Source organism: Ursus maritimus, unplaced genomic scaffold, assembly GCF_017311325.1.
Source record: "Ursus maritimus isolate PB19 unplaced genomic scaffold, ASM1731132v1 scaffold_2, whole genome shotgun sequence".
In the NCBI taxonomy this organism is placed as follows: domain Eukaryota; kingdom Metazoa; phylum Chordata; class Mammalia; order Carnivora; family Ursidae; genus Ursus; species Ursus maritimus.
In genome coordinates this window covers 67,002,127-67,074,215 of record NW_024424452.1, presented here as the reverse complement: position 1 = coordinate 67,074,215, position 72,089 = coordinate 67,002,127, and the positions used below count along the sequence as shown (strand labels likewise).

The 72,089-nt window shown below is 44.5% G+C and overlaps 1 protein-coding gene across 1 annotated transcript; it reads right to left on the bottom strand.

Moving 5' to 3' along the window:
* Window positions 1-12,400: 12,400 nt before the first annotated feature.
* On the bottom strand, window positions 12,401-67,774 carry EFCAB2 (EF-hand calcium binding domain 2). Its single transcript, XM_040634489.1, has 7 exons — window positions 67,705-67,774; window positions 67,480-67,564; window positions 34,083-34,155; window positions 17,686-17,765; window positions 17,027-17,069; window positions 16,856-16,922; window positions 12,401-12,792 (listed from the first exon to the last, which is right to left on the bottom strand). The coding sequence occupies exons 1-7, from the start codon at window positions 67,772-67,774 to the stop codon at window positions 12,677-12,679; spliced, it is 534 nt and encodes a 177-aa protein (XP_040490423.1). The 3' UTR covers window positions 12,401-12,676.
* Between the last annotated feature and the right edge of the window lie 4,315 nt (window positions 67,775-72,089).

The following is a 72,089-nucleotide window of genomic DNA, read 5'->3' as shown; positions in this document are numbered from 1 at the left end:
GGAATGCGTTCAACTGCACAGCCCATTAGCCCGCCAAGCCCAGCCGGTGGGAAACTCAACAGGACAAACGACGTGGTTTCTTCAGTAATTATGGGGGGGGAAGAAGGGTTGGAGACAAAAAATATGTGTTAAAGGAAACTTAAGAAACACATCAACCAGCCGCAATACAATCGATCTTGGTTGAATTCTAATTCAAACTGTATTTTTTTCAAAGCCTCTCATTACATTTATGGGAAACTGATCGTTTGAACATGGCTGGGTATTTGATAACACTAAGCAATTTCTATTTTTTAGGGGTAATCATAGTATTGTGGTTATGTTTTTTAATAAGAATCTCTATCTTTTAAATATGCATGCTGAGGGGCGCCTGAGTGGCTCAGTCGGTTAAGTGTCAGCCTTCGGCGCAGGTCATGACCCCAGGGTCCTGGGATCAAGTCCTGCATCGGGCTCCCTGCACAGCAGGGAGTCTGCTTCTCCCTCTGCCTCTGCCCCTCCCTCCCTCTCTCATGCTCTCGCTCACTTTCTCTCTCAAATGAATTAAAAAAATCTTTAAAAAAATGCATGCTCAGAATATTATGGATGAAGTGAGATCATGTCTTGGGTCCATCGGAGAATAATGAGCGTGAGGACAGGGCCTGACGATGGAGTCGGGATGGGCCCTGAGGTGACGGCTGCTCAGGAAGATGGACGTGGGGGTTCGCTGTACTCCGCCCACTGAACGATCCATAATAAAGCATTTTACAAAAAACATGTATATTGTACCTGGTGGGATAATGTATGAAGTTATTATTTTGTTATTATTATTATTACTGCTGTTAAAAGAGACAAAAAAACAGGAAAGGGATTCCTTCTCTCCCCCTGCCCACCCACCCCTTCCCGGCGGCAAGCTGTGCTGAGTCCCAGAGAACCGGGGCTTCCTTTGCAAACAGGGCAGAGGCAAAAGGCCTTTGCTTTCAAAAGCCTTCACACAAGGGGCGCCTGGGTGGCGCAGTCGTTAAGCGTCTGCTTTCGGCTCAGGGCGTGATCCTGGCGTTCTGGGATCGAGCCCCACATCAGGCTCCTCTGCTGGGAGCCTGCTTCTTCCTCTCCCACTCCCCCTGCTTGTGTTCGCTCTCTCCCTGGCTGTCTCTCTGTCAAATAAATAAATAAAATCTTAAAAAAAAAAAAAAAACCTTCACACAAACAAGCCAACAGCTGACCGGTCTGGAGAGAGCAGGTGGGGTCTCTGGGCTTGGGGAGGGGGAAGGTCAGAGGAGGGCGGGCACGCAGGAGGGGAAGGAAGGTCCCCTCCTCTATAGCTCGGCTTCTTCTATAGTTCACTGTAGTCTTAACACCCATCGTGTGGAGAAAACTCCATGTGCAGAGAAGGCGCCCAGGTTCCCACTGGTTTCTTCACAAGGGCTGTTCTAGTTTCCCATACAGCAAGCTGAGAAGATGACAGAACTTCTCAGGGGGTGCTGGGGGATGAGAAGTGACGGTCATGTCGTGGCAGATATCATGGGTTTTAGAGGTACCGTATAAGTGCCTGGATTCTTGCGTGACACAGGCAAGCTGAGGGCTCCTCGTGGTATGACGGGACGGTAGGTACTTGGGAGTCAGACTTGGTTTAGTAAAACAAGGCACAAGACTGTGACTGTCATCTTTCATGCCCGAGGGTCACGTTATCCATTAATTCCTTCCTGATACCGAAACACCACGAACCCCAAATCTCTTCGCACTTACCTTTAGACGCACAATTTTTGTTCATGGCTTACTTCTGGCAGCCATCACAGTGGCTCAGCTAGATCTAGCCCCTATAATTCTAGCCCCCAACAGTGCTAACTGGGCCCCGATTGCTCTTGACTCCCTTCCACTCAGGGTTGAAGATCATGAGCATTCAAAAGAAATTGGGAAATCATGGGGATCGCGACAGTTCACCAAGAATGTGACAAGAGGGGATATTCTTGGATTTCACAAGCAAGTAAAGTGTTCGGAGCTTCATTGAGTTGGACACAAACTACCTGCAGTATTTTCCAATCTAGGTGAGTTCAAATTGTCTCAGGGAATCTGATCGCCCATTGAAAAGAAAGACCTGGGTGAGGGTCTAGACAGAGGCCCTCAGTGGTACTGGTGGGTGGGGACACAGTGGCATCCAGGATCTTATTGATACGTTTCCTCTGTATCTTTCTCCTCTTCCCCATCTTACACTTGGATTGCCCCCAGGTTCAGACCTCAGAGCCCTCCTCTTCCCTGTCCCGCTGCGCTCGTAGGTGATCCCACCCAACCCCACGGCTTCAAGTCACCACACGCTGACTCTTTCAACCACAGTCTCTGGCCTGGGCTCCAGGCTCGGACAACCAGCCTGGGTGTTTAGTTGGCTTCTCCATGTTGCCATGTACCCCACTGCACCCTCCATTCCCCCCAAAGCTTGACTAATGGCACCTTGTCACTCAGGTCAAAACCTGGTGGTCTTCCCTGACATTTTTCTCTTTCTCCACCCACATCGATCCATCAGGAAATCCTTTTGGTTCTACCTCCCAAATGGACCAATGCCAAACACTTCTCACCCCATCTACCATTGTCACCCTTGTCTGAGAAGCCAAATCCCATACAACGGGCCACGGACTGGTTCCACACCATTCAGTGGCTTCTCTTCACAGTTAGCAAATATCCAAAGTCCTTTCCCAGACTATGCAGCCCTTCATGTTCTGCGCCTGCCTCCCTCTCCAACCCCAACTCCTGCCTCCCTCTCTTTACCCAGGCTACCACGGCCTCTGTGGCCTCCTTGCAGTTCCTCCAGGCGGCCAAATGCTTGGCACTTGCTGTCCTCTCTGCAGCAAATGCCCTTCCCCAATACTCCTTCATTTCTTTCAGGTCACTGTTCAGATGTCAACTCCTTGGAGAGGACACCTCGTACGGCCCTGGCTGGAACGGTGCCCCAACACCCTCTTATCCTTATCTTGCTTTTTCTCTGCAGTGCTTATCCCTGTGTAACACATAGATTGACGGACTCACTGCTGTCTCCCCAACTTAGAAGCCAAGTTCTGCAAGGGTAGGGACTAGATGTTTGTGGAATGAATGAAGTTAAATCGACATGTCTGCCCTTTTTCATAAAGTTCCTGAGGTCGCTAGTTTAGGAAAACAGCCTTCCTGATTCCCAGAAATCCTCCAAGGACTTGGACTCAACCTCATTATTTATTCTAAAAGACTTCCTATAGAGGAACATACTTCTATTCATCACCCAACTGATACTGACTGAGCACTCTGTGGTGCCAGATACGTACCAAGCCCTCAATGTTCCGAGGATCCCTCAAGGTAGACATGATGCCTGCCATTTTATAGCTGGGAAACTGAGATAGAGACCCATCCAATGACCTCTCCCAGGTCTCATGTCCTGCACCTGGCACAGGTGGAATCCCAGAAGCAGGTCCATTCTTTCCCCTGAGCCATGCTGTAAAGCTATTTTAGCATGAGCTTCAAGCCATCTCATTCCAGAACATTCTCTCCCATCCAGTCCTAGCAGCAATACCCACAGGAGCACAGAAACCTCTTGGGGTTCATCCTGTCATCTCGCCTGTGAAGCCCTCCAGGAGTCCCACACACAGAGCTGGCTGCTTTCTGCTCTGATCCCAAAGCAGCTCGCCACGCTGCTCATCACCTGCTCCTTGGTGTAACTGCTTGTCTTGATGTTTCCCCACAGGACCGAAACCTCTCTAGGACAAGGACTGGGTCTCTTTCATTGTGGCGTCACTGGTGCCCAGAACAGTGTGTGGCGCGAATGCGGAATTCAATAAACGTCAGCTGAATGAGCAGACGAGTTGCATCAGGAACCGCCATCACATCTCAGGACGCTGGTAGCAGAGATGGCCACTTGGGCCCCCGTTCTGGCTTCGGTGATCACTCGTCCCTCTTGTTTGAGTGTTTATTTCCCCAGCTCCTATTTCTTTGCTTGAATACTTGCGACATTTCCTGTCAACTGTTCTGTGGGACAGTGGCTCGTTCTTACTCGTCACCTCCTCCAAGTGATAATTGTTCAGAGTGAAAGTGTACTTCCTGAATTGGGATTTTTTTTTTTAAGATTTTTATTTATTTATTTGAGAGAGAGAGAGCATGAGCAGGGGGAGGGGCAGAGGGAGAGGGAGAAGCAGACTCCCTGCCAAGCAGGGAGCCCAACTAGGGCTTGATCCCAGGACCCTGAGATCATGACCTGAGCCGAAGGCAGACGCTTCACCGACTGAGCCCCCCAGGCGCCCCTTGAATTGGGATTCTGCCATATGTTGCACTTTGTGGGCTCCATTTCACAGCACCCGGGGCAGGGGGTGGGGGGCAGTTCTTGTTTCTGGCTGGCTGGAAACAGTCTGCAATGGCTCAAATTTGGTGCCTCTTGGAGCTAATCCAATCGAGTCCTCCAGCACACATCGTCATGGTTCTTTAGAAAGCTCGAGTCATCAATGGAACGCAGATATGTAAAAATCAATAGATACTGTTTTTTACCTATCAAATGGGCAAAATTAAAAACCAAAAAAATGCTGAGGGTTTCTCTGGAATAGCTCGAAAATGCATTCTTAACAATAGGCTTATAAATGGGGGGGGCCCCCAGCTCTTTAAAGATGACTCAACCACTCCACTTCTAGGAATGTATTCTAAGCAAATAATTTAAGATTAAAATTGTTCATAACAATTTATCGTAATAGAAATTGGAAATTATTTAAATGACCAGGAATAAGGAACTAGGTAAAGATATTACAACAGAGCCCAACAATTAGATACCGTTCTGTGATTAAATTTATATTTTGGGTGAAGATACATTAACACAGAAAAATTGTTCGTGGTGTACTGAAGTACGGATCACACAGTAGCATGTGTCACATGAACCTGGTCATAAATATCTGTTGTGTTTATTTATTTCTCCTCCCCCAGGTGGGGGTAGCCAGTGGATGAATGATCTCTGGGATGATGCCTGCCTTCCACGGACGCCTAGGAGCAGGAACTCCTCAGCCCCCAGCCGTCTTTCCCAGCCCTCGGATCCGAGCCCGTGCAAGGTTGCCCCCGTGACAGCGACCCTCGACAGGCCGTGCCAGTTATGAGGTGGTTGCTATGTCTTGCTCCTCGCTTCTTCGGTGAAGCCCTCTTGGCTCTTGTCTGCTCTGAGCCTCCTTCCCCAGCTCCCATGAGCTGTGTGAGCCCCTCTGCCTCCCCGTGAATAATCCCCTTTCGCTTCGGTTAAGCAGGCTTGTTTCTGTCCCTATAGTCAAGAACCCCAACCACCTGCCTCCACCGTGATATTCTGAAGAAGTTATATAAAGACACATAGTTTTGGGGCGCCTGGGCGGCTCAGTCAATTAAGCATCTGCCTTCAGCTCAGGTCATGGTCCCAGGGTCCTGGGATCGAGTCCCGTGTCTGGCTCCCTGCTCAGTGGGGAGCCTGCTTCTCCCTCTGCCTGCCACTCTCCCTGCTTGTGCTCGCTCTGACAAATAAAGAAAATCCTAAAAAAAAAAAAAAAAAAGATACATAGTCTTGGGTTTTCTCTTCTTTTTTGCTTCCTGGTATTTTCCAATTTCTTTTTAATAACTATGCATTGCTTTAAAAATACTGTAACAATTTTTAGAGTATTTTACGTTTTACGTTGCTTTCCCAAAAGACCTCTTCCTCTGGAGATTCTCAAAATTAGAATCAGATGTGACCAACATGCATCATCACCCGTCCACGGGTCAGGAGTCACATGCCAGGAAGACAGGCAGGTGTCCTGAGGGCAGCACGGGGGTGCCCTGGCCCCCTACACACTCTCACCCTTTACTAAATGTATGGGTGCCCAGTGAACTGGAGCGTTCACAGATGTTATCTGGTTTTAACAAAACTAGCCTCCCTAAACTGATAAGAGGCATAAAAAGTTTCCCACAAAGCAGCCTGGAATTGAAAACAGCACTAGTGCTGTTAGGAGAAGCCAGCGCCAAGAAAATGGCAGAACTCTTTGTCAGCTAAGTGACCAGGTCTCATCTGATTTCGTGAAAAGTAACTTAAAGAGATTGTAAATTATCAAGGAGGCCAGTAGGCAAATCGATTGACCTTCATTCCCACTAACACTCAACTCTGCCCCCGTGAACAGCATGCCTGAGACGGCAACTGGGCTCTGAATGGAGCCACCCCAGCTGGCAAGACATTTAAAAACTAAGCATCCAGGGTGCCCGGGGGGCACGGTCAGTGGAGCGTCTGCATTCAGCTCAGGTCATGATTCCAGGGTCCTGAGTTCAAGTCCCAAGTCGGGCTCCCTGCTCAGCGGGGAGCCTGCCTCTCCCTCTCCTTCCGCCCCCCCCTCAAATAAATAAGATATTTTTTAAAAAATAAGAATAAAAACTAGGCATTCCGAACACAAAAACAAACCCTGATTTTTTAAAGCTACACTTAAAGTCAGGTAATACTCAACGCATTTCATAAATTGCATAAACTGAGTGGTAAATGCTTAGAGGCCCCGGTCAGGATTTCGTGCCGAGCAGCCGAAGACTAACTAGGGAAGGGTTATCGGCCACGCTGCACCGTCACCTTATAAAACTCGGCCTGGATTTTCAGAATGAGCTATTTTACCTTACCGCCTTCTCCAAAGAACTGGAGTTGGCCCCAAATTTTCAACTTCGTGGTCTGTTTTGATGAAGATAAAACATGGTTTCCTCAAGTGCCCGAGAGTTTTCTCCAGTCGGTGAGGTGAATAATTCATGCCACTTTAAAAGCACTATGACTGCTGGCAAATTTTTAAAAAGGAAGAAAGATCCAGCAACCCCACTTCTGGGTATTTAGCCAAAATGACGGAAAGCAGGGCCGCAGAGAGCGCGAGGTCCGCTCCGGTCACAGCAGCCTTGCTCAAGAGCCAGAAGGGGAAGCAGTTCAAACGCGTGCCTCCTTCGGGTAGACCCTGTATTTACCACACCACTTTGTCAAAAAGCTTTTATTAATGAGAGGGAGAGAGAGAAGAGCGAGCGCGCGGGTGCGGCGAGGGGCAGAGCGAGAGGATCTTCAAGCAAACTGCCCGCTGAGCTCGGGGGTTGACGTGGGGCTCCAGGGGGGCTCGATCTCACAACCCTGACGTCGTGGCCTGAGCCGAAACCACGAGTCGGACGCTGAGCCGGCTGAGCCGCCCGGGCGCCCCACGGAGTAAAGGCAGTTCCAATGCCCCCCCACGGAAGATGGGGGCACGTATGCACGAGGCAGTGTTATCCGGCCTTTAAAAGGAAGGAAATCCCGACACCCTCACAACTCGGACGAACCTGGAGGACCTGAGGGAACTACGCCAGCCACGGAGACACAAATGCTGTATGACGGGACCCCCACGCAGCGTCGACCTGACAGTCGCCAAAGTCGCGGAAACAGAGCAGAACGGGATTTGCTAGTGGCGGGGGAAGGGGCGTCGTCTAACGGGCAGAAAAGCTCAGATCTGCAAGATGGAGAGGTTCTGGAAAACCGCTTCACGAGAACGGAGATATACTCAGCACTGTTGACGGGACAACGATTAAGACGGCTCACTTTATACCGTTCATTGTTTCTCACTGCAGTTCTAAAAAAAGAAAGACAAAGCACTGCCTAAACCTCCTCATTTCTCAATCCAGAAGTAAACCTCAGAGCTTGCGACACACAGCACCAGGGTAGCCCACCTCCTGGTGGCTCTCCGTCCTCAGCCCATAGATTAAATACATTATTACCTACCTGCCCAGGCGGCGGGCCTCTCCCACCCCCACCCTCCCCTTCTCCCCATCCTCCCCTTCTCCCCTCTCCACCCTCCTTTCTCTTTTTCCTCCTTCACTTCCGCCCCCCACAGTTGATCTCCTATAAACAAAACTTGTGTCATACCTTATACCCTTTAAAGAATTTTCACTTTTATGATCTCATTTGCTTTTCCCACGAGCCCTGTAAGGTCGGTGTTCTTTCCACTTTGCGAATCAAGACGCAGAGATCCAGCAATGTTAAATGTCTGCACCCATGGCCCTGTCATTCGTCGGTCAGTGGCAGAGCCTAGCTCCAAACCCCACACTTGACTTCACACTCTAATACTGCCCCAGAAAGTCTGTCTTCGGGGTCTAGATGGGACCCAGGAGTCCAGGTTCCTAACAGACACCCCTCCCAGGTGTCCTGATGCCAGAGATTAGTGACCCAACTTGCAGACACACACAGGTGTCCCGCCCAGCACGAGGTGGGGGGGTATGTGACCAGGGGGCTCTCTGCTTATTTAACACATCCAGCAGTGTAGTGACACTGACCTTCTACGAGAAACTGGCTGCATGAACAAGGCGCTCTCTCACCTGGAAGCAACTAGAAGAGGCGAAGGAGGGAAAGCAGGAAGGGAGAGAGATCTAGATGAACGCCACGTCGCAGAAAATAACCCTGCCGGTGAAAATCCCAACCAGCCAGCTGGCGTGGACCTTCTCTTCGTCTCTTAGCATTTGGTACTTGGACATTTGGGAAGGCGGGAGAGGCAGAGCTGGGCTCTATTTTCCAGCCGCAGGTGCACAGGAGGGGAGTGCCTGACCACAGTGAGTCACAGACCACACAGGATCGAAGGGGGGGGGTCCTCTTGAATCCCAGGCCAGTGCTGGGGCCCTGAGCCAGGCAGCATTCCCCGCCTGGAGGCGGAGGGTGAAGCTGTCTCCCCTTGCAGCCCCGCCGAGCTGGGGGGTGTGGCAGGCTCTGCCAGAGGGCAGGGGTCGCCAAGACATGCAAAGCCCGCACAGGAGACCAAGCGCTCCTCTCGCCAGGAAAATGCCCTGTGGTTGCAACTGGAGGCCGGGGGCTAAGTGGGAGAGGGAGGTAAAACATGAACCGAAACGGTTTGAGTAGAAAGACAAATGTTCCCTTTGTGACTATGCCACATTTATTCTGCAACTAGGAGATAAAACGAGATTTCTGCGGGAAGTCTGTGTTGCTCTTTTTTGGAGGCCTTAAAAAAAAGCCAGACAAATTTGTGCTAAAGATAAATGAATCAGGTTCCAAAGAGCTAACTCTTTTTTTTCTCTTTTTTCAAGATTTTATTTGTTTATTTGACAGAGAAAGACAGCCAGCGAGAGAGGGAACACAAGCAGGGGGAGCGGGAGAGGAAGAAGCAGGCTCCCAGCAGAGGAGCCCGATGTGGGGCTCGATCCCAGAACTCCAGGATCACGCCCTGAGCCGAAGGCAGACGCCCAACAACTGTGCCACCCAGGCGCCCCGCAAAAAGCTAACTCTTATGACTGCTAAAGAGACAGGATTTCCTTGCGACGGGCTGTGAAGCTGGACATCAGTCAGAACTTTTGAGAGAAATCCAGAAGGGGGTACCTGAGCCTGAGGCACCCTCTAGGAGGACACCGCTCCTCAGAAAGATTATGAAGACATCGGGGCTAGCTCACCAAACCATGGTCCTCTGCCGCTGGGGCCATGCAGGGCAAAGGCTCCTAGAAGAGAACCCCGAGCTGCCCGCGTGCTCCAAAGTAGTCCATGCCTGGGTCCCCACCCTGGGCACCCGCACACGCTTCACCGCGGCACGTTGGTGCCGGCCGCTGTGCCCTGGGTGCACTGACTTGGAGAACCTTTCACGTCCCTGCCACCCTCCTGAGCCGCGGCAGGGTGTCCCCGATCACGAGCAGGCTGTGTTCCTGCTCTGAGGGGTCGCCGCACCCCCTCCCCGTGCTGCTCCGCCCTGGCCTAGAGGCACGGGGCTCAGACTCCTGCCTGGCTGGTGATGCTCACACGCGCGGCTACGTGAGCCCCACGCCAACTCTCCGCTTGGCTTCAACCCTGGCGGAACCCTGGGAACCGGCTCCCAGCACTACACCTTCCGTAAGTGATGATTCCACATCCTCATTTTTGTTCGCTGTTTTTAAATGGGACGACCCGAGGGACCCAGTGAGGTCAAATTTCCAGCAGACTGGGTTATCACTCGGGCAGGGCACAGTCACCCCTCCCTCCCGCCACATGAGCCGCTGCCTGTCGAGGTCCAGAGGCCCCTGCCCCGTTCAGCCCGGCGTCTGCGCCTCCCTGCACCTGTCCCTAACACGCGGGCTCCGCGGACCATCCCTGCACCTGCGCGCTGGGGGACTCCTCAACCGCCTTCCCCTTCGGTTCCTTCCCCCCAGATGACAAAACCTGAACCCTGAGTCCACACAGCAACCCACCATGTTGTTCCTGAGCCTGGCTTACTGAACGAAATACTCCACGATTTCCTGAAAATCCTTACGTGGGCTCTTGCTCATCTCCTGCTCTGTAACCTCCGACCTTCTCCCTCGTTCGGAAATGAAAGAGGCCAGCGGGTGGGAGCTGTACACACTCGTTTGAGGCTCCAATCCACCCCAAAGCAACCCTTTTCTTGCTCTGGAATGGCCCTTCCTGCTTCCTTAGGGTCTTTGACTCCTGTGCTGGCCCTCAGCCCCCCCGAGTACAAGTGCGCCCGCGAGTGTCCGCTCTTCTGAAAATAACTCCCTCCGCCTGGCTGTCCCTCACCAGCCCTGTCCTCACGCTCCACTTTCCCACGGCTTTCTGGTGCTCCAGCCACGGAACCCTGCACCCTGTCGGTCACCGAATCTGCTCCTGCAGAGGCCACCGGGGAACTCTGCTGCTACAACTGGTGGACATTTCCCGTCTTCAATGTACCTGCCCACGGCTTCTCCTTGTGACCCTCTCCTCCTTGTCTCTCGTGGGCTCCTCCTCCCCTGCCCTCCCTTAAATGCTGACGACCCCCCGTGCCGTTCGTTGACCCTCTTCTTTTTCCTTTCCACGACTTTTCTACCACTTTTTTTCTTAACTATTACTTACATGCTGAGACATCCAAAATCCAGCTCTCTTGCCACATCTTCATCCTACTGACCCAACTGACTGGATGTCTCCCCCCAGGTGTCTCACTAGCTCCCCGATCCCAGGATGTCCACCGCCAAACTCCCGAATCTGCCCACCAACTCTGACTTGCTGCTGGATTTCCCAGCGAAATAAATGGCTCTATCATCCACCCACTGTCCACCCACTTGCCTTCTCCCAACCTAGCCCCTTCCACCAACCAAGTCCCTTCCCGCCTGGGCTCCCCACTTCTAGCCTCAACTCTTTGAGATCATCTTCCAGATGATTCACAAATGATCTTTCTCTGTGGTCTTCAGAAAATGTCCAAATTCAAACACAAAAACCGAACTACATGACCAACCCGATATCCTTAATGATACAGCTCCGGTCTACCACCCCAATTTCCTCTCTCATCATGCTCCCCAAATCTCCTACACACCAAACATACTGCACTGCCTTCAGTTCCCAGACTGCTCCATGTTTCCTGACACCCCCAGGGTGTCTGTACTTGCTGCTCCCCCGTGGAAACCCCTCAGGTCCTGCCAACAGCTCAGTGAGCTACTTGCCTCTACCGCAGATGTCACCTGATCTGAGAGGCCCTCTCTGCTCACGAGGCCCTTTCCTCACCCAGAAACTCACCCACCAGGCTGAGTGAGCCGCCCCTCTTTTGCACTTCCGCAGCACCCCAAATGTGACCCGGCCTGAAATGTGCTTGCTGATTGACTTGTAGATCTCCCTCACTAAACCGTGACCTCGACAGGTTAGGGACGGAACCACCTCGCAGCTCTAGTTCCACCACAGCGTCTAAGAACACTCAGTAAATGTTTCATGAACCAATGAACAAACAGTGACAAATCGTCTCTTGGGTAGCAGCCCCCCATCTTGCATGCCTAGGAGGAAGAATCGTAAGCAACATCAAATGTTTATGCGTGTATATACACACACATGCAGGGGGGAAGCATCCTCAAACAGAGATCACTGTGTGTGCATGAAAGAGTATACAGGTTATGGAAGATTATTCATTTTCCTTCACCTTATTTTCCCCTCCGCTTGTTAGTCCCTGGGTCTTTCTCCATCGTGATTCCTTATGCTCAGACTTTATTCTGCTTTTCCCACAGCTGTCGTTCCTGCACACACAATTTCTCAATATTCTTACTCAGTATTCACAATGATATTCGCACGACAGCTATTCTGAATAGCTAAGAATTCTTATTTATGTTTTTTTTATTTAAATTCGATTCGAATAGCTAAGAATTCTGAAGACTGGAAGAGAATGGCCACTTCCTTACACTGTCGATTTCCATTCAGTCTTCTTGTCTCTAGATTCGGCGACCTCAACTCCGTGAGCTGCTCCGCAAATGGTCACACACGTGCTGGGGCGGCACACTTACATTTTTACACTAGGGTCACTATCAGATGAGATTTGTAATCGACACTCATAAGGGATTAATTATTAATATTCATTTCAACAACTCCCCCTCCCCATCCGGATGCTGAAGGTTTCCTGTTTGTCCCTTTCACCACGTGGATGCTGGTCCTCACTTTGGTGGTCACTCTGCCCCCTCCCAAGACCTTTCTATGCCAAACCTTGGGTCATTCTGGTCATTCTTCATTCTATCAGCTTAATGAATCTGAAGGTCATCGGGGTTTTATTGTAGAAAATCCACAACAATCCACGGATAATGTTAAAATATTTTTAAGAATAAGCTTTCAAAGAATTAGCCGTTGGTCGTTCCATAAGGCTAGACCTACCAAACGAATTTGTGTTCATCTTTTAAAAACAAAGTATCGCAAAATAGTTGTCAGCAGGCACTAATTAGCACATGTAGGAATTATAAGATGTAGAATTAACAAGACGGGCCATCTCTACGGTCATCCTTTCAATGAGAAATTACGTCTTCCGGGCGCCTAGCTGTCGTCCACCACCATCATGGCTATGTAGTCCTTGTAATGAATGGAATTCGATTCGGGGTCAATGGCAGCGGACAGCATTTCTTCCATTTCTTCCTGAGAAAAAGGCTCACCTGGGAAGGACAAGAAGGGAGATTCATCACTGACAATCTTCTGATTGTTTTCTTTCTCTTTCCACCAGCCAGCTTCATTGCCCTGGAGCTGCCCAGGCCCCCGCTGGGTTGCTGGCTCCCCTCCCGGGGTCCTGGGGTCAGCACGTTCCGCCAGTCCAGAGATTCCAAGAGTGTGCTGTCATGCCCCCGGCAGATTTGGGACTATTTTACCTTGCAGACGTCATAGCTCTAGCAACCTATAAAATCAATCACTTCAGCCAACACAGCAGGAGAACATTAAGACACTGTTTATTTAAATTAAGGCTATTGGGATTGCCTAAGAATTCACCCAAAGTCCCAGTTTTCTAGGAGTCTAATTATTTTTGCAAGGGTGTGAGGATGGGACCACACGGACTCGATGCAAAATTGCTGAAGAGCAGACAGCAGAGGCTTGAGCTGTAACAACCGTATCTCTGAATAGTCCCTGACCAGGTCCGGCCAACTCCGTGACGCCAGCCGAGCCCAGGACAGATGCGCTCATCCGCCGTGTCTAAACAGCCCTCTTTGTTAGAGCTTGGCCCGTGTTGCTGTCAAATGAAACCAAACGTGGCATAGAAAATCTGTGGCTTTCGCTGGATTCAGACAGCAGCTGAGGACCATCTTGGACACCAAGCTGAGAAGCAAACTCAGGAAGAACACTGGAAATGCCGCCGACTACTTAAGAAAGAACTTCGTCCCGATATTAAGCAAAAATACAAAAACATCCAAATCACCACTTCCCTCTTCTCTGACCAGATGAGTTACTAAGGCCTGAGGATCACTCACCTTCTGAGCTTGTCACCTGCCACTATGAACAATGCTTTCTACGCTGGAATTCAGATCATACTATAGAAATTATTCAAATGAAGATCTTGATGACAATGATGATAGATTATCAAACAAGGGGAGAGTGTTCTTGAAACCATACTTACATCCTGAGAAAAGAACGCCTTCAGAGCCTACAGAGACAGATTCTGAATCTTTCTTATACCCGATTAAAGGCTAAGTCCATGCCAATGAACTCTGATGGGCACTACGGAAGGCCTTAACAGGTTACTAGTAGCAACCATTTATCGAGAACTCCTGTGTGCCAGATACTGACGACCTGCTTCAGATACGTTAACTAAGCCAACCTCCCAGGCACCTCAGTAGAGGTAGGAATTGCTACCCCACTTACAGAAGAGGACAGCAGAGGCGCCTCGGAGTCTCAGTCGGTTAAGCGTCTGACTCTTGATTTCAGCTCAGGTCATGATCTCGGGGTCCTGGGATCAAGGCCCGCACAAGACCCGCATTGGGCTCCCTGCTCATTGGGCTCCCTGCTTCTCCCTCCCCCCTTGACCCTCCCCCAGTGCACGCACTCTCTCTCAAACAAATAAATAAATGTAAAAAAAAAAAAAAGGTAGAGGACACCAGCACACAGATGCGAGGCCACCTGCCCCTGCCAGCGAGTGGCAGAGCTGGGATCTGGACACCGCCGTCCACCCCAAGGTCCGTGAACTCAAGGACGACACTCGACCACTCAGAACAAGGCCTTGTTCACAGTAAAATCCAGAAGACAGTCACACTGCTTCCTCGGGCAAGGAAGGAGATACGTAGTATTGGATTAAGGATGGGAGGAGAATAGCTTACTAAGAGCAAAATTTTGGGAGGCAGACTACCTGGATTCAAATGCTGGGCAAGTCACTTAAACTTTCTCTGCCTCAGTGTTCCTGTCTCTAAAAGGAAGTGATAATAATAGTGACTATTGAATATGGTCGTTATGAGCATTAGAAGTGTTATTATTTAAATAGCATTTAGAATGTTGCCTGGCACATGGTGACAACATGTGTTTGTTTAAAAAAATTCTTTTTCTTTAATTAATTAATTTATTTATTTATTTTAATGTTTTTTTATTACATTATGTGAGTCACCATACAGTACATCCCTGGTTTCTGATGCAAGGTTTGATGATTCATTAGTGGCGTACAACACCCAGTGCACCATGCAATATGTGCCTTCCTAAAAAAATTCTTTTTGAGACCTTCCCTGCTGCTAAATTCTGTCTGACACGGTACGTGTGCCTGGACATCTTGCGGGAATTTAATTCCGTGTGGTTTGTCATGTTCGTCCTGTGACATCCTGGGCATTCAGAATGCATATTTCCAATCTAATATTCTGCGGATACTGTGGAAAGTCACATTGTATCCACGGCAGTGTTTTCCCGATTGCTCCATGTCTATCAACAGCGTCAGCACAATACCCATCACCCAGGTCAAAGCCTCGGCCCCCACCACTGTCCCCTGCACTCCATGACTCCCCAAGACCCGTGGATCCTGCTGTAAACAGTCCTACCACAGCTCTCTCTCCCTTCCATTCCCACTGCCGCCACCAGCCTGACCTCACTGGGGTAGCTTCACAAATCCCAGCAGCCTCCTGACGGGTCTCGCCAGGCTGACCTCTCTCACTCCTTGACGAACCGCCAGCACCAGACGGACCTTGCAACAGCCCCTCCTGCACCATAAGGCCTGTGTTCTCAAACCCTACAAGGCTTCTGAGGTGCCCGCAGGGTGACCACCAGCCCCCGAGCCCAGGCCTCAACGGGCCAGCCCACAGATCTCCCCAGATTCATCTCCTGCTGTTTGCCAGCAAGACCCTCTGGGCCCTTTCCCCTCACCGACTCCGAGATATCACAATATCACCCTTACCCCTGCTCCCCGCTCTCGTTCACACTGTGTGATCAAGACACATTTCTCCATCAGCCCCTTCACACGTTCCTCATTCTTCTGCCCATTCATTCATTCATTCATTCAACACACATTTGTTGAGCATAAGACTTTACCCCTGCTCCCAGGAACTCACCCACACGAAGTCTACCATCCTGAGAATCCACTGTCTTATATTGTGAATTGTCTTACGTCACTTTTCCTTTCCCAGTATAATATCCTGGAGAAATGGAGGTTTTAGGACCTCTCACTGCACTTAGTGTCCCTCCCCCCCCCACCATATTCATGACAATGAGCTCTTTCTGGCCATTTTGACTTCATTATATTGCCTAACATGAGCCAGGTTTCACTCCCCTTAATTAATCCTTAGGATTAAGAGGCTGATGCCTTGAAAGCCACTCTCTTCCCATCAAAGTGAACCCCTCAGACATTTGTTAACAGTGTCACAAGAGCTTGAAAGCAGCCGTGACGGCCATGTCATTCTTGCCCTCGCAGCCTGCAGCCCACATCGTGGTGAGTCAGGTGGGCGCGGTCGAGCCAGCTGCGCCGATGGACGCAGTGTTAGTCTCCCCTCCTTGCAATTAGCTGCACTTTTGATTCCATCCCAAGTGACTGCAACTCTGAATCACACAGGACTCGATCTGCAAACCAGTGAACTGAACAAAGGACAGGAGACTGCGGAGGTGACCGAAAGGAGCATGGTTTCGAGAGAACGCGCAGTAGGCCACTGACATGCGGGGAAAGCAAACTCACACAGCAGCCGAAGCAGAGAGCGAGCTCCTCAAGGACATGGAGCACAGATAAGTGTCTGTGTGTGGGCACGCGTGCGCATGTAGAGGTCAAGTTCAAAGCAAATATAGAGCTCCACCAGCATAAAAAGCTCTAAGTCTTTGTGTGGATTCCATTCAATGGAGGCTGTATTATCTGTAAGTTCATCAACTGAAAAGCTCTTTAAAAAGGAATTTTTATATAATCCAATTCAAATCTCCAATCTAGTAACAGGCATTGATTTATAATGATTGACAGTTCATGTTTTCCAGGTGGCAAGGCTTTTATTCTGACAACTAGTCTAAGTGAATGGAGTGACTTCAATTTACAGAAGTATCTTTATACGTTACAAAATCCTATAAGGCAACAATCAATCTCCCCTAACCTACCCTTTGTCCACTTACCCCCACAAAGCAGAAACCACCGCAATAACAAAATAATAGGAATAGTAAATAACTCTTTGAACCAGAATGATTGACTTAAAAGTGTCCCCCAGAATTTTTCCATAATTGTTGCTAGATGATGTATCACTTACATAAGTCACGGTTATAAAGTAAGTAATAAGTCACTCTTACCTTCTTCGGTCATGTACTTGATCAGTTCTTCCTTGGTCAGAAATCCACGTTTCGACGGATCTAACACCTGAGAGAAAAGAAAGGGTAGATAGTATATTTTTTGTTTGGTGAATAAATTCTACCGGGTGAATTTTTCATATTAAATATATATAAGATCTGGAGCTTACGCACCTCAAATGCTCGAAGAAGGGTGTCTTCTGGAATTGGTCTGTATCTAATTATGAAGTAAAAGGAGCAAATGCCACGTATTTAGCTCAGTCTCTATACAATAAATGATCACATAAAATGAAATAAAAGCTGCTAATATGCAAGGATAATAATACTCCCCTCAGGGAAACCCCTTTGGATTTCTAGAGCTGGAAGTCAAAAGCACTCCACACCCACAGAAGATACTTAGTTCAAAATCACTGCCGTCCGTGATGATACCTATCAGCCTTTTTCATCATTATGAAAATCAACTTAGTTGGAAACAAAATTTCTACCATAAACCAGCTGTGGTAAGGGAACACTACACTTTCCTTAGAAAAAGAATTAGGGTGAATTCTCACTGACAGCTCACAATAGAAGATAATAAATATGTTGGTGATTTATGCCTTTTGTGGTCTTTTTGCTCTATAATTACACTCCGCTTATTAGATTAACACACATGTGGTTGATATTTCTAAGCACATTTCACCTGGCAGTTCAGAAGTACAGGGAAAAGTCAGAGGGAAGCTATCCCAGGATAAGTATTTGGCTGAGTATAATATACAAAGTGAAAAGCCAAGTGTTTTGAAATTAACATAATTCTGATCATTACTTTACCTTAACAATTGCATGTACCTTCTTACCTTCTTTCTAGTAGTACTTCGGTCATCACTGGAAGAAATTTTTCAAATCGAATGTATCCAGTGGGTTCTTCTTCCTCTACCTAAACTTTCAACAAAAAATAGCCATGTATTACTTCAGCAAATGTATTGAGAAACTCCTTTTCACTATGCCAAGGGCTAGGGGTTTGATAAAGAGCTTTCTTGGGCATGGTCTCTGCTCATAGAGTTTCTATTTGGTAGTGGTAGTGGAGACACAGATTAACACCAAAAAACAACAGAGCTAAGTGTCAAATTATAAACACAGTGAAGTGAAGGAGCTTGGGTCTATGAGAGTATAGAGCAAAGGAAAGTTCTAGGCCAGATCGGGAAAGGCACTCATGAAGAAATCACAACAGAGCTGATTTATAAAGTGTGAGTAGAAGCCAGCAGCAATGAGACTCCAGGTAGATGAAACTGAGTGCCCTTGGGGGCCAGGAGGCTGGGGGGCGTAGGGAGCAAGGAGGAGAATGTTTCCAGATAAGGCTGGAGGGAGAGACAGACACTGGACCTTGCAGCATCTTATGGTCCATGAAAGTGGCTTTGGTTGTTATCCTAAGACCAACAGGAGATCCCTCAAGGTCTGGTAGATCACACTGGTTATGGGCAAGGCGGCTTCTGTGGTGGGCTCAGCAGCTGTCATAGACCTTGGGTTAGAGTGATGGCCATGAGGGAGAAGTGAATGGTTTCAAGAAATATTTAAGTAGTAAAAGCAATAGGACCAGGGGCACCTGGGTGTCTCAGTCTGTTAAACATCCGAATTGGTTTCAGCTCAGGTCATGATCTCAGGGTTGTGAGATCGAGCCCCATGTGGGCTCCACGCTCAACAGGGAGTCTGTTGGAGATTTTCTCTTTCCCTTTCCCCCTACCCCTCGACCCGGTCATGTGTGCATGTGCTCTCTCTCTCTCTCTCTAAAAATCAATCAATCTTAGGGGGGGAAAAAGGCAATAGAACTTAGTGCTGCATCTATTATGGGCAAGGATGAGAAAGAAGAGAGGAGTCAAGGATTCTGACTTGCACAAATGGGACGGAGTGATGCTTTTCCCTACGATAAGGAACACGGGATAAGGTACCAGGATAGGGGACCAATCATATCTCAAGGACCAAAGTGCATATCAAATCACTGTAATAATTACTAAATGCCTACATGGTTAATGGAACTTTGTTATCCCAACACTAAAGAAGAAAACACTACACCTGAGAAAGAGAAATTTTGGTACCCAGCCCTGTTAGATGAGACGGAGAGACTCCTGCCCATAGGTTCAACTTTGATGGTGTGGCTGAATAAGACACTGTTGATCTGAACTTCCGTGTCAGGCTATTTACAAGGAGCTGTAAATTTTCCACTCCCTTTCAAAAAATCCTATTAAAAGGCTCACCTATCCCAATTCAACAGAGGACCTTTTAACAGATTTACTCCTTGAGCAAAAAAACGAGAATCTGTAAGTTGCTGCTAAGGGGAACACACTGTCGTGCAAATGACTATTTTTCAGTGTTTATACTGGATGCTCTCCCCTAGTATGAGGGGAGCCCTCAAACTCCACTATCAACAGAAAACGTTATCCATCTAATGACGGAATGATACTCCAGAATCTCTAAGCCCATCAACACAAGAACAATTGTTTCAGCCGCAGCTATGTACACGGCAAGATTTTGCAAATTAATGTTCATCTGGCTCCGATCTGCTTGAGTCGCACTCTGTAACCACCTACCCCAGGAGCCTCTTAAAAAGAAAATGTCAATCCCATGAGACGACCTTTGGAGGGATAATTTTTAAATTAAAATGGTGCACTTCTATGCTGATTACTCCAGAAATATGGTCCAGAAGCTAGAGCACTGGTTTGTTTCCCTCTCTCCCCCTGCCCCCAACAAATCACCGTGAACAGTCTCGACCTTGAGAGATCAAAACCCCTCTGTATTTTATGAGTATCCTCATCAATCTACAAATGGTTTGTAGTGTTCCAAAGGGAATTCACCTCTCTAGCACTCCCTCCACCACGCGAGAACTCACAACACATAGTATGTGCTCCAGAATGCTCCCCGGCTCCCACAGGACTTCCAGGAGCCCCCGGTGCTCTGAACGCTAGGGTGAAACTACAGTCGTTCGGCCCCGTCTATCTGAGAAGAGCCAGAACCACACAGAAACAGCGTGGAAGCAGCTGTCCGGCTCATCAGGAGAGCAGAGGAGGCACACGTTTTGGCTTTTTCTTTTTAAGTCAAAGACAGACAATGAGTAAACAGAGGACTTGTGGTTACAAAGGAAGAAAAAAAATAAGTAAATCCATCTCCATCTTGGGCAGACTGTGAAAATCTTTCTATGACCCAACACTGTCCTCTAGAGGCCACATCTAATCCCTTCCTCTACAAAAGCATGTCTACGCAAGGGCGTAGAAACAATACAACTATATGACCGTTCTTAATACACAGTGTTAATAACCTGTTTAATATATACCAGAAAATATTTTATATTATAAAAGGTTTTTTAGGATTTTATCTTTTGGGGGCGCCTGGGAGGCTCAGTTGGTTAAGCGTCCGCCTTTGGCCCAGGTCATGATCTTGGGGTCCTGGGATCCGCTGGAGTGGGGCTCCCTGCTCAGTGGGGAGTCTGCTTCTCCCTCTCCCTCTGCCCCTCCTCCCTGCTTGTGCGCTCTCGCTCGCTCTCTCTCAAATAAAATCTTTTGAACAAGATAACCTTTTTATTTTAGAATAGTTTTAGATTTAGAGAAAAGTTGCAAAGATAGTGCAGAATTCCCATTATACCACCTACCCGGTTTTCCCTGTTGGTAACCCTTAGATCACTATGGTACAACTTTAGTTGGTATGTTGTCATAATTAATGAAGTGATATTAATACATAAGTATTTACTACACTCCGTACTCTATTTGGACTCCATTTGTCTTTCTAAAAGTCATTTTTAGGGGTGCCTGGGTGGCTCAGTCAGTTAAGCGTCTGCCTTGGGCTCAGGTCACGCTCTCAGGGTCCTGGGATCGAGCCCCCATCTGGGCTGCTTGCTCAGCGAGGAGCCTGCTTCTCCCTCTCCCTCTGCTCCTCCCCCCACTCATGTGCTCGTGTGTTCTCTCCCTGACAAATAAATAAATAACATTTTTTTAAAAGTCATTTTTAAAATACGGTAATTCCTCTATCATAAAGAAATAAATTCTGGAAATCTGGAAACAAGAGTGGAAACAGGGGAGGATAAGATGTGGTTCTATTATTTCTGGTGCAGACAAGCTCGCTAAATTTATGAGGCCATAGCAAGACAGGACAAAAACACTACTTTCCAGAAACGTTATGCAATAATGGCTCAATGGTTATTTCGACCCACATATTAAAATGCCTTTAAGATTTAATAGAAATATATCACATATCAAACTATATTCCTGTGTGTGTGTGTGTGTGTGTGTGTGTGTGTGTGTGTGTGTGTAGACGGGGGATACATACATAGATAGAGGAGAGAGAGTTACGGGTTCAGTTTGTCCTCCCCAAATTCGTATATTGGTGTCCTAACCCCCAGTACCTCAGAATGTGATTTATTTAAAGAGAGGGAATTTACAGAGGTAATCAAGTTAAAATGAGGTAATTGGGGTGGGCCTTAATTCAATATGACTGATGTCCTCATACAAAGGGGAAATTTGAATACAGAGACATGCACACAGAGGGAGTGCCATGTGCGCATGCAGACAGCCATCTATAAGCCACAGCAAAGGGCCTGGAACAGACCCTTCCCTCACAGACGCCAGAAGGAACCAACCCTGCCGTGCCTTGACTTTGTACTTCTAACCTCCAAAACTGTCAGTTAGTAAATTCCTGTTGTTTAAGCTATTTGTGATACTCTGTTACAGTAGTCCTACCACACACGCACACGCACACACACACACACACACACACACGACACATCGTAACCCAAAGACTTTGAATCGCGATCAAGCTAAAGTCCCTATACTTACCAACTGGAGATTAACAAAGCAGATATTTGAAATTCAGAACTGATCTTACAAGAGTTGATACAGAGAAAATAATGCAGCTCAGACCTACTCTCTGCAAGAGAAAACTCAATTAACTGACTTAAAATGAAATGAACTCAAGAAAGACCCCCAGGTTACAGAGGACATGTTGGAAAAGACTAGGAATTCATGGCCATTTCTTCACTCTGAGCAAAGCCCTGGGAAAACCCACTTCTCTTCTGTACTGGGGAGATTCTTCAAAAAAAAAAAAAAAAAACACAGATGTTGCCTCTCTCATGGAAAAATATCACAGTATATTCACCATGCTAGACCAAGCAGATTCTGACTAACCGGCCTCCCTCCCGGCCTCCTCTGGAACAGGGAGAGCAGCAGGTGCACCCGACGCGGCTGCAGCAAGCTCGCTGAGACGTGCCCTGAGGCTCTGTGAACCGTGAGTCTGTCATTATGACGACGACGTCTATCCGCAGCGCACACACCTGGTTCTCTGTCGTGCAAGGACACCTCCTCCTGAAAGAACTGATCTCTGGTGCTGGAATTCCGGCACCACCTCCCTGCTCACCAAATGGACCTAACTTGATCATTCGGAAGTTCGGTGCCGCCTTCCATCTGTAAATGCCACAGGGCTGTGGCGACAACGCACTCACTCCGTGGTTGTGCCCAGCCACGGCCTAGAGGACAGGACACGCACCTGCCCCTCTGCTGCCCCCCCCCCCGTGCCTCCTGGGACTGACCGCTCGGACGGGGTGGGGGGGGCACCGGCCAGCCCCCAACACATCCCTCCTCTTCGAGAGACAAAACCCAACCAAACCGACAGATCTTGTTACCGCCAACAGGAACGAGGCAAAGTAAGTTATCATCCGGTTCGCTTCAGCCACAAGGAGCGACGAGGGGCTGCAAAGGAGGTAATAGCTGGCAAGCAGCCTCGGCAGCATTTATGAATGCAGAAATAACCCCCTTTGCAGGAAGCCCCCCCAGCTCTGCCCTCTAGTACCACTTAGAGCGAATTCGTGTTGCTGGCAGCTGTCCGCGGGCAGACCGGGCCCAGATCCGCCCGGCCGCTCCTGTCCGAGGACCAGGGCCGAGCAGGTGACCTGAACACAACACGCTGCTTCACGGCCACACAAAGGGCCCCCATCCTGAAGGCCACCACGGAGCTTGCAGACACCCCAGTCTCTCTGCCCCCTCCTCCCGGCATGAAGAAGGCTCAGTAAATACCTACAGTGTGGGGTTTTTCAAAATATCAACATTTATCTTAAGTCTCAAAGCCTGAGGCAAATACTGCTTCTCACTCCACTTTGGCAAAAGTCCTTTTTCTCTTTCCCTTCCTCCCTCCCTCCCTTCCGTCGTCAGAGAGAGAGATAGAGAGAGCACAAGCAGGGGGAGCAGCCTGGGATCATGACCTGAGCCAAAGGCAGACACTTAGCCAACTGAACCACCCAGGCGCCCCTAAAAGTCCATTTTCTTAATTTGTTTTGCTTCCGGAAGTCAGGCACAGGGAGGTGAAGTGCCCACCTTGTCCGTAACTGGGTCAGGTGTTTTGATGGGACCACGGCCCAGAATTCTTTACCCCCACTCCCATAGTGAAATCACCAGGCCGTCCCTTTTCTCATTAAAGCATTATTTATTTTAATGCCGGACTCACTGAGTAGGTGCAACAAAACACACGGTGAAAATTCATTTCTCCCCAGTGACACAACCCTCAGTCAATAAACTGAACTATTTCATGCTTCACAAACGCAAGATAATATCAGTAGTTAAGACGGTTTATAAAGCACCTACCTTTCAACTAGTTCCAGGTCACCAAGTAAGATATACATACCATTTTTTAACTATTTGTAGTAAAAAAATAAAAACAAGAACCATGAGCTATTTCAAGTTAGACTCTAACACATACTCAAATTTTGACATAAACCATGTCTCAAAATGAAAACAGTACAATTTAGAAAATATTTCTCTACCTTGGATGAAATAAAATAATAACAAAAATTCATTGGCATTTGCCAAAAAAAATATCTTTACAAATGAAAAATCTTTTTTTTTTTTTTTTTTTTTTTGAGAGCAAGAGAGAGCATGAGTGAGGAGAGGCAGAGGGAGAGAGAGAGAGAAAATCTTAAGCAGGTTCCATGCTCAGTGTGGACCCGACTCAAGGCTGGATCCCGGGACCCTGAGATCACAACCTGAGCCTAAATCAAGAGTCCAACGCTTAGCCGACTGAGCCACCCAGGTGCCCCCAAAGGAAAAATTTAAAAAGTCACCTACTTTAGAAAATTTATTTACTACAAACATTCCAGAGGCTGTTGTACAAAAACGAGGATATGTGATTCTTTCAGGTTAGAAGTCCCTTATTAATATGTTTCAAAAAGAGTTTGAATCATCTCTCGGCTCGACCATCAGAAATGCTAAGAGTCAACAAGTGGCTAAACCGGATAATTGATAAGGTCCCTTCCAGCTGTGAGTTTCTACACCTTGAAGCTACAGGGGGAATCGGTGGCTGTCAAGCCATTAATTTTCCTATTTTATCCCCTTGTTGGGGGGGAAGATGTCAGCTAAACTAAACTGTACTGTAAGCTTACAGTCATGTTAAAAACATGCACAGGAAAAGAATATGGAAGGAAGTTCACCAAAATATTACAATGATCATATTACGGTGCTGGATCATTAGAAAGGCTTTTACTCTATTTCTTTAGAAATTTCCTGTATGTATTACATCACAATAAAAATTTGAAATGAGAGTTTATATTAGTCTCTTGTTATGGCTGTTTCATATAAAATTATGAAACGCATTTATTTATAAATATTCTGTATTTATGTAAGAGAGGGAAAACCACTTTTACAGATTGCTCTGGGTTTTGTTTCCTGCTGTTGATCGCTGCTTTAGCACCATTCATTGATTTCCTTCTAACTACAGATAGATTCCTTGTACAACACAATCCCCTCAACACCCCACCCCCCACTTACCTATTTCTGAAGTCATGGCTAGTAGCCGTTAATAGATAATCTCCAAAGTACCTCTTGGTTTGCAATTCTTCTATTTAATTATTTTTAAGATTTTATTTATTTGAGAGAGAGAGAACCAGAGAAGGAGCAGGGGGAGAGGGACAAGCAGACTCCCCACTGAGCAGGGAGCCCGAGGCGGGGCTCGATCCCAGGACCCTGAGATCATGACCTGAGCCAAAATCAAGAGTCCGCCACCTAACCGACTGAGCCACCCAGGCGCCCCAATCGGTCTACAATTCTTTAACTCCGGCATCTGACATTAGCACAGATTAGAACAGATCCCCTCCCTCCTCCCACCTTCTCCGATGCCAGGATGCTTCGGCAAAATAGAGACAATGTCTCTTACATCACCAGCTACTTCAGAATCAGAACACAATTACCCCCACCCCTTCCCAATCTCTGAGAAGCTTGGCACCACTGGAATCTGAACGCTGCGACATCTCAGGGCTCACCTGGAATCAGGACGATGCAGTAAAGGTTAAGGTGGGCGGACACGGCCGCTTTACAAGTACGTGGATTATGTAGATTTTACTCTACTAACTAGACAGCCATTTCTGAAGTTTCAAAGACAAAAATTTCTCAGAATACTTCACCAATTAAAAATAATGAGAAACTGTGATGTGGGACCTTTGGGGCTTGTGGTAGGTCTGGTGTGGTAGGATATTTTTCATCCAAGAGGAAACAGGAAATGACGCAGTCGAATCATTACATTGTTTTAGCCTGTTACAGGGGATATCGAGCACGTCGATGTCATAAAGGCTTCTCACCACAATTTAACATTAAATCACTGACCACAGAAAATGCAGCTGAACATTCATTTGTGGGTGAGTTTCTTCATTTAGCTAAACCAATGGGACTGAACACAATCTCAAATATTTCAATGCCTATGTATTTAAATTTTTGATGTTCATAATTTCAAAGTGTTTGAAACTATCTTGAGCCAAATTACGATGGAGTTTCTTCAGTTTTCTTGTGTCTCTGTATGCCTGGTACCTGACACGTGGTAAATGCTTGATAATTATTTGATGAATGAACGATTACCAGCTCGTAATAGTTTTTAATTACTTTTACTTACTGGAAACTTGGCATTTTTGAGCCCATGAATCAGATCTATTTTACAACTCTTCTCTCAAGTACGTCTGCGGTGCTTTTGAAAGCCTGAATTTTCCACTCTTCTGATATTAGGTCTTGCAAGAGCAAGAAGAGACAGTGTAAGAAATGTAATCATACCCAGAATATTGCTGGGCCCATAGGAAATGGTAGAGCTGGTTCTTGAACCAGAACGTATCAGGCTTTGTTCTCAGTGCTAAGGGTGCAGTGATGGATGAAGCAGAGACTCTGTGCCTTTAAGGAGTTTCTATGACACAGTGAGAGACAGACACATAAATCGGGAACTTCAGATTATCCTGAACACGACAGACAAGACACAAAGGGTTGTACTGTCAAATCAGATTCGCCAGAATCAGAGATCTTATCTGATATCAAACCTCCAAGGATATAGAGTCACAAGCACCGGTGAGCCATGAGGCGGTTCGGGATGGCAACACCATCTCCGAGAGGCTTTCTTGCCACATTAGGACTCCCTCTGGCCCAGATCTAAGGCATCAGGTGTTTAAGTGCTGTGGGTACTTGGAGGAAGAGCAGCCCGGAGCAAGGGGAAGGGGAAGAACAAAGACTCTGAGTAGAAGTATGCAGGACATAGTCAGAACCAGCAGGGAAGCCAGGATGTGAGCAAAGACAATGGCAGGAAGTGACAGGCCTGACCACCTAGGGCCTTGTCAGCTGTGGTGAGTAACAGGACTTTGGGCCCTTTTCCAGAGTGAGCTGGGCACCTCAGAAGTAGGGTTCTGAGCAGTGGAGTGGCGGGCTCTGACTTCACCTCTTTTAAAAGCATCCTTTTTGCCTGTCCTGTAACAAGTAGACCGCAGGGGACCAAGCACAGGGACAGAGAGTTCAAAGGCCGCCGTGGTAGTTCAGGGAGATGGGACAGTGGCTTGGACCAAGGCGATGGGTGTGGAGGTGGTGAGAAGGGGTCAGTTTATCATCTGAAGGCAGGATACAGTGTCAGTACAGCGTATAATGGATCTTTTTAAAGTTCAGTTTTACAACCTCTGGTTTTCAAAACCACGTGACAGGGATTCATCTTCCCTGCACTGGTCCCCTGTGCCTGCAGTCCTGAGGGTGGGGGTCTACTCCCTTCCTCTCTGCGCCCAAAACATCCCTCCCTTCCCAGGGTCAGTCCCACAGCTCCACTTGGCTCTCAACCATGTTTCTGCCCTTCCTACCCTCTTGGATGTGGCCCCTTCTCTCTCTTTAGCCAGGGAGAGTCTACGAGTCTTTGGGTCATTTTCTGGGTTATTTACATGGATATGCGTGTTATCTAGTTGTATCTGTGGGACGAGGTGAGCTTAAGGTCTTGTTACTCTGCCATCTTGCCCGGAAGTCCCATGTTTGACTTCTTTTGCTTAACATGTTCTTGCTGAAATTCATCCATGTCACATGTGTATCATATTTTGTTCCTTTTTATCACTGAGTAGAGTAGTGGTCCACAGTATTTATTTATCCATTCCCCAGTTGATGGGCATTTAGGTTATTTTCAGTTTGGGGCTATTATGACTCATGCTATCAAGAACATTTGGTTACAAGTCTTCATGTGGACAAAGACTTTCACTTTTCTTAGGTAAATAGTTACCAGTAGGATTGCCAGGTTGTATAATAAGTGTTATGTTTATCTTTATAAGAAACTGGCACAGTTTCCCAAAGTGACATTCCTACCAGCAATGTGTGAGTTATAGCTGTTCTAAATCCTTGCCAACATTTAATATTTTCAGAATTTAAATTCTCGTGTATGTATGGAAGCACTTCATCCTCCCCAATGGGTAAAATGTTCATCATTTCTTATGTGCTTGTTGGCCATTAATACATTTTCCTTTATGAAATGTCTATTCAAATCTTTGGCCAGTTTAAAAATTGGGTGGCTTGCCTTCCTAATATTAGTTAAAACAGATGCTAATATATTCCGGATACAATGTCAAATAAATTATTTGCAAAAATTTTCCCCCAATCTGTGATCTGCATTTGCTGGTTTGTTTTTAACTGTGTCATTTGATTGGGCAAAATTTTTTAATATAGATGAAGGTATTTGTTGATTGTTGTGCTTTTCTTTTTATGGTTCATGCTTTTGGTGTCTTATCTAAGAAATGTTTGGCTGACCCGACATCACATGGTTTTCTCTCTGTCGTCTTCCAGAAGTTTATAGTTTAAGCTCATCTATTCAGGTCTAGGATAGTACATGTGGAGTAAAAGAGTGAAGATTGTTTTCTTTCTATTCAGATACCCATTTGCTCCCACACAATTTATGGAAATGATGATCCTTTCTTGGTGGAACTACTCTGGCACCTTTGTCAAAGATGTAAGGATGGTTCTATGCCTGGATCCTCCAGTTTGTTCCATTGGCTTATAGGTCTCTCAGTACAAATATCACACTTGTCACAGTAAATCTTGCAATCAGGTAGTAAAAGTCCACCCTTGTCCTTCTTTTCCAAAATTATTTTGGTTATTCTAGCTCCTTTGTTTTTCCAAATTTCAGAATCAGCTCATCAACTTCAAAAAAGCTTGCTATAATTTTGATTGAAAATGTACTGAATCTATTAATCAAAGAACTGCCCTCTTAATGTTATTTTGCAATCCACAAACCTGTGTATCTATCCCTTTAACTCTTAATTTCTCTCTACAGTGTTTGCTGTCTGTGGTGCATAAGTCTTGCCTTTATTTTGTTAAATTTATTCATTATTCTATTTTTATGCTTTTTTAAATGGCGTTGTTTACTTATTTCATTTTTCTTATTGTTGGTTTCTAATTATAGAAATACAATTGATTTTTCATGTTGACCATGTCGCCTGCGATCTGGCTAAGTTCACGTATTAGTTCTAGCGGCTTTTTGGTGAATCTCTTAGGATTTTCTACATGAGAAATGATGTTGTATGAAACAGAGTTTCCCTTTTTCTTTTCCAAACTTCGTATCTTTTACCATTTTTCCTTACCTTATTGTACTAGCTAGGACTTCAAGTAAATGATGAGTAGGAGTGATGAACGCAAGCATCTGTGCCACATTCGTGATTGTAGATAAAAAACACTGAGTATGATTTTAGCCTTGAATTTTCATAGCTGCCCTTGGCAGGCTTGACAAGTTTCCTTTTATTCTTCATTTGCTGAGTATTCTTCTCTTCCATGGGTATTGAATTTTTCCAAATGCTATTCCTGTATTTATTGAAATGATCATATGGTCTATCTACTTTGTTCTGTTGGTGTAATAAAGTACATTGATTTATGCTGAGCTAACCTTAAATTCCTGAAATAAACTCCACTTGCTCATGACGTATTATCCTTTTTAACATATTGTTGAAACTGATTTGATAAAATCTTATTAAGGACTTTTTACATCCATGTCAGTAAGGTCTGCTCTTCTTTGTAATATGATTGTCTGGCTTGGATATCAGAGTAATGCTAGCGGTTTTTTTCTTTTGTTTTGTTTTTGTTTTAAAGATTTTATTTATTTGACAGAGAGACAGCCAGCAAGAGAGGGAACACAAGCAGAGGGAGTGGGAGAGGGAGAAGCAGGCTCCCAGCGGAGGAGCCCGATGTGGGGCTCGATCCCAGGACCCTGGGATCACACCCTGAGCTGAAGGCAGACACCAGAGTAACGCTAGTGTTATCTCTTGTGATGTTTCCAAAAAGAGTTTTGTGTAGATTAGTGCTATTTCTTCCATAAATGTTTGAGAGAATTCGCTAGCAAAACCATCTGAACTTCTAGTTTTCTTTATGGGAAAATTTTTAATTATAAATTAAATTTTCATAATTGATATGGGGCTATTCAAATTCTCCAGGTTTTCTTGGGTGAGTTTTGGTAATTTGTGTGTCTGAGGGAATCTGTCCATTTCATCTAAGTTGCCAGGTTTATTAGCATAAAGTTGCTCCTTTATTATCCTTTTAAAATGCCTGAAGGATGATAAACCCTCCTTTAATCTTGATGTTGGTAATTTGTCTTGATCTCCTTAGCTAGAAGTCTATCAATTTTACTTGAAAAGACTAGTATTTTGCTCTCAGTGATTTTTCTCTGCCCGTCTTCTATTTCACTGATTTCTGTTCTTCGTAATTTTCTTTCCTTTTTTTTTTTTTTTTTTTTAAAGATTTTATTTATTTATTTGACAGAGATAGAGACAGCCAGCGAGAGAGGGAACACAAGCAGGGGGAGTGGGAGAGGAAGAAGCAGGCTCATAGCTGAAGAGCCTGATGTGGGGCTCGATCCCAGAACGCCGGGATCACGCCCTGAGCCGAAGGCAGGCGCTTAACCGCTGTGCCACCCAGGCGCCCCCGTAATTTTCTTTCTTATATTTATACCGGGTCTATGTACCTCTTCTTTTTCCAGCTTGTTAAGATGAGAATTTAGATAATTAAGTTTAGGTCTTTTATTCTTTTCCAGTATAAACATTTAAAGTTGTAAACTGGTCTCTAAGCACTGCTTACCTGTTTCCCACAAAGTTAGACATGCCGTATTTTCATTAACATTCAGGGCAAAATATTTTCTAATTCCCCTTGTGATTTCTTCCTTGATTCATGAATTATTTAGAAGTAGGTTGCTTAATTTCAAATATTAAAGGATTTCCTAATTATCTTATTCTCAATTGATCTCTAACTTAATTCTATTTTTTATTTTTTTAGTTTAATTTTAATTTTTTTTTTTTTTTTTTTTTTAAGAAAGAGAGCATGAACTGTGGGGAGAGACACAGTGAGAGGGAGACAGAGGATCTTAAGCAGGCTCCACACTGAGCACACAGCCCAACATGGGGCTCGATCTCACAACCCTGAGATAATGTCCTGAGCTGAAATCAAGAGTCAGATGCTTAACTGAGTCACCCAGGCACCCTTAATTCCATTTTTAAAATCAGAGAACATATCCTGTATGATTTTAATTTTTAAAAATTTATTGAGATGTGTTGTATGGCCCAGCACTTAATCCATCCTATTGGACATCCCATGTACTCTTGGAAAGAACATTATTTTGCATTTGTGGGTGTATGTCCTATTAATATCAATTAGGCCAGAGGGACTGGTGGTTGATCGTCTAGGTCTTTCCTGACATTTTAGGTAGTTGTTCTACCAATTATTTAGAGGGCTGTTGTAAGTTCTTTCCATGGTGGTGGAATTGTCTGTCTCCTCCTCTCATCTGCCCATTTTTGCTTCACGTCTACCGCGGCTCTGTCAGTAGGTGCACAGACATTTATCATTTATATACCTTTCTGATGAGTTGACCTTTTAAAAAATAAAACTCACTCTACAAATGTCAAAATCTTACCAACATAGGTCTTATTTTCCAAACGACTTTTAGTTCTCCTTTCTAGTTACTTTAAATTCTCCACAATTCCACTTAGGTTTGAACTTCAAAGACTGTTGACCTCTCCATACCCTTCCCACCGGTCCTGAGACGCTGTCATGTCCTCCCAGCTCCCACACGGAAGATCCTGGAAGGATCTGACTTCTTAGTAAAGGAAGAATTGTTTGGTAACCTGTATGTCAATAAAATTGGGGTATTAACTCTTGCCACAGTTGTTGAGTTTTGTGATATTCCAAATGTGCCGAGATTTGGGGCAGTTTGGTAATCGCAGAATACGAAGCACAGGGATCAAGGCCAAGTGACTTTTAAACGATCTATTTTAAGAGCAACATCAGATCTCATATCACTCTTTGGAATCAAGGGGCTGACATTTAGTACGTACTTGGACTAAAACTCAAGGGAATGGCAACTAGAGACCGGCACACAGGTTTTGATGTTTTATCAAAGAATTTTAGAGCATTGTCATGTTATTGCATTTTAAAGTAAAAAAAAAAAAAAAAAACAGAAATAGTTTCATTTCTGAAACTACTACAGAGCACTTAGCAAGAAGACATTCACCCTAGAGCTTTACTATGTGGAGCTCAGATTTTCTAAATGTATTTGATACCTACGAATATCTATGTGCTTTGTTCCCCTCACTTATTTGGGAAACCTCAGAAAGGACAGTCACGCCCAAAACTTCTTAAGCATATAATTTGAATAAATTGTGCACAAGGACAGAAAAACACATATAGGGCTTAGACAGCACAGTGACCCCTACTGGTCCAACTGCCCTAAACGTGTGTGTAATTTTCAAAGGTTGCATCAATATATCTAAGAAAGGGGCAAAGACAAAATAAAAACATTGGGACCCAAGCATCTACAGTGATGATCTGCTCTAACCCGCGGGGTCGCTTCGGTAGACAGCCACCTACAGAGCAGACAAACTGAAATATATGTTGAGGGCCCAAGTGACACATGAATCCTCACAGTTATCAGATTTGATCCTCATAAAGACACACTTTATTATCGTTGGCTTCCTTCTGTGGCTGTGGAACCATGCTTTGAAAGCGAGGAGCCATGCTTTGAGAGCTGTGAGTGGCAGCTGTGGGACTCGAGGGTAGACCTCCTGACCTCAGACGGGTGTTTATTCTACTTTGCAGAGAAACTTACAGATCAAGATTGGCAAACTTTTTCTGCAAAGGACCAGACAGTAAATATTTTAAGCTTTGCAAACCATATGGTCTCTGTCACAAGGACTCAGTTCCACTCTTGTAGTGAGAACACAGCCAGAGACAATATGTAAATAAATGAGTTTAGCTGTGTTCCAATAAAACTTTATTTATAAAAACAGGTGGTGGGCTGGATTTGGCCCAGAGGTTGTGGTTTGCTGATTAAAATATACAAAAGGAATTAGGCTCCAAAGGTTCTGCTTTTCTATCCTTTCCAGGGGCATTTTTCCTTACTGTTTCACTTACTCTACTGAATTAGATGCAATAATTATGATTTCACTGCAAATTCATCTCCCAGTTCCTATCTGCTCCACAGCGCCAACTTTCCTCTTTCCCTAGCACAAATTCTAGCTTTGTCGATAAACACTGTCAAGCAGTGATCAACACCTTTTTTTTAAAAAATGTGAGGACCAGCTCAGGAAAAATAAGATTTTTTTTCCTCTGAGTAAAAATAGCTTTATTGGATCCCCAAATGGAAAAACAATGTAAAGATTTTGAGCTTTACTGAATATTTTTAAAATGCTAATGAAAAATCGGTCCTGCTTTTTAGTTACCAAGATGCTAATACGCGTGCAACAGAGCCGTCTTTCCAATCTTCCACTCCTTAACCGTGTATAGTGCTTTAGGATTCAAAACCCGTCTTCCAAAACATTACTTCATTTATCTTTGAAGGAGGTATCATCATAGAGAAACTGACACAGAGGTTAAGTGACCCACCCCGAGTCAATGCCGTGCTGGACACAAAAATCAACCAAATCCCACTTCCTTGCCTGCCTCCCGTCTCCTCCTGCTGGAAGCCTGGCCTCCACCGAAACACACACCCCTAGCTGAGCAGCTCTGAACGATTCTTCTCCTGGTGGGGGCCCGGGAAGCTCTGTTCCCTTCAGGCCTCTGCTTGGTTGAACTGAAAGCTGCACTTGATGTTAGACCAGACGCTTTTCTGGAAAACCAAACAGGGCATGAAGCTCTCTGGTCTCGGGCTGCTCATCACTGCTTTATGGGACAGTCCTCTCCAGAGACTCATCTACACCATAACAAATAACCATTTTTTTAAAAAAAAGAAAGACCGCTCAATCAACGTCAAGTTAGTTCTTATCATTTCATTATGTGTACTACTTGTTCCAAAAGTTAGTTTTATTTCCCCTCAATAAATATAAATTTCTTATAGTCTCTACATCCTGCTCTATCCCCTCTGAACTGACATTCTTCACTACATTCCTTTCATCTGTCAGTGTTCGCTCTGCAGATAGTCCCCTGCATCTGCTGGCCTTTCTCCAACTAATTCTATTTTAAGATTTTATTGATTTATTTATTTGAGAGAGAAGGAGGGAGGGAGGGAGGGAGGGAGGGAGGGAGGGAGGGAGAGAGAGAGAGAGAGAGAGAGAGAGAGAAAGCTCACGTGGGGGAGGAGCAGAGGGAGAGGGACAAGCAGACTCCCTGCTGAGCGCGGAGCCTGATGCAGGGCTCTATCCTACAACCCTGAGATCATGACCTGAGCCCAAAACAAAAGCCTGATGCTTAACGGACTGAGCCACCCAGGTGCCCCTCTTCAACTAATTTTAAAGAGTGTAAATAATATCTAACGTGGGCTCCTTACTTGAGCCATTGCGTTACTTGGTCAAAGCCATTTCTTCTAGATCGGATACGAGTTGTTGCAGAACTGCTGGCTGGCCGATCCGCAAAGCGGCACCAACGTCTTCATCAAGCACATGCATTAGCTTAGGACGTGCTCAGTTGCAGGGAAGGGTTTTCAGGTACAAGGAGCAGGGGGAGCAGAGAGCCCACCGCAGCAGCCCTGCCGCCGGCCCACTTACCTCTGCGATCAGGTCATGCAGCTCTCCTTCACTCGGGCAGCACCCTAGCGACCTGATAATTGTTCCAATCTCTCTGCAGGAAAAAATGGTCAATAGTTTCAGAATTTAAACTTCGAAAAGCAAGCACAGTGTCTCTCTAAACGACTTCAGGGCCGATGTAGCCCAGCAAACAAAGTCACTCGATAAGTTCTGCCCCATGAGGCTAGAAGATACTTTCCGGAGAAAGGAAAAGGCAGACAAGTGAACCAAATGGAGGAGAAAGAAGTGTTTGCATTGATTAGCAAACGCAAGCCCTGCCTTAGCCCAAACCCAGAAAGTTCTAGAAAACGTAAAGGAGGGGAGAGTAAGAAAAAGAAATGTCAGCCACTTACTGGCTGATTTTAAGTTAGTTAACTGTTTTTGCGCCTCAATTTCTGCATCTGTAAAACGGGGACAGAGGTTTGTGCTGAAGCACGGCCTCTGCTGTCGGATCGCTCGAGTTCACACTCCAGCTTCACACCCTGCTAGGCCGGGCAGGCTAATCTCTGGCTGCATGAGCCCGGCCGGTGGGTGAAACAGCGTCTTCCTCCAAATACTTAGAGCTGGGCTGGGAACACCTTCGGGGTGAAATCATATGAATACTGGAGTCGCAGAGTAGCCACTCCGTAAATATTAGTTACTCCCCGGCCCCCCAATAACGTAACTCAATTCAGCAAATGACCTAAGTATGAATTATATTCAGTATTCTCTAGATGCTAAGACAGGATTTGTTAGATTATTAAATAGTTCCACTTAAAATTATTAAAGTTGTAGTGTTTGAATGGGAACTTAATTTCACAAATATTCACTTAACTAGAATATTTCATTTCTTTACCATTCTGGATAATATCGGTGGTGTTCTATTTATTCCCTGTTTTACTGAGGAAACATTTTACATAAGAATGTCTAGGTTCTTCACTTAAAGAGGTTGCAGGATGAGTATCAAGAGGAAAACTAAAGGTCAGTAACCGCGGAAGATAGGATTAATTTTCGTTTACTGGATTTCCTTCACAGTAAAGGAGGGTCAACTAAACGGGTCATGTCTTCCTGTTTCCTACCTGCCTGAGCACCTTAGTCCTAACACTTGTGCCCTGTTTTTCATGCCCCCATCCTTCATGAAGGCAGGATGTGAACATGATCGTGGGACTAGACGCTGAAACAGTCTATAGGACTATACTTCCAAGAAGTCCCTAAAGGTGTCCCATGAATCCGGCTACCACCACCATAGTAAATATAGCATTGAAACATCAGACTCCTGCTGTATACGTTAGAACCGATAGTTAATGAGACAGGGACGAAAACATGTCTTGATCAGTATTCACAGATTTAGCCCCTCCATAATCTTCCAGGCCTCTCTGTGTGCATCGGAGAACCACAGGAAGTCCAGAATGAGAGGGACCCAAGGAAAGGCTGTCACCCTGCATGACCCGGGGAGGGGGGGGTCCTGGAAGCCCTTGCAGGCATGCCTGCAGGACAGTGGTCTCTACCTCCATCTGACTACTGAGCACTGGGCATGTGACCAGCCCAAGTGAAACCAGGCTGTAAGTGTAAAATACACACAGATTTCAGAAACCGAGTATGAAAAAAGAATGTCAAATATCTCACTGATATTTTTTCAACAGACACATGTTAAAATGACAATATTTTAGACACACGGCGTTGCATAAAACATAGCATTAAAATTAATTTTACCTGTTTCTCTTTTATCTTTAACATGGTTACTAGAACATTTTAAATTATAAATCCAATACCGCTATTTCTGGAAACGGCTAGGAATAGCTGCCGTCATGAGTCAGCCTGTGAGAAGAGAGGTATGCGGAGAGGAAAGTAGAATTACTTTGTGCTGTGTCAGCGAGGGGATCGATCCCCCATGTGCCTCTCCGAGAACCTGTCAACCAGCTTGGAACGAGCCCTTTGTCGCTGCCCACACCCAGGACATGGGAAGGATAAGGCACTAGCTAATGGGTGGGGCACGATCCACCCCCAGACGTGACACCTGCGACAGCGTGAGTGGGAAGAAGGTCTGGGCGGGAGACAGCTCTGGGAACAAAGCAAGAGAGCCCCTCTGAGAAGACTGTGCTGGCGGGGAGAAACCAGCCAGGGGTCCAGCAAGAAACCTCCAGAGACCGGCCCTGACCCAGCAGTCCAAGGAACACGAGCTGTGTTAGACCCGGAGGAAGGGGCCACGGAGGGCCAGGCGAGAACTTCGCAGATCCGCAGAGGGCCTGTCAAGGGAGCTAAGGAGAAACATGGGGACAGTAGGCGTCATCTTGGTGTCAAATGCTGCTGAAAGGTCGAGTAAGTTCTGAGAACACCTACTGGATTTAGGAAAGGAGATCAGTGGTGATTTTTGACGAGGTAAGCTGCCGTCGAAGGTGGCGGAGAATCTGATTGCACTGGGTCCAGGAGGATGGACATGTGAAGTGAAGGGGAGGAAGAGATGTCTGGAGGGGACATGGGGTCAAGGAAGATTCTGTAGGACCAGAAAGGTGTTGGTGCTTGGATACGGATGGGCCTGGGCCAGGGCCGAGAGGGCCGGACAGGGCCTGGCTCTCGAGGGGCGCTCAGTATGCACACAGCCTCCCCCGTCCCCAGGTCCTGCCACCACCACCGGCAGGCTGCTCCCTGTCAGAGGGTGGCTGGTCCTTCCTTTCAGCCTAGAAAGTTCTCTCTCCCTTTCAGCTCCGCTCTGAAGGACCCTTCACCCTCGTCACCTCTTCTGAGTGAATCCAGCTAGACTGTCTCACTCCGCTGAGGGAGACCACAGAAAACAAAGCTCGCGTCGTGTCCCCCAGGCACCAAGCTGCTTCTCTCTAGCCCTAAAGCACGAAGTCCTGACGGCCATTAAGAGGAAAAGACAAAGCATCTTCAGCTGGTGAGTCCACAGCAGCCTAAGGAACAATACGATAACTCGAGCGCACCTGTTCCCTACAAACTGGCCCGCGAGCTGCGTTTAGCAGTTAATTCTCCAGCACGCAGCTGCTCAGTATTCCCAGTCAACCCTTCAAAGTAGCCAGTTACCCTATCCTAGATTCCGGGCCCCTTAACTTTCCACCCTGCTCGCTCGACTCAGCCATCCATCATCTCTTGCCTCAAGCTCCCCACCGCGGACGCACCTGTCCCCTGCTTCCCCGAACAGACGCAGGCGGTTTGGGCCCCGCCGCTAGGCCTCCTAGCACCTGCCGGGGCTGTGGGGACTGAGCCCGCACCCCGGCCTCGCGGACGACAGCACGGCATTACCGCGCACAGGGCCAACGCTGCAGAGCCCAAGGCCGAGGCGTGGTGGGGCCAGGGTCTGCGGAGAAGCCTCCTCCTGGCTTGCAACAACACCTCTCTCTGCGTGCTCACGCGGCAGCCAGCCAGCCAGCCCGCTCTGGCTCTCCCTCTCCTTCCTCCTAAGTGCACTCGTAAGCCCATCTGCCGTGTTTCTCGTCCTGGACACGCCTGCCTCCCACTGGGCATCTTCATCCTGTCCTCTACTAGCTGCCTCCCCTGTCGCCCCGAAATACTCAGACATCTTCCTTCCTGATCTTTAAGACATTTCTGAGAGGTGCCCAGCCACCTCCACGCATGCTCCCTCCGCTTCCTTGGCCTCCCCAGCCCTTGTTCTCACTACTCCTCTTGCACCTGTCAGCCCCCTGCCCACCGTCCCCTCCAGGCCCAGCTGCTCCGCGGACCTCCCTGCCAATCACTCAGTCTATCCTGCCTCCGTGAGCCTCCCCACTCCTGCCTCCCACGGCCCCTCAACTGCCCCCGGCCTGGACCCCTGGTTGCAGGACGACCTCACTGTTAAAACCGTTCCTGGAGCCTGAGAGAAGTAGCTCAGGTCTGGACAGAGAGAAGGCACCTGCAGGGGGGATGGATGGCGGGGGGACAAGTGGCAGCTCTGGAGGGGCACCTGCAGCTCCTGGCCAGCCCTCACCCAGCTCACACTAGGTCTCCATGGATGCCTCTACTCCTCGCAACAGCCCCTGGGGAGGGGGGGGGGCTCATTCTCTCCATCTCACAGACAAGGAGACAACCCTGGGATATTCAGTGACTTGCCCGGGGCCACACACAGCCCAGCGTTCCAGCAGTGACCACCCAGGAGCAGGGGGCCGGGGCTGCAGGTCCGACCAGGTGGCAGGACCATGAGACAGCGGACTAGCTGACCTTCTGGCTGGGAACCGACAGCTCCTCTGGGACTTGGAGAAGGAGCCGTCCCCGCAGACCCCACGGGCACACTGCAGGGGAGCGCTGGCCACACACAGACACGCAGGGTTTGGCTCTGCTCCCAAGCGCTTCAAAGATTTTTACCCACTCACACCTGACGACAGCCCTGGGAGGACCGCCTACTAGCATTCTACCGATGAGGGAAACGGGGGCACCGAAGGGTTAGCTGACTTCCCCGGGATCCCAGTAAGTCGTGACCGTGGGACCCACCCTCTTCACCCCTGCGCGCCACTGCCTCTCGGAAACCCGGTCAAGGAAGGAGACGTACAGGAGGGCTTGACTGTACCGAGGCAAGCCGAGGCTCCACCCTACGGGAACCTTGAAGAAAGATCCAGGGCTCAAAACTGATGACCCGGGGGGCAGATTTGGCCGGCAGGTCAGGTCACGCTCAGCACAGTGTTGGTCTCTTTGTTTAGGTGGGCCACACGTGCATGTCCTCAGAAGGGTCCCTGCCTGGGCGCCTCCCACACTTATGTCACGTGGGGGAACCCCAGGGGGTTCCCTGGGGGAACCTGGGATTATCACTCCTGGAAAAGAGCCATTTTGTACTATAAGAATTTACCTGCAAGAAGCAGGGGAAGGAGCCAAGTGCGCTCTTAAAGTTCTCCCCAGCTGCTCTGATTCTAAGATTGTATTACACACACACACCTGTGGCTTATGGACGTGAATGTTCTAGTTCTTAAAGATATACACTGGAGTATTTGGGGGAAAAGGTCGTAATGTCCACAGCTTATTCTCAAATAGCCCTGCAAAGTTAAAATAATAATAAAATGTGTAAATGTGTATACAGTGTAACTACGTATGTGTACAGATTATAAAAGAGAGAACACAGGCAAAAGCCAATGCGGCCAAACGTTCATAATTGGCGCATCTCTGTGACCGCGCACAACAGTTCCGTGGGCCACTCCTACTCTTGTCTGTAAGTGTGAAATTGTTTAAAAGTTTTCATTAAAAACAAAACAAACAAGAAGTGGGCACCTGGCTGGCTTAGTCGTTAGAGCACAAGACTCTTGATCTTGGGGTCACGAGTTCAAGCCCCACACTGGATGTAGAGATTACAAAAAATAAACGAACTTTAAAAACAAACTAACAAGATAAGCACATTTGGAATGAGAACCAAAGTAGTAAGAAGTGATAACAGAAACCCTGCCTCATATAAACTATTTAAAATAATCAGGCATATACCATTTATCATTTTGGCTTCAGAACAGGTAAAAGTATTTGGAGAAGACAGAGCCCCGTTCGTCCCTGACCCCACGGAGGAAGGCAGCATGGTGACCGTGACCAGCTCCGGCAAGAGGAGGGAGGGGAGGGAAATTACACGAGAAGCAAAACCGCTTCTGAGCTCCTCTTGTTCTTACAGGTTCCGAAATACAAGGCCGGAGGGACAATCCCAAGAGCTCCTCTGGCGTTAGGATTCTGATGCCAAGAACACAGGAATGCAGGCGAAGGGGTCACATGGGCCTCCAGAACCCCAGATGGTGCCAGGATGAGGCTGGGGTCCTGGCCATAAAGGAAGAAACCACGGAGCTAACCTCAGCCTCAGGAGCAGTGAGTGTGCTAAGAAAAACGGAGAGAAGAAAGGGCAAGAGAGAACAGGAGGCCAGAAAACCATGAGGCCATGAGCTCCTGAGAAAGGGACGGGGGCTAGAAAGGAGGAGAACCGAAAAGGAAAAGGGGAGAAGGAGGCGAAACTGTAGCTTTCAGAGACAAGGATTAGAAATTCCAAATCTTCACGATGAAAATAAAAGACAGAAGTTCAGAAATAAGAAATAACAAAGATAGTAGACAACTGGAACATTAAACAAAACTAGGAAATAAAGCGACATAATTACACACCACATTAGGGCTGATTAACCTATTTCACTTCTAAATGGGAATTTGAATCAAGTGAAATGATTGAAAATTATTTTAAAGTAACTTTTAAGGGGCGCCCGGGTGTCTCCATTAAGCATCTGACTCTGGATTTCAGCTCAGGTCATGATCTCAGGGTCCTGGCATCGAGCCCCACATCAGGCTCGGCACTCAGCATGGAGTCAGCTTGACACACTCTCTCCTTCTGCCCCTCCCCCTGCTCATGCTCTCTCTCTCTCTAAAATAAATAAAATCTTAAAAAAATAATAGACTAAATTTTACAACGATTGTAACATTATTAAATCATTAAAATATTTACAATGATTAAAGTAACCTTTTAAAGCAATCAGTTAGAAACTTCCTGAAGTCAATGTAGTGAAATAAAACTAAAATAGTTTTTGAATTTTAGTAATTCCTTCCGAAGTCTTTTTGTCCGGATTTTGGAAGAGAGCTTGGAGAAAAGGCAGAAACAAAGTCATTTGTGTACAATGGTGGGTGTGCTCTGACCTACGGGCTCCTCAGGAGGGAAAAGCCCTGATTAGCAGCATTTGCATTTCCATCAAGTCCACAGACCCCAGGGGCCAACTTCAAGCTGCCGGAGCTGGGGGAGGAGGTGGGGAGAGATGCCCCCTGGGCCCCAGCACGCCACAGCCTGCGCCCCCTCCCCCCGCACGCGTGTACTAACAGCCTCACACGCGTAAGTCAGAGTAAAACATGGTACTGCAATTAGAAGAGGTCAACTTTGAGTATTTAGTAACTTTTCATTGCTCACAAACACATTCCTGCTGCATTTTATACAGAACAACCTGAAAAAGTATAGATGACTTCATGAGTTTGCGTGTTGTCCTCGTGTGGGGGTCAAGCTAATCTCTGCGTCCGTCCAATGTCACTGTAAGCGCTGCCCAAGGGAGCGCCTTGGGTTTTGAATATGATTTCCTTGTAAGTTCATGCAATTTACTTTTTACAGTAGTGAGTCTGTAACACCGGCTTGCAGAATTCCTCAGAACTTATCAGCTCTTGTGAGCCGGTTCCAAGTCAGCATGGTGTGGATCCAACACTGATTCCCTGAGACCCAACCACTCCGTTCAGACAGCTCCTGGCCCCGGGTCCCTAGACAGGTTCATCTTCCGAACAACCCACTCAGTGTTCTGCCCTGCATACAGGACACAAATTAAATACACTCCATGTAAACAAACACAAACACAAAAACACATTTTTCCTTTGGAAAACTTTTTTTCTTTTAAATCAATTTCATGGGATTTTCTTTTTTTTTTAATTGATGACACCTCAATTAAATCAACTGTTTCATACAAAGTCTAACGTCTGCAGAGCCATTCCCTTTGCTGGAGTGGATATTATCTTACACTAATAAGAACTACAAAGCAACTCCAGAGGCCTTTATGGTTCGATGCTAAGAATCTGTTTCTGCACTGGCACTGTATGTAACGTAGTAAACATGGGGACAAAGTCGCTTCAGAACACGAGTCCCAGTAAGTCGCCCAATAGAGGCATCTCCCTTTAATTCAAGCACAGCAAGTGGGACCAGGCCCAGGCTGGTCCCCCGCAGGCCTTCGGCGGGTGCAGTATCACGTTCCTGACACGAGGTGGCGCCAGTGCCACGGAGCTAGGTGGTGAGTCCTCCATTTAAGGGCAGTCTAAGGTCAAAACCATTCTAAGTGAAGACCTGACTCAGGACAATGGACCCAACTCCAAGGAAAAGAGCAGGCAAAACACTTTACCTCCTCTATGGAAAAGCTGATATTCAGCTAAGTAAAAGGAATGTTGAAAGCAATTCAAAACTGTCTAAGAAGGAAGAAAAGCAGGATTTGAAAATGATTTTCATTTATTTCATAAATATTTGCCAAACACTGCCATGTGCCAGGTACTGTTTACGGCAGGGCAGACAACAAAAGGAAGACCTTGTCCTCACAGAGGGTGTTTTCACAGACGGATCTTCTTTTGCAAAGCTGTGAAATGAAACCGAAAAAATGGCTAACCCTCCTTATTCAGGCAAGAGCCCTACTCAAAAAAAAAGGCTTATTTTCCTTAAGGGCCCTCTAATCAAGTGAGGATCATTTTTCCACTGCTAAAAGATGCTTTCCATAAAGCTCTGGGTTTTAACTTGTTACGGTGTTATTTCTCCTACCGTCCTATGTGCTAGAGTTTGCAGCCCCCAAGTGAAGAACTCGTCTCCTGTGTATCTCAGAAAAAAGCTCTATGAACTATCGGATGCCACACAGATAATAAGTAAGTTAGTGGCATCTTTACTTTTACCCTGGACAGCCAAGTGGGGGAGAAAGCACGCACACACAAGTCCACGCACGAGTGTCAGGCAGTGGTAACCGCTAGGAAGAAATCTCCCCACCATCATTATTCTCACGACTGCATTAGCCTGCTGGGGCAGCCCCAACAAGCCGCCACAGCCTGCGGGAGCTGACCCAACAGGGACTTATTTGCTCACAGCTCTGGAGGCCAGGCTGGAGGCCGCGGCAGGGTGGGTTTCTTCTGAGGCCTCTCCCCTCGGGGCACAGACGGCCCCTTCTCCCCGTGTCCTCACACTGTGCTCTGTGTGCACGCGTCCCTGGGGTCTAGGTGCGTCCAGATTGCTTCTTATAAGACTGCAGTCAGCCTGGATCTGGGCCGCCCTACGGTACTTGTTTTACCTCAATCCCCTCTCTAGAGACCTTCTGGCCAAATCAGGTTGTAATCGGCTGTGCTGGGCATTAGGGACATCACTTCTGGGGGACACATCGGGCCCATAACAATAACCGTAATGACTATTACACGCCTACCACCACCACCGTTTTCTGGCCACCACATCTCACCCGGACCACGGAAGTCACCCACATGTAGTCACTGTCTCGGCTCTCACCAGCCATCTGCACCTACTCTCCCAGCCATCAGAACCATCTTTTTTAAAAAAATGAAAATGATAGAACCCTCTGGTGGCTTCCCACAGCACTGATAACGTCTGTGGGGCTCTACCTGGTGTGGACCTGCCAATCTCCCTGACTCGGTCTCACACCCTGGTCTCCAGCGCCCGCGTCGCCGCTCCCACACGCTAAGGGGACCTTTATATTCGCTCTCCCCCCAGTTCTTCACATGGCTGGCTCCTTCCAATCTTGAAGATCTTAACTCAAAAATGACCTCCAGAAAAACTTTCCCTGATCAGAGGTCTATCATAGAGTTTCCTCCCACCTCGCCATGCCCCCATCCGCTAATGCATCATCCCCTTCTACCTTCCTTAAGCATTTTATAACACTGTCCTGTTTTATTTACTTGATAGCACTATCACTATCTAAAATCTGTTCCCTGGTATATTGTCTGTTTCTTCCTTCTAAAATGCAAGCCGCAGGGGGCTCAGCTGGTGCACTGGCCAACTCTTGATTTCAGTTCAGGTCATGATCTCAGGGTTGTGGGATGGAGCCCTGTGTCAGGCTCCGTGCTCAGTGGGGAGTCTGTTTAAGATTCTCTCTCTCCCTCTCCCATCCCCCTCCCCTGCTCTCTCTCTAAAAAAAATACATAAAATAAAATAATAAAATAAAATAAAATATAAGCTCCATGTGGACAGAGGTCCTTCATTGCTACATTCCAACACTTAGAAGGAACTCACATATAATAGGGACTCGGTATATATCTGTCGAATAATACATGAATTTGTAGAACACTTTACAGTTTGAGAAATGCCTTTCAATTAAAAAGAACTTTCATCTGTATTCACTCATTTAATTCTCACATCCATCCATATTATAGTCCCCATTTTAAAAATCAGGAAACTAGCACTTGGAGAAGGCATTTGACTCACGCTCCAGAACGTAACCAGTATATGGGGCAAAACGGGAAGGAGGGTCCACTGCCTGACTCCTGAGGTTCTGTTCAGCACTCTTTGCAATAACGTCATCTTAGGACGAATCAAGGTGGTTAGTGTGATTTGAGGTGAAAAGCAGTGGCAGAGAAAAAGACCCGGATGCGGAACAAAACAAACGTGGCTTTTGCCTATTTCTCATGGATGTTTTGGTTATAATAAGGGTTTAATAAATGTTTACTAGATTCATTAACTAAAACATTTTCCATTGTTGTGAAAGGTCTAAATAATTCCAAGTTCTGTATTACCAAATGGCTGCTCACTGTCTAAACACAACCAACAAAAAGCTCACTGTCCTGGAGCTTTCTTTTTACAAAATAACACTGAAACACCGTTTGGCAAACACGACAGTAACCGTTGTTATAAGTAAGATCAATCAATGAATGCTAAAATCTGTGGGCAAAGTTTAAGGAGAAAGGATATTTTGCAAAATCTTGCAGTATCTCCCCCAAGCTATTTACTAGTTACCAAGGGAAAAATAATAACTTCATAGTGGGAAAACTTAAGCAAGTGAACAAGGTTAACATCACCAGTAATCGAGACCTAATCCCATCAAGAACCTCCTGACATGATGCTCTGAGAAGAATACAACATCACTCCTCCGGTATTCCTGCTAAAAATGCCATCACCTTGATGTGTGCACAAGAGCACATCAGATGAGCCCAAACCGAGGGTGCGCTACAAAATCACTGAGCAGCACTTCTCAAAAGTACCAACGGCACAAAAGAGAAACACTGGGGAACAGTCACGGGTTGGAGGACTGAAGAGCCTTGACAACTAAACGTGACCAGGATTCCGTCTTGGCTCCTGGAGGGAGAACGGACAGCAGTGGGAAAGCCGGTGAAAATCCCAGATCTTCGCTTCGGTAATCGTGCAACGTCTAGTTAGGATGTGACCATTAGGAGAAGGTGGGCAAAGGAGACACAGGAACGTTCGGCACTGTTTTTTGTTTCTGTATCTCTAAAATTAATTTCAAAATACAATGTTTTTAGAAACACTGAGAAGATTAAGTTTTAAAATAACTTTTATTTAAAAATTTTGAAATAAAATGTTTATTTTTAAATAATAATTTATGCCTTTTTCTCTATGGTCAAAGAATGGAGAGTTCTGGTTAATCAGATATTTTTAAAGACTTAACATTTTTACACCTCAGAGATATTAGCCATTTTTAATATAACGTTTTCTCAGATAGTCGTTCATCTCTTGATTTTTTTTTTGAAGGTATTTTTGCTTGAAATTTTTGTGATGAGGCTGAGTGTGTCAATCTTTTAACTTTAGGATTTTGTTGCGAGTCATTTTCCCCATTCCAAGTTCATAAAGAAATTCATATATATATATATACACACACACATTTATTTAAAGATTTATTTATTTATTTGAGAGAGAAAAGGCACAAAAGGGATGAGGGGCAGAGGGAAAGAGAATCTCAAACAGACTGATGGGCAATGAGCACAGAACCCAACACAAGGCTCGGTCTCACCACCCCGAGACCACGACCTGAGCCGAAACCAGCAGTAACTGACTTCTCCCCCATTTCATGAGGGAACTCTCCGCATGCACTCGGGAGTATTTCTGGAGTTTCTGTTCTATTTCATTGTCTTTTATGCCACACTCTTTTCAGTGTAAAGGATCTGTAATGTTTTGTTCTCAAAGAAAGCTAAACTCGCCTCCTTTCCCTTCTTTATTAACAATTTCCTGGCTATTCTTGCGTACTTATTTTTCATATGAACATGAAATTCACTTGTGTATCTCCAGAAACTGGTATTTTAACTGTGGCTGTGTTGAATTTGTAAGCTGATTTAGGATTACTTGACATCTTTAGGAGTTCAAGTCTTCCTGTCCAAAAAACATGGTATGTCTTTCCATTTGTTCATCTATTTTTAGATCTTTCAGGTTTCCCTAAGCTAGCATTTGTAATTTTTTTATGTCTATAAATTTCAGCTTGTAGATGGGTCTTTCTTATCTTCCATTATATATCACCTATATATGGGTGGTCATTGTATAGTTGAAGGCTCTTGATTCCTGTGTATTAGTTTTATTTCCTACTACTATGTATCAGACTTTTTTTTTTTCCTGAGGTAATTCTTCCATTGGGTCTCTTGGGTTTTCTAGAGATTTCATATCTGCGAACGGGAACACTGCTCCTTCTCTCGTCTATCTTTTCTACCTTCTACCATGTCATGTCCAATGTTTATGCCTCCATCCTGACTTACCTCTTTGTGTTAGCTAAAACCTCCAATACTAAATTTGGTGCGCCTGGGTGGCTCAGTCGGTTAAACGTCCCACTCTTGATCTCAGCTCAGGTCTTAACCTCAGGGTTGTGAGCTCAAACCTCGGGTTGGGCTCCATGCTGGGCATGGAGTCTACTTAAAAAAAAAAAAAAAAAACTAAATAATAATGGCAAATATGGGTATTCTCATTTTGTTCCTAACTTTAACAGAAATGTTGACTGTCCTTCCTCATTAAGAAAGAAACTAGAGGGATGCCTGGGTGGCTCAGTTATTAAGCATCTGCCTTTGACTCAGGTCATGATCCCGGGGTCCTGGGATCGAGCCCTGCATCAGGCTCCCTGCTCAGCGGGGAGCTTGCTTCTCCCTCTGCCTCTGCCTGCCTCCCTCTCTCTCTGTGTCAAATAAATAAACAAAATCTTAAGAAAAAAGAAACAAACAAACTGGATTTTAGGCTAAGATACACATATTTCACGTGAAGATATACATATTTCCAGATCTGCTTTACTGAGTGTGATGGTTAATTTTATGTGTCAATGTGATTGGGCTTCAGGGATGCCCCTAGAGCTGGTAAATATCATCACTGGGTGTGTCTGTGAGGCTGTCTCCAGAAGAGATTAGCACTTGAATGGTGGACTGAGTAAAGGAGATTGCCCTCACCTATGCAGGTGGGCATCATCTAATCTGACTGGGGATCTGAGTACGAAAAAAAAGGCCGAAGAAGGGCAGATTTGCTGTCGTTGCTTGAACAGAGATATCCATCTTCTCCTGCCCCTGGACATCGGTGCTCCTGATTTTCTGGCTTTTGGACTCAGACTTGACACCATCAGCTCCCCTGGATTTCAGGCTTTCAGACGCAGACTCAATGGCTCTCGCCTGGTTCTCCAGCTTACACACACTGCTCATGGGACTTCTTGGCCTCCATAATTACGTGAGCCAATCCCTATAATAAATCGCCTTTTCCCCTCTCTCTATATATAAATATATAGATACAGACGCAGATACAGATGTAGGTATAGATGATACAGACATATCCGACTGCTTCTGTTTCTCCGCAGAACTCCGACATATTGAGTCTTTAAAATTATGAACGTGTGTTGAATTCTGTTGAATGTCTCTTGCGTGTCTATAGAGATGATTCTACGCTATTTCCTCTCGGATCTATTAATATAATTAAATATATTAATACACTTCCCAACATAGTACTCTTCTTTCATTCCTGGAATAAATCCCATTTTGCTTTAATATGATCTTGCATTTTGGTGCTGGCATATCACTTATAATCTTTATATAGATATTCATAAGTAAGATTGTTCTGGAGGGTTTTTTAAATTAAGTTGTTGTTATCTGTATTATACTTATCTCAGAAAAAGAATTTGGACTTTCCCTTCTTTTCTTATTTTCTAGAAGAACTTGGTACAAAAGTTTTTTTCAGGTTTGATAGAATTCTCCCATGAAAGCATCTGGATGGATGTCTTTCGGTGAAAGAGCTCTTTGAAAACTTCCCTATCGATTCTATGGAAATTAGTACATTTAGATTTTCTATCTTTACTGGGATCCAGTTTTTGTTCATTTCTTTTGCTTTATTTTTTTGTCACTTAACTTTTTTGAAGTCTATAACTCAGTGATTTTTAGTAAATTCACAATAGTAAGCAGCCACTACCACTACCTAATCCTAGAGCAGTTCCATCACCCCAGAAAGGATCCTAACCTGTTAGCAGTCCCTCCTCGTCCCCCCTCCCCTCACCTCCTCAGGATCGCTAGCAACTGTCCTCTCCATGGATTTGCCTACTATGGACATTTCCGAGAAGGGTCATACTACACATGGCCTTCTGTGTCCGGCATCTTTCATATGGCATAACGTCTCCCGGGTTCACCCACCTTGTAACATGTGTCAGTTCTCCATTCCCCTTTGTGGCTGAAGAATATTCCGGTTTATGGATATGCCACATTTTGTTTATCTATTCATCAGCAGATGGACACTTGAGTTTTTCCTTTTCGGCTATTAGGAATAATGCTGCTATGAACATTCATGTACAAGTTTTTGTGTGAACATAATTTTTCATCTCTCTTGGGTATATGCCCAGGAATGACATTTCTGGCTCATATGGTAACTCTGTGTTTTAACTTCTTGAGGAACCACAAAATTGTTTCCGAAAGTGGCTATACCATTTCACATTCCCACCAGCAGCATATGAGGGCTCTAATTTCTCTATATCCTCACTAACATTCTTTATTTTACATTAAAAAAAATTATAGCAACCCTAGTGGATCTGAAGTAGTATTTCTTTATGGTTTTGATTTGTATTCCCCTAACAACTAATGATGTTTGGCATATTTTCATGTGTATATTGGCCATTAAATATGTTCTTTGGAGAAATGTCTATTCAAATCCTTTATCCACTTTTTAATTGAGTTATTTGTATTTTTATTATTGAATTGTAAGAGCTCTTTGTATATTCTGGATGCTGATATATGATTTGCAAATATTTTCTGCCCTTCTGTGACTGACTTTTTATTTTCTTTATGGTAAAAAACAAGTTTTTAATTTTGATTTAGTCCAATGCATCTATTTTTTTTCTTTTGGTTACTTGTGCTTTAGGTGTCGTATCTAAGAAACCACTGACTAATCTTTGGTCACAAAGACTTACACCTATGTTTTCTTCTAGAGTTTTATAGTTTTAGGTCCTAGTTTAGGTCTCTTATCTACTTTGAGATAATTTTTGTGTATGGTATGTGGCAGGTGACCAACTTCATTTATTTGCATGGAAATATCCAGCTATCCTAGCACCATTTGGTGAAAAGATTATTCTTTCTCCATTGAATTGACTTGCCAACTTCACTGAAGATCAGTTGACCATAAACGTAAAGGTTTATTTCCAAACTCTCAACTCTGTTCCATTGAAGTACATGGGTAGCAGCTTCACGCCATTATGCCAGTATCACAGAGTCTTACTATAGCTTTGTTTATTTTTAAAAATTTTTTTAAAGATTTTATTTATTTACTTGACAGAGCTAGCGAGAGAGGGAACACAAGCACACAGGGGAGCAGGAGGAGGAGAAGAAGGGCTAGATCCTAGGATGCTGGGATCATGACCTGAGCTGAAGGCAGACGCCCACCCACTGACCCACCCAGGTGCCCCAGCTATAGCTTTTTTTAATACTGAAATTGGGAAGTATGAGTTCGACTTTGGTCTTCCTTTTTGAAATTGTTTGTGGCTATTCTAGGTCCCATGCAATCCATATAAATTTTAGGATTAGCTTATCGATTACTGAAAAAAAATTTAAAAGGCAGCTGGGATTTTGATAGGGATTATGTTCAATCAGTTGATTGATTTGGGGAGTATCGACAGCTTAATGATAATAAGTGTTCCAGTCCAGGTATACAAGTTTTGACAAATTATATTCTACTAGAAAGTTGCCCTTTACAGCTAGAATTTCAAATTTGCTTGTATAGTATTGTACAAAATACTCTCATGATATGTTTAAATTTCCTCTGTTTTGTTATTTCACCCTAGTCATTGGTGCCTTTTCGTGCCTTCTCAAAAAAAAAAAAAAAAAAAGAATTGCCAGTGACTTTTCTTTTTTTAACCTTTCAGAAAGAACCAGCCTTTCATTTTAGTTATTAGTCCCTAACGTCTCGCTGTTTCCCAACACCATTACGCTTTTATCGTCACCAGTCCCTCCCTTCCGCTTTCTCTCAGCTTACTCTTTTTCCCTAGCTTTTTGAATTGAATATTCTATTCATTTTCTTATGCTTTTATTTTGTTTCATATAGTCATTCATGAGTTTTCTTTGGTTGTATCTCATGGATTCTAATGTCATTTCCATTTTCATATCTCATTTCCATTATAGCTGCTTTCCAGAAGTTTTCAATTTCATTGTCCTAAAATCTCCCCTTTGACCTAAGAGTTGTTATAGACTCTTACATTTTTTTTCCAGATTGAGCTCCAGATTTGGATGTGGATGAGATTTCCCAGGAAAGAGTATAAAGTGAAAAGAGGGATGGGGATGAACCTCTTGGGGGAACACTAATAAGTCATCCAGAGGCAGAGTTGTACCCAAAAGGAGCTCAGAGGGAAGAACTGGAGATGCTGGATGAAAAGAGAAGGTGATCTCGTGGAAGACAAGGGAAGAGACAACTGCTGACCTCAGGAGACACAGTTCGAATGGGAATGGGGTTGGAGGTAGAAGTCAAATTACAAATTGCACATGAAGAATGAACAGAGCGAAGGTTCTCAATAAAAGGGAACTCTTTTTGTTTTTAAGATTCTTAGCTATGAAGAGAAAGACAGTGATAGGGCATTAGCTGGGGGTTTCACTGGGCAGAAGTTTTTTTTGTTGAAAGACCTGTATGTAGTGGGATATTTTGCAATAACAATGAAAGCCTTTCCATCCAATTCATGGTACCCTTCCCCCCACCCCCCCCACCCCCCCAACCAAGGTGGCTAGCGCGTTCCATGTTCACTGCCTCAGGGAGAGGATAACTCAGCACAACACAGAGATCAGGGTGAATGCCAAGGAAAGCTGACTTACCCGCGAATGTGTGGCTAGGCACTCATCCTATCCATGCCTGCCCCTGTGCAGACTTTCCCTGTTCTGCTTTGCGTGAGGCCTGCATTCAGGAGAGCCACTGGGTCTCCTCAGGTTGGAGAGCTCTCAGTGCTCTGAGAGCCGCAGTCCTGCTGCTCTTCTGCGTGCAGTCTCGGACTATCTGGGTAATGGGGCAGCTCTGTAAGGCCACCACACACACACACACACGCACGCACACACACTGTTAGCCAATTTTGTCCCCAACCTCTAATTAAGATTCCTTTGAGCAGAGCATGGGAATTCCTCTTGCCCTATACCCTTGCTCGTACCTGCTACTAAAGGAATTCGTGTCACCAAAGCTTGTTGAAGTCCCTATTCAAGTCTCTGCTCACTTCCCTCTGTGTGGGGTTTTTTGAGAAGGTCCCAGGTGATTCTGGGGTGCCCTCAGAACTGGAAACCACTGCTCCAGTCTACGTGCCAACCTATCTACCATCCCATAGCTACAGTTTTCTTTCTAAAAGCCCAAATCTGTTACTTCTCTGCACTTAAGGATTTCTACTCCTACGTAACAAAATCCAGGCTCCAGAGGCACAAACAAGACCACTCATTGAATGGCCCCAACCCACCTCTACACACACATTCCTCATAACGCCACAAATGAGTAACATACCCTCTACTAATATGATTGGCACTGAATATAGACAAAAGACAATGTTGTGCACATTGAAGAATCCAAACATTAAATACACTTTGTCTTCAATATGTTTTTAACTTAGGAGAGGCAAGAAAAATAAGCTCTTAGCAAAAAACAAAAATACTTTTAGAGTTGGGTGAGTGAAGGAAAGATGGCCAAAATGAGCTCTCAGTGAAAGACTGGAAACTATTGCAAAATGCACTAGTAGTTTTCAGGAAAAAAAAAAAAAAAAAAAAAGATGGACATTTGAGTATCACTTCTCAGTAATTCAGAAAATGAAACCGACGAAGGCTACGGGTTGGGAGCTGGTGTCGCTACCATGCCTTTAAATTAACCAAAAGCCGACTCGAATTACAGCACTTGCAGCCTGGCTTTTGGCCTGGTCTCCTCACTGCATTATGCAGTGACACTTCCAAACACTTGTTTAGGAGTCCCTCAAAGGCACGAATAATGAATTCCCATGCTCCTTGGGACCCTGCTAGCGTAACCAAATCTCCCTTTCACAGCCACTCGAATAGCATCCAGAACAGTCCCATCTTTCTCACCTCCCCCAGGGAAAGAACAGATTTAGACATCTGGCCGTACTATCTCTATAGAGGAAATAGTATGAAGTTTCTGCCGCTCCCTCTGGGTGGAATTTGTAGAACACGGAACACTAACCCCTACTGCCCACCTCACTCCCCCCAAGGAGATCTGGGGCAATTTCAAACACCTCCCAGACTTTTTATGCAATCACAAATATATCTGATCTGCATAGTTTGTGATTTGTAGGGTAAGTCGTAAAGGAGACATTTTTCACGTCATGCTTGACAGGAGTAGCAAACAATGACGTCAGGCTCTTCCTCTATTCACCATCAGCCTTCTTCAACCGACTACACCCTAGGACATAGCTTGCTAAGATATCTAGGGGCCCCAAACCCTTCCTTGGGTTCCACTCTGTGAGGATAATGGCCACCACTACAACAAACTCCAACAGCCAGTGTCTTGCTACGCTTATGGAGGCTTTTATTAAATCCAAATGAATTATCCTCAAAGAATGGCTTTGCTCCAAAGAATCATTCAAGGACCCAGCTCCTTCCATCTTGTGGTTCCATCATTTTCAACACAAGGCTTCCAACGTCACTTGCTTGTATGTGTCCAGCCAGAAGGGGAGAAAACACGGAGGACCACACGTGGGAGGTGTTTAAGGATTGGGTCCAAGAGTGGCACACATCACTACCACCTACATTCCACTGGCCAGAACCCCAGCCACACCATCCTTCCCAGCCTCCTCTATCTTCAAGGGATGTGGGAGTTATGGTTTACCTATGTGCTCAGGAAGACAGGTAATCAAATTAGACGACCCAGTCTCTACCACAGTCAACCACCATGGCCTGAATCACGAGCACTACCAGGGACGAGGAGAATTAGTAGCACTACCGCCTAAATACTGGGTTGAAATGGCCTCATATGAGGCTTATACAATCTCATCAGGATTTGGGGGTAACTGTACCACACAGGGAACAATCCACAGTCCTTGTGAGAGTTCCCGAACATGCAGGTTCCGGTTCTTGGTACCATCTGACCTGCTTCCCTAGACATAGCTGTTTTAACTGGCGATGGCGACTTAACCAAATACGATCTCTCTCCACAGGCCTACAACAGAAAGCCCCCTGACACTGTCTACGTTAGCGCTCTGCTCCATCACTACTTTGTCTTAGTTTTTATTTTATCAAATTTTATTTCCTATGTTAAGGAGAACGGGTTGAGGCTGCAGGAATATGAACCTGGAAGCCACAGAGGGTACACGCCCAGAGGCCCCGGGAAGTACACTCCCTGAGACCAGCACTCCTCGGCCTCTGGTCCTAGTGTGTGCAGCCTACACCAAACTCGCCCCGATCTGGACAATACAAGAAACACAACAGACCGATGTCTATAATCCAGAGTCAAGCAAGTCGGCCTCCAAAGCTATTAAATACAGAAAAGGTCCTCTTTGTCACACAGCAAATGAAGTGCCCTTAAGAGGGTAGTCTGAATCCAAGAGTTATTGGTTTGTTATGTGCTAGTCTACTAATCAACTCCCGTCTATGGCACCTGCGATACAGTTTACTGGGCTTTCTGATGCCCTCCACTACGCTAAAACTTAGCGCATTGATGCACGTAGACTAAGAATAACCTGGAAAACTACAGCCATTCTGGACTCCTGAATGCTACTGAGAAGTCATTAAAGTGAACTTCATCACGGGCTTGATCCCATCCCAAGAGAACAGTACCATACAATGAAGTATGCAACCATTTGAGTAAAAAGGGGGGGTAAGAAAATAATATATATGTATGCATAGAATATTTCTGGAGTGATTCCTAGAAATGAGCACCTTAGTTGCTAGTACTTCGGAGGGGTCTTGGATGGCTGGTGGAAGGGAGTTAGACAGACTTTTCTCTGCACTTTGTTCTCTCCAAATTTTTAACCATGTAAATACATTATCTATGTAAAAAATGTTTTTTTTTAAAAGATTTATTTATTTATTTTGAGAGAGAGAGAAAGAATGAGCAAGCGGGGGATGGGGGGTGCGGGGGGGGGCGGGGAGGCAGAGGGAGAGAGAGAGAATCCCGAAGCCAACTTTCTGCTGAGCGCAGAGCCCCAGGTGGGGCTCGATCCCAGGACCCTGAGATCATGACCTGAGCCAAAATTAAGTGTCAGCCACTCAACTGACTGAGCACCCAGACACCCCTAAAATATGTACTTCTAATTTTAATCCCCTTTACTGATTGCTCCCTTCATATCCCGTCACCAAGATCCACTATTCTCTCTCAAATCTTTCTTCCCCTTAACGTCCTTGACCAGCTCCTCTTCCTGTCACAGCGAGAGGGGGTTTCTTAGTCTGTTCAGGCTGCCGTAGCAAAATACCATAAACTGAGCGTATAAACACCTAACATTTACTTCCTGTAGTGCTGGAGGCTGGGGGTCCAAGGTCCCGGTGCAGGCAGATTGGTGTACGAGAACACACTCCCTAAGTAGCGTCTTTTTGCCGGAACCTCACTTGGCAGAGGGACAGGCTAGCTCCCAGGTCTCTTTTGTTGGGGGCTAATCCCACCCACGAAGGCTCTGTTCTCATGACCTAAACATCTCTCAGAGGCCCCACCTCCTAATACTAGCACAGTGGGGGTTAGGATTTCAACACATGGGGGCGCCTGGGTGGCACAGCGGTTAAGCGTCTGCCTTCAGCTCAGGGCGTGATCCCGGCGTTATGGGATCGAGCCCCACATCAGGCTCCTCCGCTATGAGCCTGCTTCTTCCTCTCCCACTCCCCCTGCCTGGGTTCCCTCTCTCGCTGGCTGTCTCTATCTCTGTCGAATAAATAAACTTTAAAAAAAAATCTTAAAAAAAAAAAAAGGATTTCAACACATGAAATTGGGGGGGGACACAAAGATTCAGACTATAGCAGTTTCTTAGTCACCCCATCACACCCACCATTCTACTCTCAGAACCTAATTATGTAGATTAAGACACCCTATCTTCCAAAAAGGAGAAAAATCTTCTTCAGGAAAAGGTAAGAGAAAGGATGTTGGGCTTACAGGATTTATTTGCTGGCATTCTGGGAAAGGGCTACAGTCTTTGAACAATTCCACATTAATAACTTGAGCCCTGACATAACAGTAGCATCATATTATAAGCAACCTAAATGGCCAAAATCAGGAGCCACGTTAGATTATGGTATAGTCATACATGGCAAGGTGTGCACCTTGCAGCCGTTCACAATGCTGACATAGCTTATGTCATTCCAGTACAAAGTAGTTCAATATAAAGCAAACATCTTGAACACTAAAAAACTTGCAAAAATACCCAAGAGACTGACAAGAGAATCCAGATGACAGATACAAATCAAAGAATACCAGAATGGGGGGCAAAGGGTGGTCAGCAGTAAGTTCGTTCAAAAACAGACAAAATAGACTTCAAAATTTTGTGAATACTAAACAAAGTGTGAGTACTCTACCTTGTCAGTCAGATAAGTCAGGGGACTGAGGGAGGGAAAAAAATGGAAGGAATTTTAAAAGTGCTAACATCGGCATCCTCCACAGGAGGGAGTCAGCTGACACTTTTTATACTTGAAATAGGTAGTTTGTTAAGAACACACACAGTGTGGGGCTTCTGGGTGGCAAAGTCAGGTGAACGTCTGACTCTTGACTTTGGCTCAGGTCATGATCTCAGGGTGGTGAGATCAAGCCCGGAGCCAGGCTCTGCAATCAGTGAGGAGTCACCTTGTCCCTCTCCCTCTGCTCCTCTCTCTCTCTCTCTAAAATAAAAAATAAAAAATAAATTAAAAGAAAGAACACACACAGTGACTACAAACTCTTAATGTTTTCCTCATTATCTTCTCTTAATTTAAAATAATGTCTCATGACCAGGAAACATTTGAGATTCCAGAATTTCTTCAATTTAAATTTATTTTCTTCTTTTGTTAATTCAAGTAAAATTAAATTAATACTTTTTATTGTTTTAAAGTATGGTTATTGTGATCGTATTTTTATAAGATAGTCTCTTCCTTCATGCATTTAATAAATATCCATATACTGGGCACCTGCTATGCACCAAACACAGGCCTAGGTGCTGAAATACAGCAGTGAGCAAAACAGACGGAAGGTCCTGCCCTCAGGGAGATTATATTCTAGATTTTTTTCTTCCATATGTTTTCTTTTTCCTTTCTGCCCATTCCTCCTCTTCCTTTGGTATCAACTCCCCACCCTTCTAACCACGTATCTTATTACACATGGGTGAAAAGACATCTAGAACTACACTCGTCTGACATTAACAACTGTTCTTTCAGGAGGTAGGATTTGGGATGATTTTTTAAACTTTAAGTGATTATTTAATCACAGTTCGTCAAAAGGGCCATTATAAGCAAACCAATTTTTTTAAAGATTTATTTATTTTAGAGAGAGACCATGTGCGCTGGCGAGCTAGGGGAGGGGCAGAGGGAGAGGGAGACAAGCAGACACCCGGCTGAGCAGAGAACACCACCCCCCTCCCCCCCCCCACACACACACAGGGCTTGATCCTAGGACCCTGAGAACATGACTCGAGCCAAAATCAGGAGTCAGACACTCAACACACTCAACCGACTGGGCCACCCAGGTCCCCATAAGCAAACCAATTTTTTACAAAGCAACTGGAAAGTGAGATAGTGAAAAGACAAGATATAAACCACTCTTGAAAAAATATTTATTTTTATGATTGATTGTGAAATACTACAGAAAAAGTACAGAAAAAAATATAACAGCCATCTATCCAATACTGAGATTTAGCCGATGTTAACCTTTTGCCACATTTGCTTCAGATTTTTTCCCTAACAATAAAACATGGCAGAAAACAGCTAAAGTAGCACTCTCCATCCCTTCCCCCTCTGTCTTCAGATGCCATCACTCTTCTGAGGATAATATTTATCATTCCCGTACATGTCATTGTACTCATAAACAAAAGACACTATTATTTTGTAGGTTTAAAATTTACATATATTGTATCAGAACGTTTGCTTCCTTCTGGAATTTTTTTTAACTCAACATTGTTCTTGAAATTTATCCAAGTTATATACTCCAGTCTAGTTCATCATTCATTTCACTCATCTGTGTGAACTATGTATGAATGGACCCCAGTTTTTACAATTAATTCCCTTTCAAGGGGTCTATGGGCCCAACAATCCCATTCCTCTTGTACACCATCGTACAAATACAGACCCACTGACTTGAACAGTTTTTCAAAAGCTCTTTTGAGTCTCAAGCTTTCTCAGGTAATAACTGTTGAGGGAAACTGCAGTCTCTTCATATTGCTCACCCTTTCTACTACCTGATTAAATGTATTGTGAAATGTTGCTATTAACTTATCATCAAACATAGTATTAATCTGAAGAGGTAGAAATAATATTTATGGTACCTCCAGTCTTCTTCAGAAGAGTGATCCCTAATCCATCACAAAGAGGTTCTTATTACCTTCTTCTTATTGAATTTTCGACCTAATACACTCAAAGTTCCTGCCAACTGCTTAAGAAACTCAAGTCTCCTTATCAGTGTGAAAGATGAACAGTGGGTGTTGCGAGCCTCAGAGACTCATGCTGAGCTGAGATGGCAGCAACGAAAAAGAGACTCACTGCATTAGCCGGAGGACACCTGGGGCTGCTGGGCTGCAAAAAAATTGCCCAAAGACTAAGAAAACAACAAGAAAATACTAGGAAAAATCTCCTATAGTGGAGGCAAGAATAAAGTAAACAGAGAATAGTCTAGAATACCAATAACGTCACTCTGCAAAGGGCACAGATGGGTATAGCTGGGGAAAAGAGGACAACCGGCACTTTTATTCCAGGATTGGACCCTACATCATCCTGGCGCACCAAATTCTTGAGGATCAGTCTGTTCTGGACTTGATTAGAATGGAGTGTTAAACACATATATAACTTGATCTGACCTTATATACTTTTCAAAATTCTTTCATATTTTTTCATTTGCTACTCTCAGCACTCCTGCGGTTTAAGTGATGCAGGTATGATGAAAACGAATAAAAAAAAGGGCGGCACATAAAAATCCAATCATAGTAATCAAAACAGTACGGTACTGGCACAAAAGCAAACACGTACATCAGTAGAAGAGTATAGAGAGGCAAGAATATGCAACGGAGAAAGACAGTCTTTTCAATAAATTGCATTGGGAAAACTGGACAGCTACATGCAAAAAAAGATGAAACTGGACCACTTTCTTACACCATACTCAAGAAAACCCCCCTCAAAATGGATTAGACCTGAATGTAAGATCTGAAACCATAAAACTCCCAGAAGAAAACAGAGACAGTAATCTCTTGGACATTGCCCTTAGCAACATTTTTATAGATATGTCTCCTCTGGCAAGGGAAGCAAAAGTAAAAATAAACCATTGGAACTACGCCAAAATAAAAAGCTTTTTCACAGTGACGGAAACCATCAACAAAAACAGAAAGGCAACCTAGCAAACGGCAGAAGATATGTGCAAATGATATACCCAATAAGGGGTTAATATCCAAAATATATAAAGGATTTATACAAGGGAACACCAAAAAAACCCCCCAATAATCTGATTAAAATGGGCAGAGGACTTGACTAGACATTTTTTCCTGAAGACATACAGATGGCCAACAGGCACATGAAAAGGGGCTCAGGGAAATGCAAATTGAAACCACAATGAAATACCACCTCACACCAATCAGAATGGCTAGTCTCAAAAGACAAAAAATAACAAATGTTGGCAAAGAAGGAGAGAAAAGGGGACCCTCCTGCAGTGTTGGTAGGAATGTAAATTGGTGCAATCCCTGTAGAAAACAGTAATGGAGACCCTCAAAAAAATTAAAAATAGAAATACCATATGTTCCAGCAGTTGCACTACTGGGTATTTATCCAAAGAAAGCAAAACACTAATTCAAAAAGATATCTGCACCCCCATATTTACTGCAGCATTTTTTACAACAGCCAAGATATGGAAGCCACCCAAGTGTCCATCGACGGATGAACGGATAGAGAAGATGTGATACACACACACACTGGAATATTTCTTAGCCATAAAAAAGAATGAAATCTCGCCATTTGCAACAACATGGATAGACCTGGAGGGCATTATGCTAAGTGAGAGGAGTCAGACAGAGAAAGACAAACACCGTATAATCTCACTTGTATATGGAATCTCAAATACAAAGCAAATGAACAAGCAAACAAAAACCAAACAGACCCTTAAATACAGAGAACAAACTGGTGGTTGCCAGAAAGGGGGTGGGAAGGAACGTGGATGCAACAGGTGAAGGAGATTAAGTACACAACCAATAAGTAACAGAAATGAAAAGTACGGAACAGGGAATTTAGTCAATAATATTGTAATAATGTAAAAAAAATTAAATGATAGAGCCAAGAACTGACTCTACCGACTTCTAGTATACTTTTATTCTGTTAGAGTCAAAGATGAAAGAACATACGTTAAAAAAACTAGATTGGTTTGTGATTCAGACTTGAGAGACATTCAGATTAAATTTATCAGTTACATGGAAAAATTAATTCACTTCTTTACGTTAGAGACATTCCTTGTGGAATGTTGTTTTTTCTTTTTTACCATACTAGCTTTATTCAGGCTAACTTAAATTTATCCTATTAAAACTACTCTGATGACTTGTTTGTTTCCAAAAATCAAATCCATACTCAAATGGTGTGTAATTTAACTATTTTAAGTTTCTGAACACCAGAAAGTAAAAGTAGTCAAAAGACAGATGGCATACATTTCACACACTATGGCTAAGATCTTTAATATATAAAGAAACAAATAATTCAATAAAAAATGGGAAAGACCATGAACAGCCAGTTCAAACAAAAGGAAATACAAATCACTTTTAGACATACAGAAAGATGTCCATAATTAGAGAAGTGAAAATTAACACTGAGTTTCTATTTTTCATGTATCACATTAACAAAAATGCTAAAGTTTGATAATTGACTTTGTTTGAGAGAAAGCAGGGACACAGACACGCTCCTAAAATGAAGTAACAGAATACACTGTCAATACAGCAACCTCTAGCAAAAATATTCATGCACTTTGATATACCTCCAAGAATTTATCCTAAAGAAAAATTCTCACTTTTGCAAAATACCATGCATAATAAGATATTCTCAGCAACATGGACAAGCATAACAACAGCCTGGAAAAAACCTGATTACTTATTGAAAGGAGATTAATTCAGTATATCATGTTTCTTCCATATAATGAAATGAGGAAGCTCTTATGTAATAATCACAAAGTTATGATAAGTGAAAAAAGCAAAGTGCAGATTTAGTTTCTCACCACTTATGTAAAAACTACACACATATCCTGTAACTCAACATGAAAAAGAACAAACAATACAATTTAAAAATGGGAAAAGGGCTTAAACAGGCATTTCCCCGCAGAAGATGTCCACAAGCAAATATACTCGACAGCATTACTCATTAACCAAATGCAAATCAAAACCACACCAAGATACCACTTTACACCCATTATGATAAAAATGAAAAACAGAAAACAACAAGTGCTGGCGAGGCCCTGGAGAGACTGGAACCCTTGTGCTTTGCTGGTAGAAACGTAACATGACGCAGCTCCTGCGGAAAACAGTACGGTGGTTTCTGCAACAACTACCCAGAGAACGACAGCATGATCTAGTGATTCTACCGCTGGGTAACCAAACGAAAGAACTGAAAGCAGGGACCCGATCAAATATTTGTACACCAATGTCCATAGCAGTACTGTTCAAAGAGCCAAAAGGCGGTAACAACCCAAATGTTCATGAACAGAGGGTGGATAAATAAAATATGGTGAATACACACAGTAGAGTATTAAGCAGCCTTAAGAAGGAATGAAACTCTGACACATGTCACAACATGGATGAACCTTAAAGACATTCGCTAAATGAAATAAGCCAGACACAAAAGGGCAAATGTTGTAGGACTTCACCTATGTGAGGTACCTAGAATGGTCAAACTAAAGAGACAGGAAGCAGAATAGTGGTTACCAGGAGCGACGGAGAGGAGGAACGGGGAGTTACTGTTTAAAAGGCACAGAGTTGGGGCACCTGAGTGGCTCAGTTGGTTGGGTGCCTAGCTCTTGGTTTCAGCTCAGGTCACAGTCTTGGAGTCGTGGGATCAAGCCTTGCACAGGGCTCCACGCTCAGCACGGAGTCTGCTTGTCCCTCTCCCTCTGCCCCTCCCCACCACTCATGCTCTCTCTCTCAAATAAATAAATAATCTTTTTTTAATAATAATTTTTATTATGTTATGTTAGTCACCATACAGCACATCCCTAGTTTTTGATGTAAAATTCCATGATTCATTACTTGCGTATAACACCCAGTGCACCATGCAATATGTGCCCTCCTTAATACCCATCACCGGCCTATCCCAATCCCCCAGCCCCCTCCCCTCTGAAGCCCTCAGTTTGTTTCCCAGAGTCCACAGTCTCTCATGGTTCATTCCCCCTTCTGATTACCCCCCCTTTCTTCTTCCCTTTCTTCTCCTACAGATCTTCCTACTTCTTATGTTCCATAAATGAGTGAAACCATATGATAATTGTCTTTCTCTGCGAGACTAATAAAAATCTTTAGAAAAAAAAATTAAAGGGTACAGAGTTTTGGTCTGGGAAGATGAAAAAGTTCTGGAGATGGATGGCAGTAATGTAAATGTACTTAAAGTCACTAAACTATACACTTAAAAATGGTTAATGTTAAATTTTATGTTGTATACACACACACACACTTGTATCTGCATGGACTCTCCCTGGAAAAAAATTGTTAACAAAGAGGAACTGGATTGGGCGCCTGTGTGCCTCAGGCAGTTAAGCCTCTGGCTCTTGGTTTCAACTCAGGTCATGATCTCAGGTTCCTGAGACGGAACCCCACGTCAGGCTCCACATTCAGCACAGAGTCTGTTTGTCCCTCTCCCTTCCCCTTTGCCCCTCCCCCCGTTTGTGCACATGCTCTCTCTCTTTACTCTCTCTCTCAAATAAATAAACAAATAAATAAACAAATAAAATCTTAAAAAAAATAAGGAAGAACTGGATAGCCATGAGTTAGAGGTGAAAAGATGTCTCCATCACTACTTTTTGTACCTTTAGAATCTTATCCTGTGTCTATATATTATCTATTCAAAAACTTGATTTTCAATCAGTCTGATTGATTGAAATCTTAACACAGAGCAGGAAAATGTACATAAGTCAAAATGTATTATGTTCTAGGTTTTATATGAGGCAAAATTAAAATGCCCCCAATTAGTGTTATTTTTTAAAAACCTGCCTCAATGTTTTTCAAGGTGCCAACTTTCAAAAACTAACAAGGAAAATGAACTACTTCAAAACTTAAAAGATCAAAACAGAATGCACAGAAATACATAAAAAATTCTTATGAGAGGTTTGTTATGTATAATTATTAATCTAAAGTAAATAGAGGAAAAACAACTCTAAATTATTTACTTCAAGAATATAAAGTGTACTACTAATAATAATAATACCTAATTTGTTTCTAAGTTTTAAATCCCAAAGTAATTTGTTCTGAGCTAATATTGTTCTAAGAGCTTAAAAATGTCCACTGAGTGGCGCCTGGGGGGCTCAGTGGGTTGAGCATCTGCCTTTGGCTCACGGCATGATCCCGAATTAGGGTCTTGGAATCAAGTCCCACATCGGGCTCTCTGCTCAGTGGGGAGTCTGCTTCTCCCTCTCACTCTCCCTCTGTACACACTCTCTCTCTAATAAATAAATAAGCTCTTTTAAAAAAAGTGTCCACTGACAAAGTGGTTCTCATATTTTGGGCTTCAGAACGCCTTTTGCATTCTTAAAAATGATGGAGATCCTCAGAAAGCTTTTCCTTATGTGGGTTGTATTTATATTTACCATATTAGAAATTAAACCTTGAAAAATTTTTAGATATTCACTTAGAAATCTTTTTTAGATACTTTAAAATTTTCCTTCAGAAATAATAAATAAATCCATTATAAGTGTGGGTAAATAACATAATTTTATGAAAAATAACTATATTTTCCACAAGAACAAATTTAATTAGAAGAATGGCACCATTTTACATGTTTGCAAATCTCCGTAATGTCTGGCTTCACAGAAGACAGCTGGATTCTCATATCTGGTTCGGCATCCAATCTGTTGCAATATCACACATCATGCAGCTTTTCAAAAACTCCAATATATACTTGTGAAAAAATGAGAATGAAAATAGCAAATACTGCCTTAGATTTATTATAAAAATGGTTTTGACTTTCCAGACCCCTGAAAGGGTCCTTCCTATGAGGTGAAGGCAAAAAGTAAGTTACTCGGTCACAGAGCCAGGAGTGGAGCCCAGGTGGTCTGATTCCGGCCCCAAGGTTGCCCCTCCGAGCCAGGAGGAAAGCAGCAGGGGCCCATTTCATGAGGTTTTACGTAGTACTACAGTTTCAAATTCCATCTTTCAATTCGTGCAAAGCAGAGGTAAGGAGAAGGGAGAGTAACCACCACAAAACTCCTCCGTAAGGGGGCCCAGGTCTGTCCTACAAGGAAAATGGCGCCATGCCTACAGGGTAGGGGAGACACAGCCAAATGTGCTCGAAGCCCCTCTAGAACAGCTCTCTCTCCTGCCCAAACCGCGCCACTATCTGTGTCTCTGGACTCTCACTCCATCCGGCGCTTCTCTACACCACTTTGTACATAGAATTCTGCCTTCAAGTCTTTCTTTTTCTTCCAGTTTTCTTGAGAAAAAATCAACATATATCGATTGCTGTGTAAGTTTAAGGCATATGTGATGGTTTGATTTATGGAGGTTGGGACATGATGACCACAAAAGGTTCAACTAACATTTATCTTCTTACACAGACACAATTAAAAAATAAATAAGAAAAAAAAAGGTCTTGTGATGAGAACTCGCAGGATTTACCTTCCTCGCAGCTTCCCCATAAACCACACAGCAGCGTTAGGTGTGCTCGCCCTGCCGTACTTTACGGCATTACGTCCCTGGCACTCATTCTAGGGCTCAGACTAGATGCTCGCACCTTTTAACCAGCTCCTCCCTCCATCCTCCGCTGTAACAGCACGTCGGAGCTCTTCCTCCGAGTTCGTTTTCTTGATTGTTTGTATTTAAATTCTACATATACGTGGAATCATAGGGTGTTTGTCTTTCTCTTATTTCACTTAGCGTAATTCCCTCAGGATTCAACCATGTTGTCACAAACAGCAGGATTTCCTCATTTTTATGGCTGAATAATATTTTATATATACACACACACACACACACACACACACACACACCATAAGTTCTTTATCCATTCATCCATCGATGAACAATTGGGTTGTTTTCATGTCTTGTTTTTTTTTTCAATTACATGTTTTTCAATTAATTAAAATGTTTAAAAAGAAGAGTAATAAAGAGCCTAGTTCTATCAGATATTAAAGCACATTTTAAATTTATAGCAATTAGGGACGCCTGGGTGGCTCAGTCGGTTGAGCATCTGCCTTCGGCTCAGGTCATGATCCCAGGGTCCTGGGATCAAGTCCGGCATTGGGCTCCCTGCTCAGCAAGAGCCTGTTTCTCCCTCTCCCTCTACCTGCCACTCCCCCGGCTTGTGCTCTATCTCTCTCTCAAATAAATAAAGAAATAAAATCTTTTTTTAAAAAATAAATTTATAGCAATTAGTATTGGACTGACCTAGTAGAAGACTGAAAGGTAAAGCAATAGATCAGAATACATAGCCTGAATTAGACTCAGTTATAGAAAATGCAGTATATTATAAAGTAGGCGTAACGATTCACGATGTAAATAAAATGAACTGGTTAGCAATTTGGAGGGGGAAAGTCTGTATTTAGACCTTCACTTTTAATCACATGCCAAAATAAATTATAGCCGGATTACTGTTTTTACAATAAAAAGCGGGCGAGGCTGGGAAAGGCAGGACCAGATCTCACCCGTCCCTGCGTTCCGAGGGTCTCGTCTGGGGCTGCTGTGCAGCTGCCGAAACAGAAGGAACTACTTTGAGCTCTGACTGCTGCTAACTCTTGGGCAAGTCACTTTGCTTCTCTGTCCCATAAAGAGCACATGGTAAGGATGCCAGCTGCATGGGAACATACAAATTAACAGAAGGGATAAGATTAGGAAGCTACACCCATCCCTGTTGCTACTCTTCGAATAGGCACAGCATTAATATTTTAGTGAGAAAAATAATGCCAATTTTCTTTGTAATCTTCTTTACGAAATAAAGTAGACAATTTAGGTTGTAAAAACATACACTTTCCCTTGGAGCCTCAGTAAAATTCTTAGATTTTGAATGGGAAAAAGATGCATCCCATAAGCATGTCTGTTTTTCCTGAATTAGCCCTTTTACCCAAAAAAGACCTGGCATCAGTGCTCTAAGAGAGTCGGGAGGTTTTCTTTTCACTGCTCCTGTCTGGAGGCCCAAAGCAGGAGATAGGTCCAGGAGGTCTGCAAAGGGTGAGGAGTGGAGGGGGGTTGGAGGGAGCGGGCAACGGGGCATGGCAGAAGACTTGGGATTTTAAAACCCTGATATGACCTTGAGCAGACTATTTACATTTTCTTTGTTTCCAGAAACTGGAAATGCCAACTCTTACCGCACAAATAAAAAGACTAAGATGAGGTCACGTACATGGGCCCCCTGCACCCAACTACAGGCCTTTTGCCAGCCCACAAGCCTTGAGTAAACGCTGGCTTCTCTTCTCTGCACCCCTTCTCTCTCATAAAGCTCTCCTGGTCTTCCTCCGGCTTTCCCTGACCTCTCTCACAGTCCCTCTCTCCCTTGCCCCCGGGAGAACCCTGCAGCTTCAGCGAGGGGTCTGAGGCAAAGGCCATCCAGGGATTTGGTCGCGCGAGCTGCGTGCTCCCCACCCCATCCCAAACCCTATCACCGCCACCACCGCCCCACCCAGTCATTTTCCTCCCAGGACACTCACACTCCAGGGTCACTCACACAGCCTGCACGGTGGCCCGAGCACCTGGAGCCCAGCACGTGACCCGCACACTTCCTTGGCAATAGCTGAGCCAAGGCTCACGCAAGGCCGACTACGGCGGTGGTTCTGGAACGTAATTCTCACCCTTACCCTGCCGTAAGGCCCATGAACACAGACGAGGTATAGAGCTACGCTTTACAAGGTGCTACTATAAAGTAATGAACTGGACTTCCTCTCGGTCTCCTCCCCTGCAATCATACCTCGGGCCTTACACTTTGGTGTAAGAAACTAAACAATACGTATAGTGACAACTTGTCACAAATAAAATAAAATCACATACTGTTCCTCTGGTTTAGCTGCAGTTTAAAGCACTTGGGCCCTTGACTAGTCCTGGAAATGACGGCACCCACGGATAAGCCTCACACTGTTCCTTTCCAGTTCCACTTTTGTCTCTTCCCCCAGCTCTGCTAGCCTCGTGTACTCGTTCTGAGTTTTGAGACTATGACCCACCCAGGGCTCCTCACTTAGCTCGCCCTCCCAGCAGAACGGTTTCGTGGCCGCTCCGTGACGTACCCGGCCCGGGTCCTACAACTTCTGTTGTTCTCCTGGACAGTCTCCTCTGCCTTTCCGTTTCCTTTCTGGTCTCAAACTATTCTGTCTCCTTCGCTCCACTCCTGATCTACCAGAAGTCATGTCTCTCCCTCATCTTTCATGTTCTTCCGTTTGGGGTCTTTCTGCTATTTTACTTGGGGAGTACATCACTGTTTAAGCATTATTAATCTTTCTAATTCATAGATGGTAATACATATTTATTTTATCTTATTTTGTAAAGATTTATTTATTTATTTGAGAGCAAGCACGAGCGGGAGGGGCAGAGGGAGAAGGAGAGGATCTCAAGCAGACTCCGCACTAAGCTCAGAGCCCAGCACGGGGCTCGATCTCACCACCCTGAGATCACCACCTGAGCCAAAACCAAGAGTCCGAGGCTCAACCGACTGAGCCACCCAGGCGCCCTATACTTATTTATTTTAAAAGCAAATTCAGTTCATTCACTCAACAATTATTTAGTGAGCACCAACGAAGTCTCTAGCACTAATGCCCCAGCAGAGTTTACCTCCCCCACAGAACTTACAGTCTACAGGCTGAAATGGGCAATGTGGATATTCTTTTCACCAGACTGTAAAGAATCAGTATTGATCTGAAGCGATAGTAAAGACCTTTCACAGAGCACAGGAAAATAAAACACTTAAATAGCATAATAAGGGGCACCTGGGTGGCTCAGTCGGTTAAGAGTCCAACTCTTGCTTTCGGCTCGGGTCATGATCTCAGGGGTCGAAGGATCGAGCCCCACATCGGGCACCACACTCAGCAGAGTCTCGTTGAAGATTGTCTCCCTCTGCCCTCCCCCCACTCACGTGCCCCCAAGCACTCTCTCTCTCTCAAATAAATAGATAGCATAATAAATTCAAGGACTGAAAAAAGGACAAGTGCCCTCTTCCACTGTATGAGTTGTATCAGTAATTTAGAAGTAGAACAAAGAAAACATTGCCAAACCTCACATCCACTGTATTATTTGCCTCGTGGTCAAACACTTCAAAAGCGTCCTTGATTTTCTTGTGATATTCTGCTACAATTATCTCTGCAAAAGACAAAGTAAATAAAAAGTGTTTTACTTGACCTTCTAATTCAAAACAAAAATCTCAGCCACTGAGCTAGAAATTCTCAATGAGGAAGAGCGTGCCGAATGTTCCTAATCTTAACATCACATAGCATGCTCACCTTCCTCTAAGAGGCCTTCCAAAACCACCACCTGACCCCACACCCTTAGCAAGGAACAGCGAACTCTCATTCCCTGCGGCTCGAGACACACACAGCACAGCACCAGAGCTGCCTACTCTTGAGTACACAGCGTCAGGGGTTTACATGTGTCCACAATCACGGGGCCACCACGCCGATCCAGACACAGAACGCATCCAACACAGCCTATCTTCCACCTCCAGCAGTCCGGGCAGAGTCCCAGCCCAAGGGGCGGAAGGAAGCCAACACTATGGGCAGACTGTGGCTCACTGGTGTGCTCACCTGCTGTGCTTTATTGTGGGCTTGAGGGGAGCTGAAGTTGGGGGGTGGGAGGTATGCAAGAGCAACACCACACACTCTCTCAAAGGGCTTTCAAACTAGTTTTGAGACTAAGATTTACTTATAAAAAAACAATGAAAAAGTCTCTACTCGGTGCTAGACACTATTCTAAGTGCTAACGTTAGAGCAAGGAACAAAACAGACAAAACCCCTACCTCCACGGAGCTGTTTTTATTGGGGAAGACATATAGGCTTATACGTATTTGGTAAAAATGCACTGTAAGTTAAGCGGTGCTGGAAAAAATAAAGTGTGCTTTATTTTTAAATAAGAGTTTATTTTAAATAAGAGTTTATCTGTTTATTATTAAAACAGAGTGCTTGGGGGAGGGGATCGTGAGAAAGGGGTGGGGGGTTGGTTTGCAAAGGCCTCCTTAGTGATAAAGTGACTTCTGCGCAGGAGAAAGAGCCAGCCTTATGAATATCTACAGGAGGAGTTTTTAGGCAAATAGAACCGCAGAAGCAGAATGAGAGGAAATCAGGTCAGAAAGGTGTGAATTTGGGAGTGGAGGACAGGTTCTACAGGTCTCTGCATACTGCTTCCAGGGTTTTGTCTTCTACTTTAAATGGGATGAGGAACCACTGGAGGGTTCTAAGCCGTGCTGTGACATGGCCTGGCTTATATTCACTTCAGCTATAATCTTAAGAATATACTGGAAAGGGACAACGGTGGAAGGAGAGACCAGTTAGGACGTTACTGCAGTATTCTACAGAGAGTCTCACGGTGGCAGGGACGAGGATAGAAGCAGTTGGAGATGGTAAGAAATGATAGGATTCTGGATATATTCTAAAGGGCAGAGACAGTAAGACTTGCTGATAGAGGAAAAGAAAGCAGATGAGGTTGACTCCGAGGTGTTTGGCTGGGTGGAAGAATAAAGGGAAAAATAATGCAATCAAGTCTCAAAATTTATTTTTCAAATAGTAACATAGGACACCCAGAAAGGGAGAGATTCAGTTCACATACTCATTTTAATTATAAATACAATACCATCAAATTGTAGAAAATGGGAAAAAATCAACTCATATTCCCTAGGTGTAACCACTAATCACTTTGCTATATTTTCCTCCAATCTTTCTGCACACACAAATTTTTACATGTATCATTTAAGAACTACCATTCATTCACTCAATGGAAACCTACTGAATGAAACACTATGTACCAGATTCTGGGTCAGGTGCTCTATCTACATTTGTAACCAGACGTAAGTCTCGAGCAAAGCTCAGAGAGGTCTGGGGCGCCTGGGGGCCTCAGTCGGTTGAGCATCAGACTCTTGACCTCGGCTTGGGTCATGATCTCCGGATCGTGGAACCAAGCCCTGCCTCAAGATCCTCATGCTGGGCATGGAGCTGCTTAGGACTCTCTCTCTCCCTCTCCTTCTGCCTCTCCCCTCACTCGCGCTCTCTTTCTCTCTCTCTCAAAACAAAAAACAAAAAACCAAAAAACACACAAACAAAACAAATAAAATAAAGCTCAGAGAGGTTAAGCAACTAGTTTAAGATCACAGAGTTGCCAAGTGGCAGAGCTGGACTGAACCAGATCTTTCTCACTTGAGGAATCCTACTCTCTCCCACACTCCACCCCCCACCTCCCTAACTGCTGGTACTCTTTAGTTTAAAAACCCATCACTCCTAATCACTTCACTCAAATATTATACTTTTCCAGGCTACAATATAACCTATGTAACCTTCCATTTTTAACAGTACCCAAAGCATATACCACAATTTATTGATATTAATTTTTCTTTAGCATAAAAAATATGGCAGTGAACCCCTTTTGCTAATTTAATAACCAAAAAACCCCCTATTATCTCATTATTTAAATTTATACTTCCTTGATTACAAGTGGTTCTGAACGATGATCCACACGTGTGTTTGTGGCCTCTGCTCGCTGCTGTGAGCTACCTGTTCTTGCTCTCTGCTCACTCCCACTAGGATCTTCCATTTTTTTCTTAGCAGTTTGTATGTGCTCTTTAAATAATGAACACTTAACCCCGTGTCATAATTACTGCAAACAATTTTTCAGGTCTGTTGTTTGCATTTGTTCTTCTAAAATAAAACCAGTTTCATATCCTTGCTGATCATCAATATCATACATGATTACCGGAGGGAAAAAAGGATATGTAAGAAAGAGTTTAGACTAAGTAAAAATCCCTTTGAATCCTACCACACAGGGTTAGCGACTCGTACTGTTGTCTCCTAACCTAATTTTCACTCAACAATAAACTGCGAGCATCTTGCATTCTCAAAAGAATACTGATTACGGTATCACTTTTAGTGACTGTTTGCTATTCCAATACAGAGCTCTATCATAATTTATTTAGCCAACCCTCTAACTGTAGACATTCCGGTTGTCTCCAGTTGTCCATTGTTATAATTATTCTTTACTGCACAGTCTTGCCCAATTCATCTTGGTGAGTCTGTCTTTTTATTTCACTGAAATACAATGAGTTGAATACAGTTGAATTTGTGTGGCCTATTGGGAAGGTTCTAATTAGTCATAATATTGTTTCACGGGTTATCACACTGCCAATGCACAAGATGATGTCTGCTTTTTAAATTTAAGGTCATTTTATTTATTTTTTAAGTTTTTATTCAAATTCCAGTTACCATGCCATGTAATATTAGTTTCAGGAATACAATATAGTGATTCAACATTTCCATACAACACCCAGTGCTCATCACAAGTGCACTCCTTAATCCCCATCACTTTTTTCACCCATCCCACTGCCCCCCAACCCCCACCTGGTAACCATCAGTTTGTTCTCCATAATTAAGAATCATTTCTTGGTTTGTCTCTCTTTCTTATTTTCCCTTTGCTTGTTTATTTTGTTTCTTAAATTCCACATAAGAGTGAAATCATAGGGTATTTCTCTTTTCCTGACTTATTTTACTTAGCATCATGCTCCCTAGCTCCATCCATGTCATTGCAAATGGCAAGATTTCACTCTCTTTCATGGTTGAGTAATATTCCATTGTGTGTGTGTGTGTGTGTATACATGTATATATATATATACATATATATACATATATATATACATGTATATATATATACATATATATACATATATACATATATATACATACACACACACCACCTCTTCTTTATCCATCCATCTGTCAGTGGACACCTGGGCTGTTTCCATAGTTTGGCTATTGTGGACATTGCTGCTATAAACATTGGGGTGCACATGCCCTTTTGAATCACTATGTTTGTATTTTTTGGATAAATACCTAGTAGTGCAATTGCTGGCTCGTAGGGTAGCTCTATTTTTAACCTTTTGAGGAATCTCCATACTGTTTTCCAGACTGGCTATACCAGTTTGCATTCTCACCAACAGTGCACGAGGGTTCCCCTTTCTCCACATCCTTGAAAACACCTGTTGTTTCTTGTTGTTGAGTTTAGCCATTTTGACAGGTGTGAGGTAATATGTCATTGTAGTTTTGATTCATATTTCTCTGATCAGTGATGTTGAGCATCTTTTCCTGTGTCTGTTGGCCATCTGCATGTCTTCTTTGGAAAAATGTCTATTCATGTCTTCTGCCCATTTTTTAACTGGATTATGTCTTCTGAGTGTCAGCTTTTACGAGCTCTTTATATATATTGGGTACTGACCTTTTATCAGATATGTCATTTGCAAATATCTTCTCCCATTCCAAAGGTTGCCTTTTAGTTTTGTTATTTCCTTCAATGTGCAGAAGCTTTTATTTTGATGAAGTCCCAATAGTTTATTTTTGCTTTTGTTTCCCTTGCCTCAGGAGACATATCTAGAAGAATGTTGTTAGAGCCAATGTCAAAGAGGTTACTTACCTGTGTTCTCCTCTAGAATTTTTATGGTTTCAGGTCTCACATTTATCTTTAACTCATTTCAAAATTTTTTTTCTGGTGTTAAGAAAGTGGTCCCATTTCATTCCTCTGCATATTGTCCAGTTTTCCCAACACAATTTGTCTTTTTCCCATTGGATATTCTTTCCTTCTTTGTCAAAGATTAATTGACCATATAGTTGTGGGTTCATTTCTGGGTTTTATATTC

Coding starts and splice junctions, on each gene's coding strand:
- EFCAB2 (XM_040634489.1), bottom strand. CDS start 67,774: ATGAGAGTTCGCTGTTCCTTGCTAAGGGTGTGGGGTCAGGTGGTGGTT. Junction 67,565..67,704: donor GGAAGGCCTCTTAGAGGAAG/GTGAGCATGCTA, acceptor TGTCTTTTGCAG/AGATAATTGTAGCAGAATAT. Junction 17,070..17,685: donor GAAGTACTACTAGAAAGAAG/GTAAGAAGGTAC, acceptor CTTCATAATTAG/ATACAGACCAATTCCAGAAG.